Below are 72,089 nucleotides of genomic sequence, written 5' to 3' on the forward strand. Positions count from 1 at the left end.
TAGCTACTTCTCATCTTATTCCTTGTTTTTTTTTTTTTTTTTTGTATTCTCATTTTACAAGTATAAATCAGTGTGTTATACATTAACCCCTTCTCATCTGATATTGACAGCTACTTGTGGGAAGAATGGAAAGAAAGACATAAAGAGGCATCGGAAGAAGACTTTTCAGCATTATTTTCAAATTTGCGTTTTCTCCCCCTTGCGGTATTGTCTGCTATATTGACGACTTTCAAATAAGGAGCACAACGATAATTATTTTTTCTTTAAATTCATACTAGTTAATTGTATTGAACGGAAGAAGTTTTAGTTATATTACACATACATAGATTCTACATTGTTCAGGGAACTACTTGAAAAAGCGGTGTCTCCACATAAAAAATCTTCCAGATAGTGATATTGATGAACATGAAAATATTTGCGTTTGCTGTTGAATTGAGTTGTATGGTTCTGATGAACTATAGGTATTTGACTCAATCCATCATATGCTAGGAACTTTTGTGCAAACCATTTGTGTATACACACTTGAAAAGGAAAATCCTATCACTTGATAATTTTGATTTCCATCCTTCACATGCTGTTGAAAAAACAAAGGCTGGGATATGCCGTACTTTATTGTGGGTTACTGAGATAATTGATTACCTTTTTGTTTTCTCTTATGTTTGTGTTTACTAATGTTTTGTAACCTAGTGCTTACTCCATGACAGTTGCCACAGCAAGAAAACTCATATGATTGTGGCCTCTTTCTGCTGCACTACCTAGAGCTCTTCCTTGCTGAAGCTCCTCTTACTTTCAATCCATTCAAAGTAACCAAGTTTTCCAATTTTGTAAGTAGTTTTCTTAACTCAGTATTGGCTTAAGTCAATATTTTTATGGAGAATCATTAAAAAAGGTCATTGGAAAAAAAGTTGCCATTCTAAAAATCAATTAACCACTTGATTGATTATCCATATTCAATGAGTGGCTAATGATTGACCCTTGATGCCTGATTGACTTAATTAACCATTTGGTGGGTTTGTTGTTTTCAAAGTTAGAAGTATTTTTACCCATGCTTTTTTTTTTTTTTCAATTTTCTATTTTTGGTTTTTCTTTGCCTGAGCTGTTGATCATGCTTATATTAACATCTCCCAATTTGTGGAGTTCCTTGTGTAGTTGTCTTTATGTTATCTGTTTTAATATTACAAGGGTTTATCTTATCTGAGCTAACGATCATGCCTATCGAATATTGCATCTCCCAGTTTTTTCAGTTCATTGCCTAGTTATATTTATCTGTTTTAACATTCTAATAATGAACACCGACAATTTTAATATTGATTTTTACGGTTTCTTATATGGATTTGACCTAACATAACTAGTATTTTTCCAGCTCAATGTGGACTGGTTTCTGCCTGCTGAAGCTTATCTCAAGCGAACACTGATCCAGAGGCTGATATCTGAACTCGTGGAAAACCATGGTTCACGTGAAATCTCATCCTCTGATGGTAGTGATGATCACCAGTACATCGAAAATATTGAGAATGGAACTGGTATTGAGCATCTTGAGTTCAACAGGGCGTCAAAACCTTCCCATGCTGGGGAGGGAATAGAAATGACTCTATTGTCTGGATCATCGTTTTTGGATCCTCAATCTTTTAACAACCCGGGCATGGTTCTCAAGGATCTTTTTGAGCCAGGTACTACAGCAGGAACAACATCGGCACAGTGCCAATCTTTTGACCAGCGATCATCTGATTATCGCTTCGATAATTCAATATTTTCGATGGAGGTATGTACTTATACTTTTCTGCATGTGCATTTGTTTTTCGGATATCATTTGAATATTCTTTTCCAGCATGTTATTTTGAGTACGATCAAATTCCTCATCTCAATCTTGAGCCCTTGTACCAAATGAGAGGCTTCTGTAGTGATTTTTAACTGGGTGCATTGCATTTTATTTGATGGCATTACCTTGAGGCCACCTCAAAGTTATGAAACTCATACCATCACTTTTTTTACAAATTATGAAACTCATACCTCGCTTTTTTGTTCAATTTAATAGGAAGACACAGATCTTGGTGAACAATTTATGTATTTGGCCACAGATACCAACTTCCAACAAGTGGCTGGAGTTACACCTCAATGTTCTTTGCCTTACCTTCCAAGGGATTGTGGAAATGGGACTAATCACATACCAGAAATCTCTCTGCAAGAGGCAGTGTCATCACCAAGTAGTGCCTCAGGTGATACAGAAGATATTGGGGTCACTGAATACTGCCATGAAGATTGGAATGAGCCCATAGCATCTTGTGAGGCAGAACGAGGTGAAAAAATCTGTTCACCCATAGCAAATACAGAGCATTTTATAGATATTTCTGGTTCTGCTGGCAACAATTTTCCAACACCCTCGGTTGTGGGAATTTCTCAAGACTCCATTATGAGGTTTGATGGTTACAATGGTGATATTCACTCTCCCTGTCAGGAAACTACCACATTAACATGGCATCAAGTTTCTGATGCAGTAGTAGATGATGAGACCGCTTGCGATGGTCAGATAGATATTTCTGGTTCTGCTGGCAACAATTTGCCAACATCCTCAGTCGTGGGAATTTCTCAAGAACCTAATTGTGATGGTTACCAGAATGGAGATATTCACTCTCCCTGTCTGGAAACTCCCACAGTAACATTGCATCAAGTTTCTGATGCAGTAGACGAGGAGGCAGCATGCGACGATGGTAAGATGATTGATGGTACGGAACCTGATATTTCTGAGGAACAAGCTGCGAAACGGAGGCGAGTTATGCCTCTAGAAGGTAGAAGCGAAGAAATTGTGACAGAATCCAATTTGTAGATATATGGATAATTTATGGCGTCTTTTAAAAGTTCATGTTTTATACTCTTCTAATATGTGCATATCATTGATGCTTGTTAGGTTGGGAAAATATCTGGAACTTTAGATAGTACTATTTGGTATTTCAATAGTATTTAATTTTTCTATATGAAAACTGTTCAAGTTCATTCTCCTTTCTCCTTCTCTTGCATCCTATTCTCCATGTTGTAAGTTTTTATAATCGTTGCTTCTGATTTTGCTTGTGAATTTTTTTTTTTTTTTTTTTTTGAAGGATGCTTGTGAAAATTTTAGAACTCAGGTTTACTATATCTTTAGTGGTGGATCCATTCCAAAGTGTTTCTAATACTACCAAGGGTCCAAATTCTCCTTTCCTTCTCCCTTTATCTTCTAAGCAGCTCTCCTTCTCTTTTATTCTAAAAGATAAGGAGTGCCTCCGGGGCACTCTTTAAGCATTCTAAATTAAGAAATTATTCCTTCAAAGTCAAAAAGTTCAATTTCTAATGCATTAAATACACGTTTTTATTAAAGTTACTATTTAAAACCCTTAATAAGTGCTTCAGGGGCACTCGTTAACATTTTCCTATTGTAAATTATCAAACACAGACGAAGTTGAAAATGTACACAGCCTAAGTTGAAAATGTGCAAGAGGTACAATAATAAAAGACATCAAACGGAAGATCCACAGACAGACAATTATCAAATAGATCAAGGAGAAAATGAATGGGTAAAAAAGCTCGTAAAGAAAAAGTTGCAATATCAAGTGAGGCATGTGTGACAGCATTCTGTAAACAAAATTCTATCCTCTTTAGTCTTTACCATGTTTCTTTTTTGTGATATTTTAATTTAGTTTTCACTTACAATTTCAATTTAGTCTCTGTACCCACATTAAGTTTTAATTTGCTTTTCTCTTTTTTTGACTAATGCTTTTCTCTATTGTAATAATATTATTTGTTGACATTATGATATAATTATTTGCTTTTCCCTTTTTAATTTACCAAATTATGAAAGCGACAGCTTTTAAATGAAAATGCCCTAAAATAACAGATCAAATGTGATTTTAGTTCCACTAAAGTTGGGTGAATATTTGATTTTTAATCCTCATCGAGTCTTTTACTAAAAAAAATTGCATGTTACATTATTATTTTATTTTTTTTGACAAATGTTACATTATTATTTTTAACAACTAAATATCTGCTAAAAATGAAAATTTTGTAATTGTTGAGTCCTTTTTATTGCCTTCTAATCCAAGGCAAGACCGGTGTTGTTGCCATACACAAATTCATTTGAGCTCTACAATAAAATTCTGAGAAATGCTAAAAATTCTCTTTTCAACATCTACTAAAACTTTTTTCTTTGAAAATAGATCTCAAATAAAGTGATGAATTTCATCTGCTAAAAAGAGTATTTTCAACATTTTTCATAAAACCCCCCAACCCTACAATCCTAACTCTTTAACTCTAGCCTTTAACATATCGTACGTTTGTACCCATACTGTGTTGTTGATGATGCATTGAGGGAGAGAATGAGATATGAAATTGATTACTGCGAAAGACAGGACAAAAGGATCTCCCGATAACATCACGTGCTTTTCACTTTAATGACTTTCATTTCCAAGCCACGCGCCAAACACCCCCCTACTCTATGCTTTGGTATCCGCAGTTATGTCTCTCTTCCTTACCCCACCCATCTATCCCTTCCATGTTTCTGCTTCTATTCCACCCAAATAAATCCAACAACGTCTCCATTTTCAAAACCATACAATACAAAACTATAAATTACTTTCTGAAAATAATAATATATAATAAAGAAAGGTACAGTACTTTTATACTACTATTCTGTTGTGTTAGATTCTCAATAAGAAATGATATGCTAAGTTTGTACTAACCGCTAAGCTACGGTAAGATACAAATGCATCAACAAACAATGTGGCAGGTCCACTTCAGTGAGCGGCCGGGTATAGTACATTGTTAAGTCAGCACACACAAAAGTTTCTCCTTTTTAAATTAGATGCCGACTATTCGGTGGTATCACGGTAGTTTTGTCAGAATCACACTAGACTCTTGCCGAGCCATTGTGATTCTGACAAATGTATCGTGATATCAATTATGCACTATAAATAACAAAATGGTGGTCCTGTATATGAAACTGCAAAATCAAATCCAAGGCATTGTTATTAATTATTGCTTGTTGGTGTTGTGTTGTTGGTTTGGAACCTGGTGAATCCCGTGATTTCAGACACACTTCTCTCATTAATTACACCTCTGCCATTCCAACTACTATCATTATTCCTATGCTTCACTCTCCGTGACTCACTCATTATCATCATCTCTGAAGTTAGATACAACAAATCACACGCTTCTACATCACTCCACCGTTGATTCTTGTGGAGCCCGCTTCTTATATTCGTAATCGAAGGTGAAACAATAATCCTATGCTCCAACCTTCTCCTCCGTTCCACGCTACTCCTCCTCCTCCTCTCCGTCTCCGTTTCTTCTTTCGTTAACAACATCCCGTCTTTTCTGGGCCCAGGCCCAACAAAACAACCAAGCCCAAGCCCAAGCCCAACGGAATTCTCATTCTTCTTTCTAGAACTATCCAATGACCATCTAAACGACGCTGTTTTCCTTCTTTCGGATTCCTTTTCCCCTACCGATGAATGTCTCTTTCGATAATACTCTGCAATCTCGTTTCTCATCATTTTTCCTCTTTCAATTTCAATCTCCACAACACATTCATCATCTTCTTCTTTCTGATTCTGAACCTGTTGCGATGACGATGAATCTTCCATCACGAGAAGAATGTCTTCAGGATCAACTCTGTAACGGCAAAGAGGACAAGTTGAATGTGCATCCAACCACGTATCAACACATTCCACATGAAATGCGTGCTTGCATTTCGGCAATAACCGTAAAACTTCTGAAGATTCGAATTTCGAAAGACAAACGGCGCAATCTAGACCTTCCTTTTGGCCTGTAAGCGATCCAAATCTGAAAATCGGCAACGATTCAACTACCGATCGGTCTATACCGGAATTTTTCCTTCCACCGGCGAAAGACGAGACTCCTCCGCCGCCGCTGCCGACAAAGCTACTACTGTCGATGTTAATTATCTCGCCGGTGTGGTTGCTGTTGTTGATGTGTTTAATATAGAGTAGAAGGAGAAAGGTGAGAGAGAAGAGGATAGTGAAAACGCCAATAACAATAGCTACGCTTGGTTTGAATGGTGTAACGGTGTGTTGAGGTTGAGATTGAGCAATGGTGGTTGCGTCTTCGGGAAGGGGAGTTGGGGGTGGACTGGTTTCTGTAAATGCAACTACAACGATTAAGGAGTGTTGCAACAGTAATACGGATAGAGTGAGAGTGTTGAAGAATGAAGAAGGTGAAGAAGCCATGTGGTGGCGGTTGTTGTGTGTCAGCATTTAGAGAGACAGAGAGAGAGAGAGAGAGGGAGAGGGTGGTTGGTAGATGATAAATGATGATGAAGAAGCAGGTGAATGGGAATGGAGTATATTAATTTTCAATCATGTGATGTGTGTGGGGGTGCACTCAACAGAACTAAACAGAAGGGAGGATAGTGAGTGAGCGCTCAGAATCGGTGGCTTATTTTGGGACAGATTCTACTACTCTATGGTAAGGAAAAACGTCACACAATCAAAAATAAGCATAGCCTATATACACCAACTTTTTTAATTCCGTGAATCTTCTCCAGTTCCCTTATTTTTCTAATATACAAAAATGGAAAAAAATTATTAAACCAAAATGTTGCTCTTATACAAAGGGTAAAAGGGGATGATAAAAAAGAAGAACAAGAAATTGATTTAATAGCAGTTTTGACCCTTAAGTATTAGGAAGTTGTGATTTTGGTTCCCTAACAAATTAAAATACAATCTAGCCCATTAAGTACTGCCATTTCGCAGTTTTGGCCTCCAAGACCAATTTTGACCAAATCAACGCTGACGTGGACGCCACGAGTGTAATTTTTTATTTTTTTAATTAAAAAATTTAAAAAATAATAAAAAATAAAAACATTACACATGTGACGCCCACGTCAGCATTGACTTGGTCAAAATTGGTTTTGGGGGTCAAACTGCAAAAGGGGCCGTAGTTACGGGGTTGGATTGAATTTTATTTTGTTAAGCGCCAAAATCACAACTTCCTAATACTTAAGGTGCAAAACTGCTATTAAGCCAAAGAAATTTAATGAATTATCAAATATATTGTTTGATACCGATGAGATTTTGTATTTAGTGGAATATGTTAATGTTTCGGGTATCATTTAATTTAATTTGATTTGAATTTGAGGATTAGATAGTGAAGGAAATAAGAAAAGAAAATATTATGTTACATTCGTTAATTTAGTATTCCGTGACAAAATATAAGCAATAGTAAGTCAAAGAAAAATTTATGTATTTGAACTAAATTTATGAAGTACATCAATTTTGATTGATTCATATTTAACGAAGAGGGTATGTGTAAGTCACTTGGTTAAGGAGCACTCTTAATTGATAACTGTTGTGCATTAACGTGTTTCGATTCTCGCTTAACATGCAATATAAAATATAAAATTCGATTCTCGCTTAACATGCAATATAAAATATAAAAATTTGATTGAATTTCAATTTTGGTCTTTTTATTTTGATTTTCTCACAAAACTAACTTCTCTGTTTTACAATTGCTCAGTTTTGGTCTCTCTCCCATGTATTTATACTAGTGTAACGTCCCGTGCCAAGCACGGGATGCATTTTATTTAATTTCTTTTAATGAATTTTACATATAAATAAGTTTTTTAGATATTATTTGATTTTTTTAGTTTGATTTCATTCCAGAATTTTGACATTATATAGTACTTTATCCTCATATTTAAAATTGAAAGAATAAATCATCGTTTATTGAAAATTAAAAAGTTAAAATTTATAAAGATATAATTATTTTTGTGAGAAAGATAAAATAGTGGGCAAAACTACAATTATGTTTAAAATATAAAAACACTATGAATAATTAACATATTATGGGAGTTCTCTTTTTTCACTCGTCTCTGTCAAACACAAAACCCTAGCCGCAGTCCACTACTTTCCATGTTGTGTCCTCTCCTTCAAGGTCATCATTTAGTTGTCGAGTGAGTGGTGTGGTCGCTTCACTGTTGCACCACTTCACAGATGAGGATAGAGTCGATTTGGTGCCCACGTTGCCGCCGGTCGATTTGCGCTCGTTCATAGTCACTGGTGCTGCACCCCGTGACTTGTTTCACAACACGGTCTCGTCGTTCACACTTGGTGGTTCGAGGTCTTAGTGCGGGTCTTTTGACAAAAAGAAGGTATATTTTGGGTCAAGATTGCTTTGGTGGTCTTGAGTTACATATCTGGCCTAGAAGGTAGAAATAAAAAACGGTCTTTAATGTTTATATATATTTTAGAATTTATGTAAAGTTTAAGACAGAAGTAAATTGTAAATTAATATGAAAATTGAAATATTTTTTTATTGAAGGATCAATACATGGAACAATATTGATTTATTCAATTGAAAATAGTAATTCCATTGTCAATGACATGGACCTTATTTTGGTACGTTAAGAATAGACATGGAACATTGACATAATGGACAAACAACTTGAACGCGATAAAACAAAGTCACTTGAAGACACTATTTCTCTATCTTCACAATCTTTTTAACCGGTTGAACAATTGCGTCAGTTGTTCCACAATCTTCATTTGTTGGTAAGATTCTCTTCTTATGAGGTGCAAATGATTCACAATCTAATTCAATAACACCTTTCGGGTCCATAGATGATGGAGTTGTGGGACTTATTTCAGAAAACTTGTCCATTAAGTCCTTTAATAAAAAATATGTCAATTTATAGTAAAATAAGTATATATTATAATCACAACTGTCATTTACTTTTCTTCCAAAAAATCAAATAAAATAAACTTCAAATAGTTATTAAATACCATGACAACATTGTCTTTCTCGAGACAAACTGTCTTCGAAGCATACCGGCTATGAATTGCAAGTTCAACCAAATCATCTTATTTGTTTAAACATGCACACAAACAATAAAAATTACAATTTTGTATTACATTAAGGAAACTAATGTCCACAAAAATTGTTTCAAACAATTAGAGTGTTACGATACCTCGAGTGTCTCAACTTTTTTAAACTTTAAAAGGATGTTTGGATCGTTGCTAAGCTTCATAACACGATAACGATAGCTAATCTCATACCTAGAGTTGAATCTAACACTCACGTCAACCTTAAATAATAACTTGGTACCAACCAATTGTACAATCTCATTGGGTAAATCATGAGATGGATCACCCTGCCAAAATATCGTAAGAATAAAAGTATCATATATTTGTTATTATTATTATTTGTGTACAATTATACATTTCCAAAGTAAATATTAGAGCTTTGTATTATAAAATAGGTTGAAAAAATACATATGACAATGTTGTTGGACTCGATAATGTCAGAACATGATTTATTAAGCAATCCAGAAACATATCGATCAAATAAAACAAAAAGTGCACTTCTGCTGTTATCATCCACTCGACTCTTGATTTTGAACGTGCATCAAACAGTTGGATGTGTTAATAACAAACTTAAGGATGTCGCTTTACGCTGATTAAAAATCTCAACAAATTTAAGTTAGCATATACCTAGGTGTGACATGCACAACATGACGATCACACTTTTCACAAAAGTACATGTTAGAATCAGCATACACTTTTTTGTTGCATGAGCAAGCGGTGTACCACCATCCATCCCCATCAATAATCTCACTTATTGTTCCCAAGACAATAAAAGATGAGCCCTGCATCACCATACAAAATAACATTATACTAAAAGGCGTACAAACTTTATCAAAATAGATCGCTAATAAAACAAAAAACCTTATTAACATTCTTCAACTTCTTGATAGTGGTCCTAGGAGTAAGTTTGAGAAACTCCTCATTTACAGGCATGCGAGAAGGATCTGGTAACTGGATCAATCCTGATGCAGGAGAATTTGTATTTGATATAAGAAAGTTGTAATAAAAAATATTTGTCAATAATATTATAATTTAATAAAAATGTTATATTAAAATATATATACACACACACACACACACACACACACACACACACACATTTTCCTTAGTTCCTTTGTTTCATCAATTTTAGGATCGAAGGTGATTCTAGTGGAAGAAAATGCATTTTGCAATGCTGGTTTTCCTATCATTAAGATACAAAAGTATATCATTCAAGTGTATGTGTTATACACACACACACACACACACACACACACACACACACACACACACACACACACACACACGTATAAACAAACAATCACAATTGCGAGTAATAAATTATCACCGGACGATAGAAAAGAGTTCAGTTCCTCAACATACTCTCCAAAAAGAGTACATTTAAAACGATGGAAAATGATAGTTTTTTATTTTTGTAGTCTTGAACAAACCAAGCACGAACAACTCTCACAACCAATGTTCACGATTGTTTTCTTGGCGAAACATCAGAGATGAAGTCGTGTTTCGTAGACATTTTTCTTTTCATAGAAAAAATTACAGAAATAACTTAGAATATAGATATCAAAGAACCAGAGAACAGAAAAAGAAGAACTATATTTTGTGATTGTTGTCTACTCGTATCCAAAAGCGCTACTATTTATATAGAAAAATAGTACCATAACGGTTAATATCAATTAATTAATAATTTGACCGTTTTAAAATTAATATTATCAACGTCTTTAATATTATAAAATGTGCATTAAACGATTAGATTATATTTCATGTAACCTACAAAAAATTCACTTCATAACATTTGAAATTTAATAATATCTTATTAATATTAAGTAATATAATTATGTAACAAATAAAAATTAATTATATAACCTTAAAAACTAATTACTACAATTAAATTTTTAATTAGTAGGTTAATGTCATAGTGTAACGGACCAAAATTCAAAATATAATTTATTCAAGTTATTTATTATAATTTTTCTCTCAAAAAAAAAAGTTATTTATTATAATTTTGTAACCTACCAAAATTTTAATGTACCGTATAAATGTTAATCTAATACTAATTATATTAATAATTATTTGATTGTAACATACCAATTTTTTAATGTAACATATAAATTTTAATCGAAAAAATAATTATATTAATAATTATTTGATTGTAAGATACCAATTTTTTAATGTAAGATATAAATTTTAATTGAAACAATAATTATATTAATAATTATTTGATTGTAACCAACTATGTATTTAATGTACAATTTAATGTTAAATAAAAAACGGTTTTTAATAATAATTATAATTATTAAGCTTGTATTAAAAATTAGGAGAGATTTTTGGAACAAATGCCAAGTAGGAATATGATGATGTGGACATCTTTAGAGGAGAGGATTTTGGAATAGGCTATTTCTAAAAACTCTAAATTGTTAGTATAAAGATTCAAATTGGATGTTCTATCATATTTTAATGACGTGATAAAAAGCTCCCATGTATTCTGATTCAAATTCGATGTTCCGTCATATTTTAACGACGTGACAAAAGGCGCAAATGTCTTGATCCATTTGTATTAATGGGATCAATGTCATTAATATTTGATTTTGTAAACTTAAAAAGTAAAAAAAAAAACATAACAATTTAAAAGTACAAAATAGAAATGATTTTGATTTGTACACAATTTGAAGAGACGATTGGATCAGGTGCTGTAGAATACGGTACACCTGCGATTGTTGATTATCTTCCACCAATGTGAGGTAGTGTATTTGCAAAGACACATCGACGCTCAAATCAGTGAGGTCTTTCTTGGAATGAGAAACTATATTTGTTTTTGCGATGGGGTCCTCTAGTTATAAACTTACAGGTGGTGTACGAGTGTATGCCTTTTGACGGTTAGGCCTTTATGGCACAAAGGTTGAGGCAACTACCGGATTGCTCAGAGGGCTTAGATTGGCTATGAGTGCCTAATTCAATGTTTCACGATCGTTTGCTGGCACACATGATCAATATGCCTTTGAGCATCTTATTGGGTCTTGACCCCATTAGTTAATTTTAGGTTATAGGATTGGGCCTCGACCCAATATGAAACATATTCAAAAGAAACACAAGCTCCAAATTTTATCATTCATCGTGTTTCTTCTTCATCGCTCTTCTTCATCAAATAGATTTTGTAATTTCTTCTTTTTGATATTATGAAATTATTAGTTATACAACATTTCACATATTTGGGTGAAACACAATCATTAAGACCCAATTGTATGAATCCCACATTTAAACACAATCGTCTGAATAATATCCTGAATCAATTCACGTATCCAGATCCACAAATTTACCTTGAGGAAGCTCATCGTGCTCATCGTTGTAAAAACGCCAGCATCTCTACCTACAATATCACATGCGTTATAACGTCGTCATTTTGTTCTCTCCGCTCCACTATAAAAAAAAATAAGTCATTGCTCTTTTACTTTTATTTTTTGTTTTGTTATTTCAATTTTTTTGTTTTGTTTATAAATTTTTATAAGAACAAATATTAATGACGTGGATTCCATAATATACATTGTTTAAGACACATCAACATAAACTATTTCACATCATTGAAGAAATCACACATCATCCTAGTTCAAATATTTAAGAGGATGACCAAAATTGAATGATTTTAACATGAAGGAACTAATTCCGTAAACAATTCAAAACGGAATTCTAAAATGAATTTTGAATTCCCCAATTACAAAGCCAACAATTTCATGGAAGTCATTAAAATTGGTCCTTGGAATTTGATTCAAACTATACGTGTTATGCCTTTCAGGCTTATCATACTCAAGTTTGAATCTTGGCACCAAGAGAGATATGCAACTTATGTTTTTTTTTTTTTTTTGTGGTGGCCGGGGTTTGAAATCCGGACCTTGCATATTACCATACGTTGTCCCTACCAACTGAGCTAAGCTCACGAGGATGCAACTATGTTTGACAAACCAAATAACAAATTTTGATACTTATTAAACGTAACAATAAAAATTGATCTTTCATTATACCAATAAAATAAAATAAGATGGATTTTCCATATGCTGTATTTAAAACATACTAACTAGTTTGTTATAAATTGCAATAAGTTATAAAAGGTAAAAGTATATTTTAGAAAAACCAAAAATAATGAAAATGGAAGGAAAAATGATAAGTTATAAGCTAGTAAAATAAGTTATAAACTCGTGATAAAATTGGAGTAATTATCAAACATGTTTGTTAGTTATAGAAGTTTGTAAACTATAAATTATAAGTTAACTTATCGGTCGTACCGATTATACCAAATGTATCAACATTGTTTGATTTTATGAATTAACACTAAACTTGTCTTTTATTTTTGATCAGTTCTCAGTTTTCACATCAATTTTTTTAAAATAAAACAAGAATAAAAATAAAGAAGAAAAAAACCAAATCACTTTTTGATTAATACTCGTTTATTGAATATATGTCAAACACAATAATATATGAAAAGGGACCATCATATATATTTTCTCTATATTTTTGATAAATTGTTTGGATTGACTTATTTTTGAGCTTATACAAAACAGTTTATTCAAATAAACAAGTTGTGGTGTATTTTTGAAGGAAAATAAGTTGTGGTGTATTATTTATAAACTTGTCAAGGTAGTTTATAAAAAAATAACTTATGAAAATACAATTTTCATTTGTGAAAACTTACGAACTAACATAAAAGTTTATTTATTTACATAAGCTAAAAAATAAGTCAATCCAAACGAGCATTTCTAAAACCCGTGTGTCAATGAGATGCTTAAATAATTTTACGTTTTTTTTTTTTTTTACCAAGTAACATAGTTGCTAGAAATTTATCAAATGGGGTTTCCGAAGTTCCAATTGAACTTTTACATATTTCAATACATTGTTCCTCCCAGTTGAGATAAGTTTACTGAAACAATTAGTTTTATTTGCTAAAAGCCTTAAAACGTTAATGTGTAGGCATTTAAAAGACACATCAATAATTTTGTATTTTCCCTTCATTTTTTTTAATTTTCATTTCCCTAAAAAGAGTACTTTTGTATTTTTTTGAAAAATTATAGAAATGATTTGAATGATATTTACTTTCAGTTGGTAGGGATATTGCATATTATATGCAGGGGCTGGGGTTCGAACCCCGGACACTCCACTTCTCCACAATTTAATTGTGTGAGTTCTAGCCACTAGACTACTTGACCAAAAAATATTTACTTTCATTTGAATAATTGACGTATCTAGTAAATTATAGACCAGATACATGAATATAATTTTTTCAGAGTAATTTATACTCCATCCCTTAAGATATACTTAAATTACATTACCTTTTCCTCTTATGTCAAAATATGCATTCCTCTCCCATCTTAAACAATTTTTTTTTCTTGAATGGTGTATCTAAATTTTTAGATATCATAAATATATTTATTTATGTTAAAACATAGTACATAAATGATTCTTAGAGGAAAGGGGACTCTAATCCAAACATCTCTTAGGGGTGGGGATATAAACTATTTTTGGTTTTTACTTTTAAGGGAGGAAAATGCATATTATAATGTAAGAGAGGAGGAAGTGTAATTCAAGTTTAAGAAAAAATGGAGTGTAATTTACTCTTTTTTTAATTGAAATTAATCGATTTGTGTAGTTTAAATGCATATATATTTTAAGGATAATGATGGGTAGTACGAGGTTTAGAGCGACAAAAATCAACGAAAGTAGTTTTTCCTTCCCATGCAGCCATGTTATGTATTCCGTAAATTGGTTATTTTCAGCCCTACTCATGTTATAGTTGCCAACCTTTTTAATAGCCACTACCCATAATTTCCGTCACAGCATACTAAATCAGTTTTAAAATTTCTTAAGAATTGGACAGGTGTGCTTAAGAACTGGACATATGTGCATTGGTCTACTTCCGTGCATGGATTTATCGTACTATATAGCATTGCCGATATTTTAATTCTCAATTTATAAATAATTCTTGATCAGAACATGCCCCTACTAACCAAAGAGTTAAAAAAACACAAGATCTTAACTTAAGTGTTAGAACTTCTTACAAAACTTGAGTGTCTGAATGTTTGCACATTCGTCGACAGACTCAGCTTCCGCTAACTTGGGTCACTTCTTCCTTCCACTCTAGGTCACATATGTGAAGTCTCATCAAACTTATATATCAATTAGACATTTCTGGTTTCTGTAAATTTAATTGCAGAGTGCAGACATAATGAAGTCACCGGACCACTAGGTTCTTATTACTATTAAGCTAGTTACCTCTAAACCATGTGCTTGTTGCAAGCCAATTGAATGTTATCTGCACCAACTATTTTGTACTTTTGTACCTTAATTGCATTCGAGCAAGTTATTATTTGCCCATCTACTACACATCTAGTGTTCCTTAAGACAACCACGTTTGTTCCGATTATTGCAGAAACACTGTTTTGTTAAGATCTAGTATTAAAGGCCCATTTATTTTTATATTTTTAAAAAACTATTTTATGTTAAAAATGAAATAGTTATTTTAATTAGTTAAAAATTAACGGCACGGGTACCTTTAATAAAATATAAAAAAAAAAAAAAATTTGGAGTGAATTAGAGCAACTCTAGCTAGCGGCATGCAATTGCCCGCTAGCCGAAGGTTCAAAAGTGGCTCTCACTTTACAAATATTAAAGTTGGGGTTCGCTAACTTATAATCACCGTGATTAAAGTTGGGGTTCGTCAACTTATAGTCACCGTGACATTTAGATCATCTCCTTTTCTCTTTCCTTCATTCTTATTTTCTTTTTCATTTTATGTTTTTTTTTCTCTCAGAGACACAAAATAGAGATCGAGGGGAGAATGAGAAAAAGAGAGGATCTAAGTTCCTTGTTTTTAGAATGTAATGGTCATTTTGCTTATAAAAATAATTGAATTATAAACGTTATGTAACATACATAATTTTTACCTTTTTTTTTGTTACTTTGAAATTTCTTTAAATTGTGTTCATTTAAAAAAATTACACTCAAATTTTTCTCACAATTTTATCCATCTGCTCTTATTTTTGTCGACAATTTTTCTCTCATGATTTTAACTTCATAATTTCATCTCTTTTTCATATTAATATTCATTTAAAATAGTTTAATTTTTTAAGAGTTTTTTTATTTAATTTTATTTTTAGTCGTAAAAAAATTAAATATGAATATATGAAGTAAAATTTTGACACACAATATGAGTTCTTTAAATTTCATAATTGAAGTATAAAATGAAGTTAATTAATTCCCGTTAGTTTTTGTTTGTTGAGAGCTTTCTAATTGTCGAGTGAACCCAACAAAAAATGGAAAGGACTAGGTCGCTGTTAATTTCTTTTGGATAACCCACAACTGGTGTACTCTATTTACCACGGTCAAACATATATATATATATATATATATATATATATATATATATATATATATATATATATATATATATATATATATATACTATAATTCTAGAAAAAGAGCTGGTGGAATATAGGTGACAAATTTTAATAGGTTGTAGGTCGTTTACCCACGATTGTACAAAAGCAACCTGATATTATGTTGAACACTTCTTTTAGTTTTGTTGAATATGTAGGCTTCATCTAATTATTTAATGACATATTTTTTATTTTATTTTTTTATATTTGGTTATTTTAAAGTACATTGAAATTTTTAACTGATTTTGCTTTCGGGGTAACCATAGTATTAGTCCCACACCCATACAAAAGAATTTTCTAAAATTTATTTAAATGAGTACAACGAATTTTTTAAGAGAAAAAAAGAAGACAAAAATTTAAATAGCACGAATGCACCTTAAACGGTTGCACCACCAATCAGAAGACAAAAATCTCAATCTGTACACTTTCTATAAATAATTGCAATTTGTAAGAACTTGTAAAAGATATTCTTTTTTACAATTTGGTTCCCCCTAGAATTTTTTTTTCCTTTCATGTCGTAAGAAGTGATATACTCCTTCATAATGGTGCACTCCCACATGTACTCCTCCATAGGACATATATAAATGTGATAAAAAAAAAATTTGACGTGGAACAAATTTTTCATTATAAGGTCTCTAACAATAAATCAAACGTCAAGACATAAACTAATTGGAAGCATTTTCAATCCACGTACCTCGTGATAAGATTATACATATTTAATAATACGTTACTTGATTAGCGTAACTGTTAGACTGTATTTTCAACACACATAATTCGACTGGAAAAAACATGTCAAGCTGGGGTTAGTATTTGTTTACATTCCAGATGGTTGTTAGTTCGACAGATTTAGGAACACTTAACATATTGGAGATTGCAAAACCATCAACTTTGACCGTCGAAATTCAAATTGTTTATGAAGAGACAAGATCAAGAGGTCGAAGACATGTGGAAGCTTGTCAAGAATCTAAGAAGCATAGCAAGACACACGTCGAAGGCTTTATTTGTAAGTTATTTCTTACTAAGTATAAATAGTGATTATATATAGGAAATAAGGGTCACAAATCATTCCCAGAAACGAGTTGTTTGCATTTACTTTAATTTTAAACATATTTCGATTCAATCAAATTACTCATTTAATGTCATCTTTTTACATCCAAACCGATGAACATTCGAACGTATAAGAGAAATATTGCACAAATATGTCCTAAGATTTACTAGTTTGATCCTGTAAGTAATAAATTTAAAATTAATGGTCGTTTACCAAAAACACCGATAAACAATAACAAATTGTAAATTTTGAAAATGACAAGCTAAAATCAAATTTTCATTGAGAACAAGTTGGACTCAGACCAGCCAATAATTTTTATTAGTAATTGAGACCTTGAACAAATTTTTTTATATAGACATTTTTGTTTATAAAATCTAATGAAAAATGATTTTATGTTTATGAACCCAAAGCGAAATTTTAGTAGCCTTCTTAATTGGGTCGGCTCTGGTATTATACATCTAGAGTGGCTTATAAGATATCCACCTACTGAACATGGAAAAACATTCTTCAGGTTTGTACTCTGGAGCAGTATGTCCTCCCCCCTGTAATTTATTTTATAAAAACAGGTGAAAATTAATTAGTTATATATGCATAAAGAGGCTGATTAAATTATAGAATGATAAATTTGTTACCTTCACAGTTGCAAATGTCATCAAATTTGAGTAAGTCCTCATGTATCTATCAATTGAAGAGAAATTAATGTGACAATTCATTTTTTAATTAAATAAATCCAAAAAATATCATTTTGCAATTTGGGTGAAATGAGTCTTGCTATTGCAGGCCTCAGCTAACCAAAACAATAACAACATGATTTTCAATAAAAAAAACAACCTGATTTTCAATGTAAGGTCTCATATAAATTAAAACATCGTATTGCATGGATTTATAGTTAGGAGTGCATGCATACCCTGCAACTTGGGCATTAGAATACCATTGCCTCCAATCATCGATGATAGAATAGTTTAACGACCTTATCCAAGCTTGAGTCGCCATGAATGGAACTAACATATCATGATCCCCGCTGTAAACAAAATTTGTCTTAAAATCAGTAAACTTAATTACATGGCCAATTTATACTTGTTCAAATTCAATACTAAAACATTAGGGAATTATATACATAACAATATTGACCTGTATATTAATGAACGATAGCCTTTTCTGCTAAGATTTACATGATACTCAAAACTGCTAAGGGGTTCGTACTTGAAAGGTATGCCATAGTCACAACGCTTCCATTTTCCTATACTTCCCTGAATTGCAAATATATATTTATTTATATATAATATAACCTAACAAGCACAAAGATTATGGTCCCGTGCTTCTAACAGTAGTGGAAAAAACATGATATTATAATAAATAAATACCTTTTGAATGTGCAGTGCTTTGCGAACATTGTCGTCGTTGGCCCAATAGGCAGAAAGGAAATATGCATAACTCTACCCATGGAAAAAGAAGAAAATCGGATATTTTTAGGTGAATTATTATCACAATAACATTGGAGAGATTTATCAATTATTATCACAATTAAAGCTTATAGGCCCGTTCAGATAAGTCATTGTAATTTTATTTTCTGATTTTAAATATTTTATTAATATTTTAATATTCATGAGTCAAAACTAATTAATAATTTAATATTCACAAAAATACGATTTGATTGTGCTTTATTTTCACGATGCAAATACTTTCTAAAAGTCATAAAAAAAAAAATCAAATTTCACATAAAAATCAGTGACTAAAAAATTATTTAAGCCAAAATTTTGGAAACATATAATTGAAGATTTGGAAATGTTAGATCACTTATTAAGAAGTCTAAAAAATAAATTATGTCTTGAAAATGATACTACACTCTTATTTCCATTTTTAATTCCTTTATTTTTTTGACTAAACCATTTTTAATTCCTTCAAAGTAACTTTTTTCTGGTACATTCTTGAAGATCTTACCCGAGAAAATACATTCCCGTTCCCTTAATAAAAAAAGAACCATTCTTGTTGTTTTTAACGAAAAAGAGGGGTAAGCCCCAACAACGAAAAAAGAAGACAAAAATTGAATGTCTCTAAGAAAGGTTAACGCTCCAACGAGCCAATATACGGAATTGAGGAAGAGAATTCATTTTCATGATATGCGCAAAACCAATTTTAATCACTTAATCAATGCATAATTATTTTATGGTTAAATAGTTTTTCCATCCTTTTTTTTTATATAAAAATTTGTCCCTAAAAATATTATTTTTCTTTGATCATTATTTTTTTGAAAAAGAAAATTACTATATCTTAAAACTGATTATATGATATGTGAATAAAGAGAGAGTCCGTATTGAATCTTAATGTAAAATTAAATTAAGGTGTTGGCGATTATACGCTAAAATTAAATTAGTTTCAAGAAGTTACCCGACAGGTCAAATGTGGCAATGTAAGAGAAGAACTAAAAATGGTGTTGGCCTTATGAATAAGGAGTCTCCTCCCAAGGACTTCCGTTGGATTTGGCAAACGAAACTCGCAATTCGGTTCCAAAACATGAGCCATATTAACTCCTGAAATAGCCTGAGTGATCACAACAATAATAAGCAGTAGTCAAGTCTGGATGACTTGTTATTTATATAAGGTTTTAAGTTACATTAAAAGATGCACAATCTTATTTTCTTTTTCTAGTAGCCTAGTGACTAGAACTCACACACAATTAAATATGGAAAACTGGGGTGTCCGGGGTTCAAACCACGACCCCTGCATAAATTATGCATCAACCAAATTACGGTGGAGACGGATAGATTGGAAGTTGTCCAACACATCAAAGGTGGGAGCAGAAATAATACCAAGTTTAGGTATTATTTCTGTCTGGATGTTAATTAATAATGATAGCTTTGAGGTAGAATATATTAGGAGACAAGAAACCGGAGTTGCTTATGATGAGCTAGCAAGGGTAACACGGAATCAAACAATTGGTTAAGTATGTCTACCGAGGACGAATTGTTCAGGAGAGGCAGAGTGTAATTTATGTGTGGAACAATTTTTAATTTGATTTTACTTATCTCTCAACCTAACACTGGTTTATTAGAACTTTTTCCTGTAAGAAATGGAGAGTTAACACCAAAAAAAAGTACGGGTAACACACATTTATGCTAGTCACCAATTTTTTTTATTATGTTATCGCGACGATTATTTTACGTAAAATGTAGGGTAAATTACACTAACCTCCCCTGAGGTCTCTTTAAATGACAGAGACACCCCCTCTAGTTTCTTATTTAGCACTAACCTCCCTTGGTGTTAAACACCGTTTAACTTCTGTCAAACTATATTTAGGAAAAAAAAACAAAAACAAAAAAACTCATGTTAACGTTGTCTTTTCATCTCCTCCAAACCCAAAATTTTCATTCCTCCATGGAAGCAACGCAGAAAACATAAAGCTCGTGTCTTTCTCTTTAGTTCTTGTCCATTGGATAGATTCCATTCTCGTACATCATGCTTTTGTGGATATCTATTGTCCTGTTCGTTTTGCTGGTATTGGAATCAGGAACAAAAAAAGGGCAATTTCCATGGTACAATTTATTTGAATATTAAGTTTCGTCCCAAACCCATTTGCCTTTGGAATAATAACAAGCTTCAATTGATTGAATTTTTTGTGAATTGTTGGGAGGAAATGTGACAAAAATCAAAGCCAAAAAACCTTTTGACTAAAGGTTACAAAAAATGGCTGATAGAACGGACAAGAAAAGCTTAGAACTTTTTACAGATATTCTATGGTTTGGTAGATGAAGATTATCATAACTAGAAAAAGAAAAGTAGCAGCTTTACTTTTAACGGATAATAAACGGTGTTAAGTTGTAAAGGGAGGTATCCATCTAATTATGTCACTTTGGGGGAGGTTAATGTCTATTATAAAACTAGAGGGGGTGTCTGTGTCATTTAATGAAACCTTGGGGGAGGTTAGTGTAATTTACCCTAAAATGTAATGAGTTTATTCCTTTCAAAAAATAGGTTTATTGCGATCGTCTCAATCAATTTCAGCAAACAGCATTACTAAATTTTTCATACAATAGTTTTTAGTATAAAGGAATAATTAGATATTTTGTTCGCCTCGGTTTTGAAAACTTTTTTCCTCCGTAAATTCAATCCACAATTTTTATTTGTGGTGTGTGGGACATAAATATGAGAATCTCTTAAATTGATATTTGAATTTTGGTGAGAACTTGAGTTTAACCCCTTCTAATAGGGCATCCAATTAGACTTAAATATGTAATTTAAATATTTATGTTAGATGTAGAAGCCTTTAGGCCTTTTGTTCCCCCCCTTCTCACCAATTTTACTTTTTCTCTTTCAATTTCTTCTTCTTCTTTAATCTATGTGTCCTTCACTCTATGTGTTGTAGGCATGGCAACAAAACTCATACCTGCGGGTACCTCTCCGAATCAAACTTACTTTGACGGGTTTTTCCTGCTTTGACTGGGTTTTGGTATGCGTATGAGTTTTCCCTGATTTCAAACACGGGTACAAGACGGGTAACGGGGATATAGGTACCCAAACTCGTCCCGAATGTAGAAAATCAATTTACTACCCCTTTTATATAAGTAGAAACCTAAACCCTAAATCATTTCACTCACACGGTCAGAGTCTCAGTCTTTTCAGATGATACTTAGTTATCATAGTTCTCTCTTTTCTCCTCCCATATCTCACACTCTTAGCCTCTCTCTTCTCAATCAACATAGCATTGATCGTTGTCATCTCTTTGCTGGATAATGCATAACAACATTGTGATTGGGGATGAAAAATACTTTTACTTTTACTAGAAAAAAAATGTATCTACTGCGGGGATGGGGATGGGTCGGGGATACCCAAATCCGCCGGGGATGGGGATCGATTAGTCATCCCTGTTGGATATGGATAGAGTAACAGATAAGCATATGAAAGTAGTGAATGGGGACAAAGAAGGTGAAACCCGTCCCCACCCCACCTCATTGTCAAGCCTAATGTGTTGGATTGAAATTGATTTCAATTGCATGCGAGTGAAATTGAAGCAAAAATAATCCAAACATTTAATTGGGTTATTATAAACATGAGTCACTTAATCCATATTTTTTTTTTTGAGCAAACCATCTTTTATTCTTAGCCATTCCTTTTAACTTAATGACTATTATTAATTCTTATCATTCTCAGTTGATATTACTTATATATGTGTCCCTAAAAAAAATTACTTATATATGTGTGGTTTCACCGAGACAGTTGAAATTACTCGATCAGCAAAGAAAAATATCTTTTATTTTATGAAAAAAGAAAAAAGCTAAAAGCCCAACTAAACAACAATTAAAATAGGAATTATGCTCTTTACCCAACAAAAAATGCTCATTCCCAACTGAAATGACTATAATGCCCCTGCGTGAGTTAACTCACCCTAGTTTAAATCTCTGCGTGAGTTAAGTCACGCATATTTAACACTAGTGTGAGTAAACTCATGCAGGGATATTTTTAGAATTTCAGTTGGGAATGAGGAAAATGTGTTGGCTAAAGAGCAGAATTCTTAAAATAGAAGTACAACATCTAACGATCACATATCTATTCAACTAATTGCATGCTCTATCACCTTTCGGTTACACTCAACTCAAAAACTCTTATAATTAACCTGCTTGTATATTTGTAAAGACGTTTTAACTATGAATTTGTTGCAACTTAGAAGCTATCTTTACTTATAATCAAACCAAACCTTAGTAGTATTATTTACTCATCTATTAAAAAAAAAATGTTGTGCAAAAATTGAATGGCAGAAGTACAATAGAGACACAACACAATGTTTACAAGGCTTACCTCCTCGTAGGATTGGAAGACTTTCAGACAAAATGTGTTTTGGGGATCCATATTTTTATACTCGCCTCTACAATTTTTTTGCAGTGACTGTTATTATCAACACAATATTCTTGTTAGTATTAAATATTAATCACCATTAAAAAAATAGTGAATTTGTGATTATTGATTATCAAAAATAAAATTACCTCGTAACGTTCATCAGAAATTAGTGCCATGCCATGATTAAATGGTATTCTGTAATTATCGTCACTTGGTGCTGTTATGGGATTTCCAAGTATGTATCCCTAAATAAAAAGGGTTTTAATCAATTTACATAATCAACAAAAATGGTACCTTTGTATTATGTTGGTCAATTAATATCAAGATGACAAATTTATTGAAGCAATGTATACGAATTTGCAGAAAATTAATCATTGGTTTAAATGTGCAAACCTGGAGGTTTACCCACGGTTGAAGACCACCTTCATTTCCTGCAAAATTAGCAAATCATTAGCACACTCATATAGGTCCATATATTAACATTGACACATAGAGCTCACGTGGTAATTAATGTCATCAAAGACAAATTGTTTAGGGGAATATGAGTTTGATAATGGAGTGTGTTCACGTATGTAAACACAAGTTAATTACAACAAGTGAGTTACTCAGTGAAATGTCCTAGATGGAGTTTCAAGAGCACTCTAAGAAGTAAATGAAGAATACACTGTTTTCACTATTTAGAATCTATCTCATCATACATCTAAGTGTCCCCCTTTTATAATCATCAAAGTGTTGGTTTAATGGGCCTTTCTCAGATCATCCAAAGCACATTAGGTTGTGATCCAGAGTCTCCCATTGGTTATCTGTTTTGAGTACGACCGTGCGTGGACTAAGGAGCAACTCATCCGTATCGGGCGCGTGGAGTTGAGACACGCTGATCAACCATACAGGACATGTGGTATTAAGCGAAGATGAGTTGAGCTGAGCTTATTGGCCTTGCTTGAACAGTCGAACCAGTGAAGATAAGAACGAGTTGAGCTGGCTTGACTTAAATAGTGATGTAAGATTTTTCCTACATGTCATATAACTATGTACACGTGAGTATATATAGGATCGTTTCCACAGGGAGTTACGTTTAATCATAAGCATTTACACAATCGTTCACATTAAGGGTTTGGATATAATTTGTTTGTTTGTAACACTATATCCATATTTGACATTTAAGTAAAAACGAGAGGGGATCGAACTATTTCGCTTGCGGTATAAGATAACGAGCAAGCATAACAGCAGCAATCTCTCGATCGATTAACAGACTCTAGCTTTATAACCAATATTATTACAATCATTTCTACAATATCCTTCGTGTCCAAAGCGACATCGTTATTTCCAAGTTAGCGTTTAAACATTCGTGTCCAAATTCCTTAAACGATAACAAAGTCGATCGGATAACTTAATCGACCGTGTCCAGCCTGATTAAGTATCCGAAAGCATTAAAATCTTGATTAAAAGTAATTATCAAAGGTTTACAAACTTGTCAAGAGTGATATAACATAAGATAGATTGTTATTCTAGTTCTAGATTCAAGGGTTTGTGTCCAAATCATCTTGAATCTCTTTGAAAGCATTAAAAGCAAGAATAACAACAATATTGAATCATTAAGCTAGAACCTTATATATTAAAAGATCAAAAGATTACATAATAGCTTGATTGTTACCTCAATACTACATAGAAGGTGATAGTTACATATAGACATGTAAACTAATGCAAGGAAGGAAGGAAAGATGAAGATTCCATGCCAAGATCCTTGATGTCTCAATGAATCTAGGGTTGAATCTACTCCTTAATCACTTGCTTTGTGTTTCTCTCTATGAAATAGCTCTAACCTCTCTCTAGAAATGTATAAAATGTTTCAATGGAATAGTGAATAGTCCTAGAGAGAGGGAAAACTTGTATTTAAATGGGCTGAAAACGTGTAATCTCGCTTAAGCGAGATTCATCTCGCTTAAGCGAGAAGCCTAAATATCTAACAATGGCCAATGAAGTCTTGCCACGTAGCCCTGCTCCTTGATGAAGTTGCATCTCGCGTAAGCGAGTGAGACCTCGCGCAAGCGAAGTTGCTTGAAACATAAACCGCCTTAGAATCCTGCTTGAGCGACATGGAAGCGAGATAGAAAGCGAGATGCTCATCTGTTCCCTGGAGAAATCTCGCGTAAGCGAGATGATCTCGCGTAAGCGAGATTCTAAAATTCACAAGCGACCCTGGAAGCGAGATGCAAGCGAAGGTTGAGCTTCTCCCTGGAGGAATCTCGCTTAAGCGAGATGACCTCGCGTAAGCGAGATTTGCTTGGTTCACACAACTTGAGTTTTGGTCCTTGCTTGTCATTTCCTGCATAAATTGGGTAGAATTAGGCATATAAAGCATAAATGGTATAATTATAACAATTGGTTGCTTTTCCGTAGATAACTTGCATAACAAGTCACTAAAAATGCCTCTTTTAACACATGAAATATATTACTTTTGAGCACTTATCAAACTCTCCCCAACTTAGCTTTTTGTTTGTCCTCAAACAAAAGAATCAAAAGGAAACTCACAAGGCTTTGGACAAGCTTTCTAGCACAATACCAAACAATTCAAATTAAATAAAAATTTTCAAGTGGTGATTCAAATGTGAAAGCACCGGCAAGCATGAAGTTCTCCATTATTCCTAGCACAGCTATAAATGTGAAACAAGTCCTAAGCACAAAATACACATCATAAACTTCAAAGTATAAACATATCTATCTATGAACCACACCTAACACACTTCTTTGAAAGTAAATGCAATATAATGATAACAATGAATGAGGTAATGAACACACATCCAACAATCATGCTAACATCCTATTTAAGTTAGGTGTCCATCCAAATATCGTCTCAAAAAGCATAAAAGCATGGATCAAAAGGTCTTGCAAGGGTTATAACTTGGCCGGGCTACAAAAGAAATGTCATATGTGGGGCAATTGATCAGAAAGCCTATCAAAGAGGAACATTTTTTTGTATCACAACTTGAAATCCAAATACTTCCTTACCAAGAATTAAAACCTCTGGTGATTAACAATCAAACTTATAACCTTGACAACTTATTCTATTTTTGATTTTTCTCTTTCTTTTTCTTTTCTTTTCTTTTCTTTTTCAAATGTACAATTTTTTTCTTTGATTCAATGTTGTCAGGTTATTTTACAACTTCACCATAACTTAACATATAATGCCTCCTTTTCCTCCCCAACTTGAATACAACAAAAACTCTAATTGAATGTTCCCCTATCCTAAGGCAAGGGACAAAGTACAAAAAGGTTAAGGGTTCAACAAAGTAAGATTATCAAAGTCCTATAAGATTCAACCATGAACTGGATTTTTGAAAAATTTCAGGCAAATTCAACAAGCATTGTGCTTATGAATATTGACAGTTCATGTTTGAGGACTTGATTCATTTGGCTCAGATTGGGGTATCAGATACTCGCTCTTCTCACAGGTAGGCTTTATGTGGTCAAGTAGGTTACTCTCAATTCAAAAAGTGCCTTGATCCTTTCCATGCTTTCAAACAATTCAAAATAATTATCAGATTTAACATAACTAAAACAAGTTAGACGATGATTATCGGTCTCCAGCATATATACAAAAGATTGAAGCTACCTCACATTTAGGTTAAGTACTAAGTGGTTCAAAGATATTCATGTTTATGAAAAGACTTAAATGATATATATTTTGTGCACAGTACAAATTTCAAATTCATAGTAACACCTAGAATAACAGGAAACCAATACCTTGGCAATGCGCTTTCTCACAATTCATATCATTATCACTCACCTGCTTTTGCTCAATAATTGGCTCCATAGAGCACTTTAAACTTTGATGTTTATGAGCAATTTTTTTCTTTTGACTAAACACAAGCAAGATTAATCAAAAATTTCATCCAAAGCAATAAGTTAAAAACCAAACAACAAGCTAAGCTATTTAACCCAAAACGAAATTAAAATTAAACCAAAGTAATGAACACCCAAAACCGTGCTCAAAAAGTATAAGTTCAAAAGCGATAAAATTGTTTCAGCATAAAAATAAAACATAAACTAAAAAGTCAAAGCAGAAGTCAAAATAAACTAAGCATCAAAAGAATGCGGTCAGTGTGCCGCATCATCATCCATATCATCCTGCTGAGATAAATGGACACTGGCTGTCCTCTCTGGATCATCATCGACACCAAGCACACTAGCTGTCCCATGCACACTAGCTGTCCTCACCGCATCACCACCAATGTGGACACTGGCTGTCCTAGTAAAGTCATCAGCTGCTCCACCAAATGCTGCACCACTGCCCCCTCCTGGGTAGATTGGCCTGTCCCTAGGCCACATGCAAGAATCATAGTACTGTGCAGGAGTGAACACAAAACACCGGGGATCCATGTGAGCATCGTAAAGATGCGAGTAGATGCCCTGGTTGCTGCGAAAGATAGCAGCCTGCTGATCCATTATGTGATTCTCTCTCAGCTCCTGTGCTTGAGCTAACTGAAAGGCTTGCTGCTGCTGTGCCTGAGCTCTCTCAACTGCTCGCTGCTCATACTGAGCCATATATGCCTGAAAAGATGAAAAATCAAAAGTGCCGGGCTGCTGAGGTGGTGGCATACTCTGGTGAGGATCTTCATGCGCTGGATAGTCCTCAGGTTGGGGTACATCCTCAGGTTGGGGTACTTGAGAAGAAAAAGCAGCACCCTTAGATAGTGCTCTAGAAATGTAACCCCGAATGTACTTGTCATCAATGGGAGATACCAGCTCTTCTGAAAAAGGCTCGGTGACGGGTACCTGATGGTGCCTAAGTAAGCCCATAATAAAGCCCGGAAAAGCGAGTCTGGTCTCTGGTCCTGCTACACCACCGAGAGCTACATGCTTCAGCTCTCTTGAAATAATTGCAGCCACATCCACTGCCCTTCCTTTGCAAATATGCCAAATCAGAGGAGGCATCACTTTCTTTGGAGTTGTGGTGACATGGCTTTTTGGCCAGACATTATGAACCAAGAACTTAAAAATAATACCAGCTTTTGGCCTCATATCAGAGAAAGCTGCCAAATTTCGGTTACCCGCTTTGGACTCAGTGTAAGTCCTTCCTGGTAGCAAAATTTCCCTCTCTATCTTACCAAGATTCCAATCAGCAGCCTCTTCTCTTTCCCCATAAGGACACAAGGCAGGTGTGTCAGGGTCATCGGACTCGGGTAAAGTGTAAGGTTTGCCTAGGTAATCATTAATAGCATCCCTATCGAAGCGGATGGTTTTTCCTCTCACCATGGTGGTATAGGAAAATGCAGCTTGCATTTCCTTAGCATCACAATCTGGTAAGGCATTTGCATAAAACTCACACAGAAGGTCCAGGTTGATTTTGGGGTATGGGTTAAGGAGTTTCTCCCATTTTCTCTCAGTGAAAACAGCTGCAATGTCAGCATAGTCACCCTCAGGGTTAATCCGGAAAATTTTATCATGCCAGGTTTTCTCTTTTTTTAGCTCGAGAAACCTGGCATAGGTTTTGTTGGAAGTGTAAATGGTACGGTCCGGGTTTCTAGGTAAGGGTGCAGGACGATTTACCACACCTGATGAGGAAGCAGTGGTTTTTCGTTTCTTGGTTGGTTGATTTTTAGGTGCCATCTGCAAAACAACCAGCAAAACCATATACAGTATAGAACAATAATCAGCACATGTATGGAATCAAAAAGGTTAAGGCAGATAGACTTTAAAAAAAAACAGAGGTACAGAACAATCTCGCTTGTGGCTCGCTTAAGCGAGTTGCAAGCGAGATATTTCCAGAATTTCATATGAAGATTCGCTTGCGCGAGATTTTTGCTCAAGAACCTCGCTTGCGCGAGATATGTCTGTACCTGCGAAAGTTGACCCATTTCCAGCATAACACAACCAAAACCAAAATAATTTCAACAGAATTCAACCTCAATCCTCTTCTAACCAAACCAATTCATGAAAAGGAACCAAAATCAAGACTTGTATTCACATTCAATCAAAACCCTTATTTTTCAAAGATTCCAAAATGGGTCAAAATTTACACAATTGAATGTTGAAGAAAAACAGTGATGATTTTGATTCATTTTCATTGCTATGAACCTAAGGAAACAGTCTCTAGTCACAAACACCTACATCTATCCCTAGCCATTCTAAATTTGCATAAAGCATGAATTTTGAAATTGAAAAGCATGGCACAGAAATAGAAATCAAACCTGTTGAAAAGATGATTAATGAAGCAAGCAAATGATGATGAATGAAGAAGTATGCAAGTGCTTGACTATGGTTGAATTGGTTTTGATTTTAGGGTTAAAGTTTGTGAGGAAAAGAAAAGTTTAGAGAAAATGGAGAAAAGGAAAGTTAGAAAACGTAAATGAGTGGAAATGAGTGGATGGGGGAGTGGTTAAGGGGAGTTAATCCCCTTGGAAACCGTTACCCTTTTTTGAATTAAAAACTCATCTCGCTTGCGCGAGATTAACTCGCTTAAGCGAGATTTCTCCAGAACCAACAATTCGAAAATGCAACAATCTCGCTTAAGCGAGATTAACTTCGCCATTTTGATGTAAGATTTTTCCTACATGTCATATAACTATGTACACGTGAGTATATATAGGATCGTTTCCACAGGGAGTTACGTTTAATCATAAGCATTTACACAATCGTTCACATTAAGGGTTTGGATATAATTTGTTTGTTTGTAACACTATATCCATATTTGACATTTAAGTAAAAACGAGAGGGGATCGAACTATTTCGCTTGCGGTATAAGATAACGAGCAAGCATAACAGCAGCAATCTCTCGATCGATTAACAGACTCTAGCTTTATAACCAATATTATTACAATCATTTCTACAATATCCTTCGTGTCCAAAGCGACATCGTTATTTCCAAGTTAGCGTTTAAACATTCGTGTCCAAATTCCTTAAACGATAACAAAGTCGATCGGATAACTTAATCGACCGTGTCCAGCCTGATTAAGTATCCGAAAGCATTAAAATCTTGATTAAAAGTAATTATCAAAGGTTTACAAACTTGTCAAGAGTGATATAACATAAGATAGATTGTTATTCTAGTTCTAGATTCAAGGGTTTGTGTCCAAATCATCTTGAATCTCTTTGAAAGCATTAAAAGCAAGAATAACAACAATATTGAATCATTAAGCTAGAACCTTATATATTAAAAGATCAAAAGATTACATAATAGCTTGATTGTTACCTCAATACTACATAGAAGGTGATAGTTACATATAGACATGTAAACTAATGCAAGGAAGGAAGGAAAGATGAAGATTCCATGCCAAGATCCTTGATGTCTCAATGAATCTAGGGTTGAATCTACTCCTTAATCACTTGCTTTGTGTTTCTCTCTATGAAATAGCTCTAACCTCTCTCTAGAAATGTATAAAATGTTTCAATGGAATAGTGAATAGTCCTAGAGAGAGGGAAAACTTGTATTTAAATGGGCTGAAAACGTGTAATCTCGCTTAAGCGAGATTCATCTCGCTTAAGCGAGAAGCCTAAATATCTAACAATGGCCAATGAAGTCTTGCCACGTAGCCCTGCTCCTTGATGAAGTTGCATCTCGCGTAAGCGAGTGAGACCTCGCGCAAGCGAAGTTGCTTGAAACATAAACCGCCTTAGAATCCTGCTTGAGCGACATGGAAGCGAGATAGAAAGCGAGATGCTCATCTGTTCCCTGGAGAAATCTCGCGTAAGCGAGATGATCTCGCGTAAGCGAGATTCTAAAATTCACAAGCGACCCTGGAAGCGAGATGCAAGCGAAGGTTGAGCTTCTCCCTGGAGGAATCTCGCTTAAGCGAGATGACCTCGCGTAAGCGAGATTTGCTTGGTTCACACAACTTGAGTTTTGGTCCTTGCTTGTCATTTCCTGCATAAATTGGGTAGAATTAGGCATATAAAGCATAAATGGTATAATTATAACAATTGGTTGCTTTTCCGTAGATAACTTGCATAACAAGTCACTAAAAATGCCTCTTTTAACACATGAAATATATTACTTTTGAGCACTTATCAAATAGTCAAACCAGTGAAGATGAGGATGAGCTGAGTAGAGCTGAATTGAATAGTCAAACCAGTGTTGATGAGGATGAGTTGAGCTGGCTTGACTTGAACAGTCAAACCAGTGTTAATGAGGACGAACTGAGTTGGCCTGACTTGAACAGTCAAAACAGTGTCGAGTGAGATCTTGTTAGTTAGTCAAGTAAAGTATTACAAGTCACACGGAATGGTCCATCCATGCCAATCCACAGTCCGCCAAGCATCAAGCCTGTTAAGGCGTAGACGTTTGTTCTTTATTCGGTCGACCTAAACCAGTTCACAGTCCCCCAAGTGTCAAGCATGTTAAAGCGTAGACGTTTATTCTATATTCGGTCGACCTAAACCAATCCAGGGTAGAACAATTTTTAATCAATATGAACATTGATACATAGCCCACCCAAATTGGCTCGAGTCCCGGAGCACAGACCAAAGTCCCAAGACAACAACCGAAGTGGTCCAAATATTCAAAATGGTAAATAGATTAAAGGCTTAAATATGTCTTTCGTCCCTCCAAATATAGGCCATTTGAATTTTCGTCCCTGAAGTTACTAATCCTTCCAATCTGCCACTGCAAATATTAATCATTTGAAAAATGGTCCTAATTACATCCGATTAGTAACTTCAGGGACGAAAATTCAAATGATCTATATTTGCAAGGACGAAAGACCTATTTAAGCCAACCACCTCACCCAATCATCACTTGCCACATGGGCACCACGTCACTAATGACAGCCCACCTCAGCAAAAAAACCTAATTAGGACCAAAAGTCAAATGATTAATATTTGCAGTAGCAAATTGGAAGGATTAGTAACTTTAGGGTCGAAAATTCAAATGACTTATATTTGCAGGGACGAAAGACCTATTTAAGCCTAGATTAAAAACAATGTTACAATTTTGTAATCAAACGTAAAAATAGAAAGAGAAAAAAATTGACGGTCATCGAAGAGGACATTGAGCATTGCTTTTGAAGCTTATTATAATATTGTTACAAATTTGGCATGTAATTTGACTCATTTGTGAGTGTGGTACCTGATGAAATTTCTTGAACAATAATTGGAACTGTAATACCCGAGTATGAGTCACCAGCAATGTACACTTCATTTGAGATGAATTTTGGATGATCAATCAACCACTATATACATTTAAAGACGATTACTACAACTTTTATTCCAATCTTAAACTACAAAATGACATTATGATAGATGAAAAGTTAACTAATGTAATGAAATTACCTTCCTAAGAAATTGATGAGCATTGTGAGCTAGCTTCAAGGTGCTTTGCTGAACAGCACTTTCTGTTTTGGGATAAGAGAATCCAGTACCCACAGGCAAATCCAAAAATATAATATTACTTACCTGTCCACCATAATTTAACGATTAAACTTAAATTTGAATCAAACATATAAATAATACCATTGATGCAAAGAAATATTTGCCGAAACATATTAAATGTGTCATTAATTGTATCTAATTCAGCTCAACCTTAGTCCACGAATGTGGCCTCAATAGCAAATTTGGTAAACTTCCGTTGTATTCCTCTTTATTAAATGATAGTGGACCTGCAACACCCACCAAAGTAATAAGCATTTTTTTCAAAGCCAAACTAGTTCATTAAAGAAATGTTAAGCAGGAGATATGCACAAAAGACTTAATATTATAAAAACATGATAAAATAATATATTGATGCAAAATATAACATATAATATGTTTAAAATTAATATTACAGAATAAAAATAAAAAATTATCGATTATGTTTGAAACATATGAAATAGTTAAAATAATAAAATAAATTAAACTTATAAGTAGTGTTAAAAATAGTATAAACCAAGAAATAATAGATTAACGTAATATAACATAATAATAATAATAATATAAATACATATATTAATAAGGTTTGGTTGGATTTTGAAAATTTAATCCAAAATTCGATCCGATCTAAGTGATTTTCACAAAACCATATCTAAACAAAACCAAAATTCAAAAAAAAAAAAAAACTATCTTGTAAAACAAAAATTCAAATTCAAATGCAAAGTTAGAAAGCTTTGTTGGAGTTTTATTAAAACACAAATAAATGACTCTTGAATAGGCCTGACAATGAATCGAACCAATTCGACAATAGTTCGGAACTCGATTCGACAATTAACTCGTTGAACTTGGTTCATGAACCAAATGAGCTGAACTTGAGCTGAAAATTGAGTTCGTTAAATAAATGAGCTGAACTTGATCTGTATATAGTTCGACTCGGTTGGTTCATGAGCTGGCTCGATAATATATATATATATATATATATATATATATATATATATATATTTATTAGTTTAGTAAAACTTAATAAAGTGTAAACTTAAATATTAAAAGACGAAATATCTAATTTATTACAACCTTCCTCTGATATTTAAGTACTTTTTTTAGAGGAAATATTACTAATTTAATTAACAATTAACAATAATATTTATAAGAAGAGAGAGAAAATAATTAACAATATCAACAATAATAATTAGTATAAGAAATGAGAGAGAAAAAGAAGCTAATAATATACCTAGGCTTTTAACCACACATACACCCTCCGGTCACTAATATAAGCAAAAATCCATTTTCCGGTCACTAATATAAGCAAAAATCCATTTTCTAGGTTCATTCAATAAATGATGTATGTAATCTATAATAAAGACTCATTAATTGATAGAACCTAAAAATTAAATTTTTGCTTATATTAGTGACCGGAGGGTGTATGTACTAAAATTTGTCCCACATCGGTGAGTTCAATCACATCAGTGAGGACGAGTTGTTATAAAGAGAAGAGTAATGATATTTTGACATCCATTTGATGACAACTTTGTTGACAACCTTGTTTTTCTCACTTCTTATTGGTCAAAAACAATGGAGAGAGAAAAAGGAAGAGAGAGGATAACAACATCATGTGAGTATGAGAGAAAAAGTTGTCCAAAAGTTGTTAAAAAGTGGTTGTCAAAATATCATTTCTCTAAAGAGAAGCAAAGGGCGACACTGTTTGTAACTATAAGGTGCGATTGCCTTTCTCCGTAGTGGTCTTCGATATCCATAGTTTAATGAGTTCAATTTTTGTTTTGTTTTTAAATAAATTAAAAGGTCAAGTTATCCTTTTTTGACAAAACAAAAAAAAAGACCTTTTGAATTATGTTACTCGAGCACACGAGTTGAACTTAACGAACTGAACCGAGTTGTTCGTGAACTTTAAACGAGCTGAACTCGAGTTAAAAAAATAGTTCGTATCGAACTCAAGTCGAGTTTCGAACAGAGTTAATTCTTATCGAGCCGAGCGCAGACGAGTTCGACTCGATTCGACTCATTTCCAGCCCTACTCTTGAATAAAATTAGTTTGGAAGGATTGAGTTATAGTGTTACCTATTTCAAAGGCAAGGCCAGAGAAAGCAGAGCAACCAGGACCACCGGTTAGCCAAAGCAAGAGAGGATCTTCGTTAGGATTGTTTTCTGACTCTATAAAATAGTAGAACAGTTCCGCCGCATTCTCATTTGTTTCACTTTGATCACTTACTCCGACGTACCCAGTTTCGAGTAGAAAAGGAAGAGGGCCTTCAAAACCAGGAAGGAACTGCACAATGGAGTGTGATGTTGCAAAGACAAGATAGGAAGAGGGACACTGTAATAGTAACGCAATCACAAATATACAAGTAACAGTGTTGCTCCTGTGATGCCAACCGAGCCTTGCCATTTTTGAGTTTCTTCAATTGATGAGCGATTTCAATACCAGATCGAGTTGGAGGAGTAAAGGCAGGACGATGTTGACCAAAATGTGAGGGTATGATTACTATGAAGTGGAGATCACATGAATCGCATGGTATATTTTTTTTTTTTTGTATGATGAATCGCATGGTATTTATTATTATTATGGATCATGTTAACTTGTGCCCTTAGGGCACATGTTAAGGAACTCAAAAAGAACAACTTTGTATTGGAAAACATAATATTTTAACTTTTTAGAAGTTGACTGCACGACTTTTAATACGTATATTTCTATAATAAGTTCCTTAACATGTGCCTTTGAAGGCACAAATTAACATTTGCTTATTATTATTAGTATTTTTTTAACAAACACCAAAAAAAACCATGTTGGATTTCTGAGGCATCACTGAAGACCATGTGGAATTTTTGAGGCATCACTGAATTTGTCGACATAGCTAGCCTCCAGGTATCCTATAGACATCCTCTTCCATGACCGCGTTTCTATATTTTTATAAATAAAATAAGGGAAATGTTAACTTGTGTCCTCAAGGGTACATGTTAAGAAACTCCTTATAGAAATATACATATCAAAAGTCGTGTATTTGATTTCTTAAAAATTGTAAAATATTATGATTTCCAATACAAACTTGCTTTTTTTTAGTTCCTTAACATATGCCCTTAGGACACAAGTTAACATGACCCATAAAATAAGTGTTTTGATTAGGGCACTTGATAAAGATTTAAAAATGGCAACAATTGATAACTTTCATGTTTAAAAAGTTGTTTTTTGATATTTCAATATGTTGAATACACAAATTCTAAGATAAAATTGTTCCTTTAAACTTCTTAGAGTATATGAGCATTGTCCTTAGTTTTATATGAGCATTGTCCTGCTCAAATTAATTTGTTAATGTTAGCTGATTTTATTGGTATTTTCACACCGCGTGTAGTTAAGCGGTAGTTGTTTTTTTCTTTGGCCATTAGCCCTCTTGTAATCAAAAAAAAAAATTCTTACAGTATCATACACCAAAAAAAAAAAAAAACTTCTTATCAAGTGCCCATTTTTCATAAAATAAACCTTTTTTTTATGGTGGCCGGAGTTTGGACCCGGATCTTGCATATATAATGCATTGTCCCACCATAAAATAAACTCTTACTCCCTCCGTCCTATAATACTTGACACAGTTGACCTTATTACGCATGCCAATGCATAACTTTGAGCTTAAATATCTTGAATAATATATTAGAAAAAATAATGAAAATTTGATATTTTGAAAATACTCATCGAGACGAATCTAACGACATCTTATATGATACTCCCTTCGTCCCGCTATAGATGACCCATTTAAAAATGTGTAATTTTGACCTAACTTACTTTGACCATGTTTTTCTACTAATATACAAAGATAAATTATATCATATAAGATGTCCTTAGATTTGTCTCGATTAGTATTTTCAAAATATCAAATTTTCATAATTTTTTCTAATATATTATTCAAGATATTTAAGCTCAAAATTATGCATTGACATGCGTAATAAGGTCAATTGTGTCAAGTATTATGGGACGGAGGGAGTATTATTTATCTTTGTATATTACTAGAAAAATACGGTCAAAGTAAGTTAGATCAAAATTGCATATTTTCAAATGGGTCATCTATTGCAGGACGGAGGGAGTACTTAATAATTTAATTACAGGTAGTCTCATTTATTATTTTATACATAAGTTTTATTTATTTATTTGTTTTTCTCATCTTTTTATCTTATTTGTTTGTGTGACCTTGTAAATTCTCGTACCTTGTTAATAAATTAAATCACATATTTATCAAATAGTGAGCCGTATCTAATACCACATCACTGTTATCCAAGTGAAAAAAATGCCATGTGATCCCATAAACCATTTTGTGATAATGATTATGTGTATAATTACTCTTTTGTCTTAACGTCTATATTGAACACAAGACACAGTCTATGTCATCCTTGTCCAGTTCAATATTGAGCCCAAAAACATTTTTCCTGTTATATATGAGCTGCAAATTTCATGTATGTCACTTTGTCCCTCGACATGATTCGTGGAGTACACATCAATTACCAACTTTATAATAATCCTATTACGAACAATGTTCGAATGACAACAAAGTACATGACTCCTACATCTATGGTACATGGTGGTTTCAGGTCGAAACGTGTAATACACCACCATCACTATGAGAATATCTTCTTACACTTTTAATAACTCTTACCATGTAGTATTTTCATAACATATCAATTTGATATAAATATTACTCCTAATATTTATAGCTATGTGAAAACTTAATAACTCATTATCCATGACCTATTAGATATGAAGATCAACCAACTCACATAATAGTTAATATGCCTTACTACTATCTCATTTCACAATAAAACTTCTGACTACAATTACTTTAAGAATAATGTTCTTATGTTTAATGCAATTTCACGATTAAGTCACACTAAATTGTTCCACTAAAAGACTAATTATTCTAGGGCCTTAGAGCATCCACAATGGAGACTCTCATCTTTGAGGTCTTAAATGGGTCCTACATTGACACATCAGTTTTTAATAATTTTTTAATAATAGTACCTAATAGGTACTCAACCACTCCAATGGAGACCCTCTAACAAAAGGTCTAATTGGGTCCCACCAATATTATATATTTAATACACTATCTATTTTATACTATTAAATTGATTAAAATATAAAGTTACAAAATTTATATCAACAGTAGTTTATTAAAAAATTGAAAAATAATTAAAGTTTGAAAAATAATTAATAATAATAATATTGCCAAATATTTTCTTTCAAAAAAAAAATATTTCCAAATATTAAGAATTACAAATTATTTAAAATAATGACAAAATTACATAATTAAAACAATAACTAATTTTCTAAAATCTAAAATTACATAATTAAAATAATAACTAATTTGCTCTCAAACTAGTTTTGAAAATTTGGATTAGGAGGAGATTGAAAATTAGACATGAAATTGTAGAAATTATTTTGGTTTGGATTCATTGTAGAAATTGTACAATACGGAGAGGAATATATTTTGTAGAAATTAAACAAGACAAGGATATATGTGTAATGTACGAAGAGGAATGTGTGTGTGTGTGTGTGTGTGTGTGTGTGTGTGTGTGTGTGTCTATATATATATATATATATATATATATATATATATATATATATATATATATGTCTACAGTGCATAGCAATGAAAAGAGCAATGGTGCAACGGTCATATTTTAATAAAAAAAACATGAGAATTATTATTTTAATAAAAAAGTGATGTGGGTCCATTTAAGAACGAGGTCTTAATTTAGACCTTGCATATTTTAAAACCCTTATTTTTTTTCCATAATGGGAGTACCTATTAGGTACCAGATCTTAAATGTTTAAGACTCTCCCATTGTGGATGCTCTTATAATTTTGAAACAAAACCAAACCACTAAAAATGTTTTATTATTACAAATATATTTATACATACACGCACAAATTTATATATGTTTATATCAAAGTCATGATACTCCCTAAAAAAAAAAAGTCATGATACAAATCCAATCAATATTATATTGGTTATTAGGGTTTACTCTAACAATCTCCCACTAACACCAAAGCCAATTAAATATTAACTCAATATATACGGTCAAGTGTTAACATCAAACACACACGATACTATACTAGCAGAAAAGAAACTCTTTTCTATGTTGGTAATATATGCTTCCTCCAATTTCCTATTTCGATCTTCTAACAAAAAGAAATTGAAGTGTCAATGTATACATTTGAATCGTATGTGAGATCTAGTTAATTTTCATTACTTACAGGATTAAACCATTTTCACCTTAGACAGGATCATCGAGATCTGCAACGCAAAATACATAACTTTTCGCTCAACTACAAGTCAAAATGATCCAAATCGATCATATATTTGACCTCTACAATAGAATTAACAAAGAGTGTTCAAGTCTTTCAAGGAAGGTAGTTGTGGATTCTTTGGCGCCAAATATATATTCAAATTCAAATAAGAAACTTGCAAAGGAAGTTCATTGAAAGTTAGATGACACAGCATTTATACAACTTAAAAGTTAGTTTATTATTGTCTATATATTTTAAAATCAAGCTCCATGCAAATGACTTCATTTCCGTTCGACAAAACTACAGCTATTAGCAACCACAGATTTACGTATAGTACATTGAGGGCAAGTGCCCTCACTCTATAAAGTTTTCAATAATCTGACTTTTGTTCTATTAAAAATTAAGTATTGACACACATAAAAAACATTGAAAAATTTATTTATGAAAAATCACATATACAATGGTATGGGATATAATTTGTTCAATGATTATATATATATATATATATATATATATATATATATATATATATATATATATATACACATTCCTTTTTCTCACCCTGGTTCCCTTTATATATATACTCTTGGAGTGAGTACAAGACATACAAAGTTACAAACACGCCGCAATTTCACACGACTTGTAGGTAAACTCTCCAAGTATGCCATAAAGAGAATTAAGACAGCTATCTTACCACCAAAAGTTCTACACTTCTACTAGTGTCATAGGCTAGGAATAGGATGTTATATCGTGAGAAGAAAGTGGACATTAACTCATCGAGTGCCAAATGAACTTGCTCCTATATTATTACTAATTATGATAAAATCAATTTTCATCATGTTGAACTCAGCTTGGTGCATTAATTAATTCCTAGAGTGGGTAATTAGATATCCACCTACTGAACATGGCTAAGCATTCTTCACGTTTGTACTCGGGAGCCGTATGTCCTCCTCCCTGTAATTTTATATACATTACGTGAAAATTAATTATATATATAGATATACATAAACAGGCTATTTTTGTGATTGAATTGTATGATGCTAAAGTTGTTACCTTCACAGTTGCAAATGTCATCCGATTTGAGTAAGTCCTTGTGTATCTATCAAGAATATTAAATAAAAAAATTGAGATAATTAATGTAACATTTTATAGAAATATAGTATTGTACTGCATAAATTAATTTATATACCCTGCTACTTGAGAATTAGAATACCACTGCCTCCAATCGTCAACAATGGAATAGTTTAAAGATCTTATCCACGCTTGAGTTGCCAAAAATGGAACTTTCATGTCATGATCCCCACTGTTAACAAAAATTGTCTTTAATCATGAAAATCGCACAACTAATTATTTGGCCAGATTATATTAAAAACAAAAAATCAGATACACATATGACATATATAATAATATGCACATATATATAATTAAAAGTGTTGATTGACCTGTATATTAATGAACGATAACCTTTTCTGCTAAGATTTACATGATACTCAAAGCTGTTAACTATTTCGTGCTTGAAAGGTATGTCAAAGTTACAACGCTTCCATTTTCCTATACTTCCCTGAATTGCAAATACAGTAGTAATTAATATAACTAACCACTCCAGCACAAGGATTAGGGTGCACTTCTCGTGTACTAAATATACCTTTTTTTAAGGAAATATACCTTTTATTATTTGTATAAATAATAAATACAGTAGAAACTCTTTAATTTAATACTCAGTAAATTAATAAACTCTCTAAAATAATAAATTTGTCCGGTCCCGATTTGGGCCAATGTAAAAAATTGAAAAACTTGATAAAATAATAAGATAATAATTTTTCGGGAGATCCCTTTATAATTTTCGGTCCCAAGAAAATCATAAATTAATAATTCATAGAAACTGAAAAAAAAAATATTAAGAATACATTGAACACATTTGTTCCTCTTGTTTACATTTGTTGTACTTCAAAAGTTATTATTGATTTCGAATGCATATGAACACAGTAGTTACTAATTTACGTTGAGTTACAAGGTTCGCTGCAATGTAATTCTAAGAAGCATAAACTAATTTGCCTTTTTGTTTGGTATGTACAATATAATTACTTAAAAACTCTTTAAATTAATAATTATTAATTTATCGATAAATTAATAACTCTCTAAATTAATAAATTTCTCCGGTCCTGACATTATTAATTTATAGAGTTTCCACTGTAATTACCTTTCGAATGTGCAGTGCATGGTGAACATTAGCGTCGTTGGCCCAATAGGCACCGAGGAAATATGCATGAGTCTGCCATGAAAAAAAAAAACAATAAAATCGATTAATTTTTTTTTTTGAGGGGAACGATTAAATATTATTGGAACACGTTGAAGATTTTGCATGAGAGAATAAATTATAGTCGTTGGTCCAATTTTGATCATTTAATTTTACTATAATGATTAACTACTCCCATCCTTCATTCTACTACTTGATAGTTTTTCTTACAGTTCGACCACTTGATAGTGGAATGATACACTCCAATGTCCTTTATAGTAGTACTTACTTCATTTACCATTTGTTACGCACAAAGTTCTCTATATTTAATTTTTGTTGGTAATATCGACATTTTCCTTTAAAATATTACACAAGCGCGGCATATTATTAAGTTACACACAAGCGCGGCATATTATTAAGTTACACACAAAGTTCTCTATATTTTTTTTTTGTTGGTAATATCGGATAGTTTTAAAATATTACACAAGCGGCATATTGTTAAGTCTACTAAACTAGATAGGAAAATGCTTGTCCGTACGTTTGACAATTTTGCCCTTGGAGGGGTATTTTGGTAAATTGGTAAATGGCCATCTCCCTCATATATATATATATGTTGTGGTACAATTTCTTTTTCTCTTCCTTCTTCTTCAGTCCGGTTCTCTTCTCCTCACACGGTAAACAAAAAAACGGGTTCTCTTCTTCCTCACACCGCCACCTTGCCGTCTCCTCCGTCGACCTCGCCGTTGAACACACCAATCTCCACCGTTTTCTTCTTTCTCAGTGTGCGACGTCTTCTTCGTTTTGCTTCTTCTTCCGTTTGTCTCTATCATCAATCAAAGGTTGGAGTTTTAACTTTGATCTGCTTGCATGTCCCATTTTTTGGTGCGATTTTGTTCTTCTAATTGATTGAGGCATTTTTTCTTTTTAATCGATTTAGATTTTTTGGTATGTCTTTGGTTGATTGCAGTTCTGAGATGATGACCTTGAATTTGAAAATACCATTTGGCATGGATCAGATATGGGTAAGTTTCAATTTGGGATGTTACTGGTTTTTTTTTGTTCCTATCTTTCCAAGTTTTTATTTTTCACTTCATTTTAGGAAATTATGATTGTATTTGCATAGATTTTTATGAGTTTGTAGTTATATTTGATCAGTCTGTGTGATTGCTTCTCTTCCTTTTGATTTTCTCTATTGCTGATTTGTTTGTGCTTTGTTTGATTTCTCAGCATCAGATGACACACAAAAGTCCTACAGATCATTAGGATCATCTCAGGGGTGGACGGTATAAATACTTGACTATTTTTTTTCTTTGATTTTGGAACTAATTAGTATATTATATGATTTACTATTTTAGGCATTGTTTTAGTTTTGTATTTGATTTTTGTAGGTGGATTTAACACAGCTCATGTTGCTGCTAGGTAAATCTTTGAACATATTTTCAATTTTTTTGTGTAATTAATTTTTTTATGGTTGAGTTGATTCCAAATTTTGAATATCAGAGCCTATGATCGAGCTGCGATTAAATTCAGGGGAGTTGGTGCTTACATAAATTTCAATTTGAATGATTATGATGATGATCTTAAACAGGTTAGAGAATTTTCAAGTATACTTGATGAATGTGAAACTAGATGGATTATATCATGTAATTTTTCGATATTTTGTTACTTAGACGAAGAATTTATCGAAAGATGAGTCTTTGCAAACACTTCGTCTACAAATCAATGTTTTCTCAAGAGGGAGTTCGAAGTACAGAGGAGTAACACTGCACAAATGTGGCAGTTGGGAAGCTCGAATGGGTCAATTCCTTGGTAAAAAGTCCTATTTTTAATTTAACTGAAGTTATTTAGGAGTAACTTACCAACAAAATTGTTCACGGTTTAGTTTATATTGGCTTTGTATAATTTTGATTGATATTGAAACATCATGTATCTGGCTAATGTAGTGTAACTTTTTAAATTGTGGCCGCGCCATGGTCCGTGATATAACAGAGAATTGCTGCATTACATGATGCAATCTACAGGATGATGGTTTGTTTTTGCCTCCTTTCTATTCATTTTCTTTCCTAGAGGATGATGGTTACCCTGTTCCAGCTCTGATACATTAACTTTTTCCTGATACAATAACTTTGTTCAATTTATTTAAATGGTTTGGTGGCTCTCTCTTTGCAGGCCAAAACATCAGGAAGTTGTTTAAGGATGGCTTCATTATCAGGAAGCCAACTAAGATTCACTCCCTATCCTGTGCTAGGAACATGAAGGAGGCCAAGAGGAAGGGACGTCATTCTAGATATGGTATTTAACTATTTTAAACCTTGATAGTTTTAATGAATTGAAGGATATAGATTATGGAAAATCTCTGTTAGTTTGTAAGGTGGTGCTTGTCTGCTTGTGAAGTTATCGTCATTTAGACATTATAGAATAGAATTCATTCTATTTTGTTTGCAAGATTAGTTAATTAGTTGTGCTGAGTATTCTAGGATATGAAAGTTATATACATTCTGAAACCTATTCACCAACAGTAGAATTTTATGGCATTTATTTGAACCAAAATTTTAGAGCAACTTATTATCAACCCTATTTGAAGTGTATGGAGTGCAAGTTCAAAAACAAATAAACCTATCTGATACTTTATTTGGATGAGAGCAAGTTAGAATCATATGATTTCTTAATTTTGTTTTTGAACTGCATGGAGTGTGCAACTTTTGAATATGAAATGTTGTTATTTCTTATTTACAGATGTGTCGTGGTCGAGGACAGCGTTATAGGTCTAGCAGCCGCTAAAGTAGCTGGGATGAAGTGTATAGTAACAAAGAGCGGGTATATTTCTATTTACTGAATGGAAAGCAACTTTATGTTTTTTTATAGGCAGACAATAGTAAGTTATGTTAGTTTCCCGGATCAAATCCGAGATCTCTGACTTTAAACTCCTTCAATGTCCCTTAGCTCACCAACCGAGCTGCCTTCGTAGTGTGGGACTTCTAAACATGTAGTGACTTTTCATTTGACTTCTTCTTAATCTCAAATGCATTATGCAGGTATACGGCAAATGGAGATTTCTTAAATGCAGACGTTGTATTTGACTTCATTGGTGATCCTCCTGAGGAGAGGTTTGATTTGGCATTTTGTGGTAGCCTTCTTTAGAAGCAATATGTCAGCTAGCAAACTGTGAAGTGATGAGGATTTTGCATGATTATTCAAGTCTCCTTCACTATTTCTATCAGTGCTAAATTCCTCATTTCTTTTCACTCTTACCCTATTAAGCCAATGATGAAAAGATCAATGTTTATATTGGTTGTGTATAGAAGCTTATTTCTTGATTGTTATAGAAATTTTGTTTGTGCGCTTTTAAAAAATGTTATCAGTCCTGTAATTTGCTCCACGAATGAGTTAGCTTCTCTGATATGAAATGTTGATGCTAATTAATGTTGTTGGATTATTTTGGGTTTGATTATTTTGTGATTTTCTGATTCTGATTCTGGGTTTGATTATTTTGTTTTTTTAGATGGACAATGAATTTGAGGATGGACAAGCAACTTCTGATATGATGGCAAGCAGTCAACAAAGGTTAATTTAACAGTTGCTTATTCTGGGTTTGATTATTCTTTGAATGTGATTTCAGTCCTTTATCTGGAAGGTGTTTACTATGAGAGAGAGAAATGGAAGGACAATAGAAAGTGGTTCAATTGATTCACATGGTGAGTTCTATTTCAAATTCATTGTAGTTTATCTAAATTAGAGGCATATAATTTTCTCACAATCTATACAGTTAGAATAATCTTTTTTATTGTAATAGGTGACAAGCATAGACAATGTTAATCTCCATTTATATGTTAAATAGTTGAATTTTATATAATTTCTAATCTGTCTCAAATTAATTTTCCATTTTATTATAATTCTTCCTGGATCTTCATTTATGGCAACAATCAGATCTTTAAAAGTTGTTTCTAAATGTTGACTTTTGTATTTTATCAGGTGTGACATCAAACACAGATGCCGCACAGCTTGCAGAAACATTTGTTGTTGCAAAATGCCCTACAAAGGTATATAATCGTTCGTTTTCGAACTTGTCATTTGTCCAATGATCGGAAATGGAATATCTTATTATCATAATCTTTGTAATTCTTTATTGCACTTGCAGTTCATATTGGCATGGCAGCAAAGTGCAAAATCAGGCTCTACTATTGGCATTGATTCTTCCCTTAAGAGGTAAGTTCTGAAACAACTCAGTCTTCTTAAATATCTCAATGGCTTGATTAATTTTGCAGAAGCCTACTTACTGATGGATCATTGTTTCATAATTTGGACCAGTAACTTTCATAAGCTATCATATATTAATTTCCAAATTGGTTAATTTGGTTATAAATCACTTTGCTAACTCATAGTTCATCTATTTTCCTCTTTTCGTTCCTGCTTTCAGCTATGAGAGGGAGCGAAGATTACGAGTTACTATTGTTTATGGAATGGCTAGGTTGTGCAGCTAACTACGAGGATTATTCAGGGGATAAGAATTATCAGAGGACCCCATTTTTGTCTGTAGAAGCAATCTCAATAGCGACTATTAATAAAGAGAAAAAAAAGTAAGTTAATTAGTTCACTCATATTCGAGTATAAACCAGTTGGTTGGATGTATCAAGAGAGAGCATTGTGCAATATGGGAAGAGAAAAAGGTTTTGATTTGGATTTTGCAACTCAACTTGATCTTTCCCTTTCATTTTCGTATAAATATAGAGCATTGGAAAAATTTGAGGAGAAGCAAATAAAGGAATGAATTATGTAGTTAGATAAGTTTCTAGGATTTAAGCTTTCACCTGATTGGTTAGAGTTGAAGGCTTGGTTGTATATTGCATTAGATGATTATGATAGTGCTATAAGAGATATTAGAGCTTTGTTAACCATGGAGGCTAACTACATAACTTTACATGGGAGGATTAAAGGTAAGTGCTTGGTTCAAATTCTTAATAGTAGAATTCAGAAGAAGAATCAAGTTGACTGTTGGATGCAGTTATAACAACAATGGTATTCAGTTGATGATGTTGGTTCTTTGGCTATTATACATCAGATGCATGAGCCTGGAAAGAGCCTGCTAGAGTTTCGTCTGTCGCTACTACTCTTGAGGTAAGCATCTTCGGAACTAACTCAAAAGTATCACTTTTTCCTAATTTTTCAAATTTGACCTATATATGTAGCATTGATACTTCAGATTGAATGCGTGTTTAGTGTCTGACGTCGACATGATTCTCACACGTGGTTTATTCATATACTTATTTTCTTAAACTATTACAACTGTCTATGTGTGAGTATAATGTCTAGCGTCTGTCTCAATTATTCTTATATTTTGACTAGATGCAAACTCACGCGCTGCACGTGTTAGTAAATACAATTGGTTAAAATTTGATTTATTTACTAAACATGCTCTTATGTTGAACAGATTAAACTGTCAGAAGGCTGCAAAGAGATACTTGCCTGATTCTACCGGCAAATACTGCAAGTCTATCACAAAATCAAAGAAGGGTTAGACACATCTACATTACTAAATCTATATTTCATCAAATACTTCTTTCATATTTAATATTATTGATCATGGTCTTTTTTATATTTTCAGGTAAATTAAATTCAGTTCTGACTAAGATGAACATGTTTGGAAAAAAAAGCTGATGGTTTTGCACATGGCGTTCGAGAGCATGGTATGTAATCTTGGAAGACTTATTTTCAATTTTTCACCTTTGCTTAGTTTCAAGGCATGAAACAAGCACTTTGTGATAGTGCACAAATTTCTGTAGTACTGTTCTAGACCTTATTCATGTAAATAATATCAAATATGAGTTTTTATATATTGCCTTCATATGGTATCAAGAACATCCCATTCTTAGTTTAACAAAATCTAACTGGAGTTTCTTATGAACTTTGATATATTTCAAGACATGGAAATGCATAACAGAAACTGTGGCGCGAATCCTTATAATGGATGCATAAATCTAATTGCAAAGTAATACAGCTCTTTGCCTAAGGCCTTATAAGTAGAATTATGCAGCAGCACTGCATACAGCAGACAAAATATTTCACACACATGATACTCTTATAATCAGAATTGAAAATCCTTATATAGCATGAGCATATAGATCAGTAGTTGTGATATGTAGCATCTGAAATGCATATTATTATTTTGGTCCATAGTTCGATCATGTATCATTTTATCCGCGTTAATTTTTTCATCTTGTTTTGTAGATGATGGTAGGCCTAATATCTGCAACAGTTGGTTGTGTTTGAAAAAACCACGCATGTGTATTGGTGGATGATCTTTGAGCAACGTCAAAACAATCAGAATATACACCTGTGTTTTTAATGTTGGTATCAGAGTTTCTGATATAGTTTTTGCATAAATGTTTGTTTACTGTTTCAGCAATAATGCCAACAGGATTGGCACAATCATTGTATTGTAAGTTGTAACTGAAATATATTGAACTAATGTTATGTTCAAAGGTATTTAGAAAAGGCTTTTGCCATTGATGTCCTCTATTGTTTAACTAACCTTATTTCACAATACTCACCAATGACTCCTTTCCATTGACTATACTTTGTTTTGAATGTCATATTTTTGTGGGATCAATGTGAGTACAGATTATTGCAATTCTCTTTTTATTTTTTTGTGATGTGAATTCCACATGTTTGATTCTTGTCTGGATAATTTATATTTTATTTGTCTTTAAGATTAATTGATAAATGGGTTTTTCTGTTAAAAAATTAATAATCGATAAATGGTTTTAAAAAATATTCAATGATCCTCTTCCCACATCCAATTTGTGACAGGGTGGAGTTTTAGTATTTGCCAACCAGGAAGTTTAAACTGTTGCTAAACTAAGAATGAGCACCAGCTCTTGACTGCATAAGTTTTCTTGGTGCAAGATAGATTGTGCACTACATTTTATATTGTTACTTCTCACCCTTGTGTTCCTTTGAGTCCATTTTCCTTCTACTTTTTTGCCTACATTCTAAAAATTTGGAAGCAATACAAACAATATCAATGATTTTAACCGTTAAAATCTTATCGTTTTGTTGATTCTAATATTTTTGAATTCATAGCAAACATTTATTTTAAAGTTTGAATTGAATTTAGAGATTTTGTTACAATAATTATTATCCATTCTTTTACAATTCAAAAGGTTATCAGCTATAGTTCATAGACAAGACTTTTACTGATGTAGTTTTTGGTTAGCAGTTTGTTCTTCTACAATTCTCACCAATGACTTTTGTTTTAAATGGCATGTCACTATAGGTTCAAGTGAGTACACATTATAGCAATTCTGTTTTTGTTATTAGCATTGATGTGAATTTCACATGTATAACCTTTGTATGAATAATTTTATTTTACTTTTCTTAAGAATAATTGATGCATGGATTTCAAATACATTCACAATTATCTCCTCACTGCCCCGATCGAATTTTATAGACAAAATTACACATTTAGTCCCTTAACTTTATTTTAGGTAACACTTTCGTCCTTTATTTTTTTTTTATCACGATTTAGTCCTTTATGTTATAAAATTACAATATCTTATCATTTTTTATGAGATTTTTTTCAAAGAAATTTTATTTTCTAGGCTTGGATGATGAGGATTTGCAATTGTCTATGAGTTTGATGAATTTTTTTTGGAGTTTTTGATTTTTTTTCCATAAAAAAGGATTATGAAATTTTGAACGGATTATGTATGGATGTTTAAAAGTTGAGGTTTTTGGTAATTAAAAAAAGTTTTTATTTGTACCAAAAAATAAATAAATTCAAAACTCCATGGGTACCCTGGATACCTGAATACCCACGAGTACCCGTATAATGGGTACCCATGAGGTTAGATTGACTCTGCATAGTGCAGGGGTGGTGGATCAAATCAAGTACACAGTTCACAATTATTCTACTAAATTAACTTTACGGTTATTGAGTTGTTGAAAACCACTACTTTTCCAATGCATGTTTAGCCTTCTCAATTGTTTTCTTCGCTGCAACTTGCTTTCTATCTCTCTCTACAATAAAGTCCTTGACGTTTTCATTTGTTACTCGTGATAAGCCGTTTTTAACATTTCATTTTCTAACCCGTGATGCAGGAGTACTCTAAATATTGTGTTATGGTTTATAATTATCTGTCATTTCGCAATCTATCCGTCCGATATAATATTTTGTCAAAAAAGTAGCTAACCCCCGTGCGAAGCACGGGTTTGTAACTAGTTTGTTATAAAAGTGTATATTTGTTCCAACCTCAAGCCCACAACACTGTATTTTCGAGGAGTGTATAAACTATCATTGACCTAAATTCTCAAGTAATGTGGGATTTTTTAAATGTACTGTAGTAGTAGCCACCGGTCGAGACTAAGCTGCTAAAAGGTCTATCAGCCCTCAAGCATGGCATGAGTTTGACCCCTACCTAGTGATCCAATGTTCCAACCTCAAGTCCGCATCTATTACGTTTCTGAGATATTACCCGCTTTGGATCTTGTGTGAGCCCTTACATTTTTTGTCCTTTGTAAAAAGGATCTCGTTGGATTGGAGAGAGTGGATATTGTATATAAACTATTGTATATAAGCAATGTGAGACTTTTTTGTTGTACCGAAACAATATCTTTAATACATAAAATTTGAGAAATTAATTATAGGCTTGAGTCAACTTCAATATTTAAGAATGACAATTTTGTGATTTTAACACTCACTTTTTCGAGTGAATAAGATCTCACATTTTTCTCCCATTTGCAATGAAGGGACGTATCCATGATTTTCCCCTACCTTTGAATCTTAAAATGTTGTGATTGTACTATTTTGACAATTAGTTAGTTAACTTGCACTGCAAGTTAACGTCAAGTTAACTAGGACCTTAACCACTTGTAACTGCTGGCTAACCATGGTTAATTGATAGAAGTAACCACAATTAGTTGTTAGTTAGGAGGATATAGGTGTTATGTTTACTCTTGCTACACTACTTGTAATTTCAGTTTTGTGTGAAATAATATAATGAGAATAGAGTTTTCTTCTCCTTCAAGTTTTCTTCCTCCATCAATGGAGTTTAAGCTCTACTTTTCACATATTTTTTGTTTCCAAATTCCAATCATTGTGATTGTTTAAAATTTAAAAGCGGAGGACGACACAAATTACGATCACGATATTTGAGGAAATTAATGGTGTGGAAAAAAAATGAGGGAAAATTATGGAGGACCCCTTAGCAAAAAGTGCAAAAAGAGGAAGAGATCAAAACTATTAATTCTCAATATTCCATAGACTAAAATGGGATTTAAGCCATAATACTGAAATGGATTTATAGGATGTGCATTAGTCACGTCAATAAAGACCCATTTGTTGTCTCATTACTGTAACTATATCGTAAAATTGACTATATGATATGAAAAAGAAAAAAAAAAAGAGTTCAGATTGAATGTCACAATAATAAAATAATTTCCTACGACCATTAAACTCTAATAATAAATTAGTTTCGAGAAGTTACCCGACAGTATAAAGGTGGCAATGTAAGAGAAGAAGTAAAGATGGGGTTGGCCTTGTGAATAAGAAGTCTCCTCCTACCATTGGCTTCCATTGGATTAGGCAAACCAAACTCGCATTTCGGTTCCAAAATATGAACTTCAGAAACTCCTGAAATAGTCTGCGGACACAACAATAGGCAATAGCCCACTTAGGAAAAATTCAATATAAACAAACTAAAGTTTATAAAAAAAATAAAAATTTGGTAATAACAAATGTTTATAGAGAAGTTAAACAAGACAATTTTGAAGAAAAAAATGCACAAGAAGAAAAAAATGCACAAGTTTATTTATTTCAACGTATATGAGAAACCATTGTGTCTAAAAAATCATTTTTTGAAAGATTCTTTATTTATTTTCTTACGAGAAAGATTCTTTTTTTTTAATAAGTGCTTTTCAATAGGTTTATATCCAACAGTTTTGATGAGTTACCTCAATCAATTTCATCAATAAATTTTCTTAGTGTTGTTTAAAAAATCTCAACCAATTTCAGCAAACAGCATTACTGATTATTTACAATAGTTTGTATAGACTTAAATATAGTTTTGCTCTCTTATTTTGCTCAAACAGCAACTTTGATTTCCTATTTTAAATTGCACAATTTTGGTTTCATTTCGCAAAGTTTGACCAATCTATGATTTCACTCGTAATCTCTTATATGATTTCAACCGATCTTATATATTTTGAGTTTGTATATTTGAAAACGACTCAATTTAAGACCTCATTTTTTAAGACTCTAAGCAATTAGACTCTTCATTTTCATGTTAGGTTATATGATTTATTGTCACACTATCAAATAGGATGATCAAAATCAAGGGTTGATCAATTTCTTTGAAATTATGGACCAAAATTGTGCAATTAGACATATGGGACCTTTTGTGCCAAAAAAAAATATGAGACCAAAATCGCGGTTTGACCAAAATAAGATATCAAAATTGCATTTAAACCAACTTTATAATAACATTTTAACTATGAATCCATTTGCTATAGGATTTAATTTGCATACACAGAGTGTAAAACTTCTTTACACATGCATTCAATCAAATCATTTTCTATATATCACCTTTTTAAGTTGATTCATAAATAAAATATATATACAAATATGTATTTGATATGATTTGATTGGATGCATGTGTACTAAAAATTACAACGTCTACCGTTTTTACATAAAAATAATCTCTCAGCTATTGCTGAAAAGCTATATTTTTATTCTTTCAAAAAAGAAAAGCTATATTTTTATGGACACAACTGAAAAAAAAAATCTTAAACTACGATCAAACTCATCTTTAGTATATTTACTCATTTTCTTTAGCATTTTTACCGTCCGAAAATCGAATGACAAAAGCAATCAAACAATAGAGACACAATGTTATTCATAAGGCTTACCTCTTGATAGGACTGGATGTCTTCTAGACAAAATACATTTTGGGGATCTATATTTTTATACTCACCTCTACAGTTCTTTTGCAATGACTGTTATTATCGATAAAATATTAATGTTAGTATTCACCATTCAGAATTCAACAAATAAAATAAAAATTAACAATTGTGATTTTTGAATTCATAAAATAATTATGATAATCTTTCAAAAAAAGAGAATAATTATGATAAAATTACCTCGTAGAGTTCATTAGAAATAAGTCCCATGCCATGATTAAATGCTATTCTGTAATTATCATCGTGAGCTGGCCAAGTTACGGGATTTCCTAATATGTATCCCTGAATAAAAAGGATTTTAATCAATTTACTTAATCAACAAAATATTTCTTTTATCTATTCCCTCTTAAATTTATCTACTCTCTCTAAGGTGTAAACAAAAATGTTAGTTAAAAGTGGTTAAAAATTTAGCCACATACATTAATTTTTCAACACCTGTGTTATTAAAGGGCAACAATAAGTAAGTAATAGTACATTGTTTCTAAGTTTTGTCTTTTTAGATCAACTAGCTTGGAAACCCGTGCCAAGCACGGGCTAGAATTACAACTATTTATTTTTATATATAAAATCTAATTAAATAGAAAAATCATTATTTTATACACAATATATAAATAGAACGCATTGTTATCGTATTTTCGATTGCTTATATATACAAATATCAACGTGTATATAGTTATTTGGATTTTCGTATCGTTAAACAGGAATGATTTAACGGATGTAATGTCGAAATATTAGTATTTAATGCCGGAATATTTTACATGGATGTCTAAAATTTATTACAGAGACATGAGTCTTTTTTTTTTTTTATGTTCTGCATATAACTGGGGGTGTTGGAGTCTCGAGGCCTACCACTGCATATACAATTAATTGTCCCTACCCAACGAATCGTCTCTACCAGATGCCCTTATATATAGTTTCTTTCAAATTCCATGATTTCTATAGCGGATACCCTTATATATACAAAGTTAATATCGTGCATACACTTGATTCATCTTAACATCCAACACGAATTTGTAATTATTCAATCGTGTAACAAATAAGTATAACAAACAATGACAAAGACACCAACTATCTATCTCATTTTTTAACTAAGCATATTATAAAAACACAACAGAAAAGGCTTGAAAAAGGACTACAAAATTGTCATGTGCATGCACATAGACATAGGATCTCCAAAGAAGAAAGGAAAAAAAAGGACGGATATATAGCAGATTAAATAAGAAATGAAGCAGAGCATATAATTGATAATATGGTCACTGAAAGAGTACGGCTTACATTAGAAAAAATGAGAATGATCAGAAGGATACTGACATTATAAATAAAATTAAACTGAGTATGAGAATATTGAAGTTGCTCTACCAGATAATAGAAAAACCGAAGTCTCAGTAGATAAACACCTTAATGTATCAGGCAAATTTTGGAGTCGAAGAGAATGCATTGCACCTATTGCAATTGGTCAATGATATTTCAATTCCATAGAAATTCCATTAACGTCAGCCTGTGTACATCTAAATGATATCACCTCACCTAAAGCAGAAAATCAACACCTGAAGTTACATGAGACCAAAAATATTGTCAAAAAGGATCAAAAATATTACTCCGTATAACATATTAGTCCCTATAACAAATTGATCACTCGACCTGTTCTTTGCACAACAATAAATGTCATTGGATTTTATACAATGAAATAAGAAGTGTGATCTTAATTGTTAGTTCCAGAATTGTAGTTTATCTACGACCAATCCATTACTCTTTCTTTACGCAACTATTAGAATGGTTGCAAGTAGAAACAACCAATTCATATCCAAATAAAAAATATATATTACAACGAAGTTTAAAAGAGAGCAAAAAACGCATACCCACCTGCGTCATCAAGAACGGCCGGTTAAACATTCCGAAAAACATCACGGTACACAACATTAGTGTTCTCAGTACACACGCGATTTTTTTCATCCAGTATAAGCATTTTCAATCCCTTTTTGGAAGTGAATCTCGACACAGGGACATACAAATGTCCATGAGTAAAAACCGGTTTGAAAAGATAGATTTCAACATGAGACAATGACTAACCCTGACTTTTATTTATTGTCATTGCAAAACACACAGCCAACGGGAACTGTCTCGTAGTAAATTTGAAAGGCAGTTCAAGATCACCCGGAACGTAAGTTCACATTGGAATAATTACTTTTTCACCAGCATTTTTTTGGTAATAACAGTTACACCGATAAAGTTCTTCCTAAGATTGTCTACAATCAACCTAGTCACATTGCACAATTCAGTTGCTTGGTCAATGTTCTTCATCAACATAACTCGACATCCAACTTTAAATCTCAACTTGTGGTTTGGAATACCGGAAAACTTGATATTGTTTAAGAATTTGGTGGTAAACCATTCACTTTGTACCTCACTATTCTCGTCTGATTTGCAAACCGAATCAGAACTGGTATATTCCTTTTTGTCTCCTGGAACCAATGATAGAAGGAATTTGTTTACGTGATCAACTGCGTCCAGCGTGGGAGCAAGTATCCCTCGCGCTTGGAAAAAAATCCGAGATCTTCTTGTTTTGTGAAAAAATCTGGATATACAAAATCAACCAGAGAACGCAACAAATCAGAGGAATCTTTTATTAGCAACTCATCTGGAATGGGTACGTTAATTTATCCACTCTCATTGGTGGATCCTATTCCATCTCCAATTGAAAGCATCCAATCGACAAACTTTCTTATCTCATTTGCTCGACACGAACGGTTGAAGCACGTAAACGCATATTTGTTGTAAGTGTGAGAACCTTACAGTGACTCCACAACTTTGATGAGTTGATGGATGAAGCAAGTATATGTCTTTTCTGCATCCTTTTCTTATCACTGGCAAAATTTGTCTGAAATCACTGTCCAAAACCACAGAAAGACCCCCCAAATGGTTTGTCTGTATTAACGACACCATCATAAGACATTATATCGCGCATGGTTCAGTCAAACGCCTCAAAACAATAACGATGCATTATCAAGTGTCAAACGCCCCAGATTGACACCCGTGTCAAGCACGGGCTAGAATTTCGTCATATTTGAGGGAGAAAATGCTCTGATGTATCAAGTGTCGGTTAAAGTTCAATATTGAATAAAAAAGTGGAGGTTGAACAACAAATAAATTAATAAAACTCATATTTTAGTCTTCCATTTTTCGATGAAGATGTGGTATTGTTCTCACTTGTGTGGTTTCTCTTTCTGTAATGTGTCAAATCACATCAATGTTGACTCCCCTATAAAGCCCAGAGGTGGTATCATATCCCGGTTCAACATTGTGGATGGCGGATGGAGTGCTTCTTGGTGGTCTATCACAGACACGGAGAGTCTCTTAATGGAGATATGTTAATCTTTCAATTATGAGTTAAAATTTGACATTGGATGCAAGAGTAGATGTTGAGAAACATATGAGGGAGATTATCCATATACCTAATGCTTTAGGACTTTGGGGGAAGAAGTGATGTCGATCTCACTTTTGTTGTTGCTCTTTGACTAATATGATGATACAACCCAATGTAGGTTCCAATAGAAGTCGCAACATCATAATGATTTGTTTTGTTAGTTTTTGGGTGTCATTTGTTTAATTTTTATCTTAAATTTTAGTTTTAGGATGTCATTCGCTTTCAAGCAATTTTTTATTCAACCTCTATTATTTTAAATTCCTTCACTTTTTGTCTTTGGTATGATTTGACAATGGAAAAATATAGACGTGTTCTGCTACGTTGACAAAATACATGTTTATTAGACATTTTAAATTGATGCGACATTTTTAATGAATCTATTATTTTGGTAGCATAATTACCCAGTAATTTCCAATTCCTTAAATAAATTCATAAAATTACCAACAATTGATTCTATTAATTATACTGTCATAGATAAAACACACTCTCCTTAGTTTTACTTCTTATCATTCCTCTCTTGTTCAAATTCCTTTTTCTTCATTCTTTTTCTAATTTACTATCTATCTCCTCATTAAAGAAAGGAACAAAGACACCCCTCTATGAAATAGCCACCAACTCACATTTTTTTTTACCATGTTGTTCCTCTTATCTTATTTTGCTATCTCACCATATCATAGACACAAAGAATCTCACACTTAAGGGAGGGATGGTAATTTGTCATTTGTAAGTAAAACTTCTACATTGGATGCAAGAGTATATATTGAGCAACAAATAAGTTAAATGACAAATATACCTAATGTCTTAAGGTTTTGGATGAAGATGTGGTGTCAATCTCACTTATGGGGTTTCTCTTAGCCAAATGTGATGATCCAAGTCATTACAGGCTCCCTCGGAGCTCCATACATTATGATAAATTGTTATCTTAGTTTTTGGATGTTCTGTGCTTAATTTTTTATATTAAATAAAAGTTTTTGGATGACGCTCACTTTCGTGCAATTGCTTTTATTCAACCTATATTCTTTCAAATACATCCACTTTTGAACTTTAATGTTGTTTATGGTAGCCTTGGTCCCAATCCCAAATAAAAAAAAGAAGGTTGTGTCAGCATCTACAACAAACATTAAAAAAAATTAAAAAATTTAATCTCTATAACCAACTCCACTTAGTGGGGATAAGACTTGGTTGTTGTTGGTTGTTATTGCACCTTCACTTTTAGTCTTTCGTGGAATCTGACAATGAAAAATACAAATGTTTTATGTTGAGTTGACAAAGAGACATTTAAAATGATGTGGAACTTTTTTAATTGGATCTATTTTTTTTGGTAAAAACTACTCATAAATCTCCAATTTCTTCAACTAACCCATAAAATTAGCAATAGCTCACTCTATTCCTAATACCTCCACGGACAAAATACAAACTTTTTTTTCCCTTATCATTTCTCTCATGTTCAAATTGATTTTTCATATTCTTTCCTTTTCTAATTTCCTCCCTCTTTTCATTGAATATGGGAACATAAACCTACATAAACCACCATCAATCCACCTTTTTTACCATGTTGCGCCTATGTCACCAAATCACAAATGCATCAAGTCTCACACATAAGGGAAATATGTTAACGTGTCAATTTTGACTTAAAGTTCCATAGTTGATGCAAGAGTAGATGTTGACAAACATATAAGTGAGATGACCATTTGTCAAAAAAAAAAAAGTGAGATGACCAATAAAGTTTCATAGTTGATGCATCAAGTCTCGTTTTGTATTTTTTTCTCTTTTCTTAATGAAGTTTAGAGGTTAGCGGTCATCCTGCTACCTCTTTCTGCTAACAAAAAAAAAAGATGACCATTTGATTGGATGCATGTGTACTAAAAATTACAACGTCTACCGTTTTTACATAAAAATAATCTCTCAGCTATTGCTGAAAAGCTATATTTTTATTCTTTCAAAAAAGAAAAGCTATATTTTTATGGACACAACTGAAAAAAAAAATCTTAAACTACGATCAAACTCATCTTTAGTATATTTACTCATTTTCTTTAGCATTTTTACCGTCCGAAAATCGAATGACAAAAGCAATCAAACAATAGAGACACAATGTTATTCATAAGGCTTACCTCTTGATAGGACTGGATGTCTTCTAGACAAAATACATTTTGGGGATCTATATTTTTATACTCACCTCTACAGTTCTTTTGCAATGACTGTTATTATCGATAAAATATTAATGTTAGTATTCACCATTCAGAATTCAACAAATAAAATAAAAATTAACAATTGTGATTTTTGAATTCATAAAATAATTATGATAATCTTTCAAAAAAAGAGAATAATTATGATAAAATTACCTCGTAGAGTTCATTAGAAATAAGTCCCATGCCATGATTAAATGCTATTCTGTAATTATCATCGTGAGCTGGCCAAGTTACGGGATTTCCTAATATGTATCCCTGAATAAAAAGGATTTTAATCAATTTACTTAATCAACAAAATATTTCTTTTATCTATTCCCTCTTAAATTTATCTACTCTCTCTAAGGTGTAAACAAAAATGTTAGTTAAAAGTGGTTAAAAATTTAGCCACATACATTAATTTTTCAACACCTGTGTTATTAAAGGGCAACAATAAGTAAGTAATAGTACATTGTTTCTAAGTTTTGTCTTTTTAGATCAATAACATTAAATATGGATAAAACTTTTTATATTTAATTATTTTGAATTAATTTTGGCTACAAAGTAGTATGTTGCTCAAAATAATTCTAGGGTAGGAAATAAGGATGTCAATTGGACTCAAATCCACTGGATACCTACAAAAAAATACCTACGATGGACAGGCAAATACCACATTGTTGGGTATGAGATTGGGCTTGAATAATTACCCGCCATTTTGAACGGGTATGTGCGCGGGTGCGGACACTAGTCCAACGTGTCTTATGCACGCACATTATATATACTATAATAATAATAATTTTATGTAAAACTAACATTAATTAATTCATTCTTAGTTTTTGATATTGATTATAAATATGCAGTGTTTTAAAATCCGGACCGACCCGGCCGGTCCAACCGGTCGACTCAGGAACCAGAGGGGTGGGCGGGTTGTTCAGCTAAGCAGATCGGATATGCAAGCAACCCAGGGAACTCGGTGTGACTCGTGCGGGTCGGGTGGGCGAACCAGTGAACCGTTATGACCCACCAACGAACCGGACCGGATTCTAAATGATTATTTTATAAAAAATTATCAAACTTGGGTAAGTGGGAGTTGAACCGGGTACATGCAGCACAATATTGTTAACAGTTACCACTTGACTTTGTGAACTTGCTTGTTAAGTTTCCATCTGAACTATATATATTTAACTGAAACGTTTATTTCTCACGGGGGTGTGTGTGTGTGTGTGTGTGTGTGTGTGTGTGTGTGTGTACAAACACACATCCTTATTTATTAATTTTGTTACGTCTGCAGCAACTTAACCTAATTTTTTCCCGCTCATTTGCTTTATTAGGTTTGCAATTATTTAACCTAACAAATTCCATTTAAAAAAATGCATTGCACACCAATTTCATTCCTATCCGCTTGCCTTTTTTATTTTGAAGAAAATATTTTCTACCATATCAATGATCACGTATGATCCTTCTATTTTATACTTTTTTTTGGGTCAAGAATTTTACACTCTTTTTTTTTTGGATTTTTTTTAATTTCATGCCTTTTTTTTTACATCCTTATTTATTAATTTTGTTACGTCTGCAGCAACTTAACCTAATTTTTTCCCGCTCATTTGCTTTATTAGGTTTGCAATTATTTATCCTAACAAATTCCATCTAAGAAAATTCATTGCACACCAATTTCATTCCTATCCGTTTGCCTTTTTTTTTTGAAGAAAATATTTTCTAGCATATCAATGATCTTACGGGTTAAAGATTATTTATTTGTCTCTATTATAGTCGAGAAAACCTGTGCGACGCACGGGTCAAAAGTCTAGTGTTTATTAATATATGATATAAATATCTCTCATGTTTAATTTGTTAAAAAAAACTATCATGTTCCTAAAAAAAATAATATCTCACATATTTATTTGATAATTATAAAATATATTTTCCATTTAGTTTTTCTTGTTAATGTGAATATGATTTTGATATATATTCGGTAATTATTCAAATGTGTGAATTTTTATTAATTTTTTCATAGAAGAAGTTTTATTAACTTTTATATTATGAAATTTATGTCATGACTTTTTTTTATAAAGACTGGGTCAATAGTCATGCGGTCCGACCAGTAACCCATTGGTCCGACCACTGACCCAGTGACCCAGTACCTTGACCGGGTCGACTACCGGTCCGGGTTTTAAAACATTGATAGTATGCACTTGTTTTTTATATTTTAAATCCTTTTTATTTTGTTGGCTAAATACGATGACTTGTAATATTTGATAATCTGATTTAAAAGATTTTAAATCATATTTCAATTAAGTTGTGCTATTTTTTGTTATTTCTTGCTCTCTGTTTTTTTTTTTGTTAAAGTGTGGAAAATGGACTCGGATGCAGACACTTAGATGTTCGTAGTATACGGGGACGAACACTAAACTTATGCCCACAAAATTATGGACTCAGATACGGAACTTTTTATTAACGTGGACTTAAGGATAAACGCTATAGTACCCAACCTAAAGGATATCCATTTTCATTCCTAATTTTTCATATTTTTTATCCCGGTCAATTTCAAGATTATCCTCAATTTCAAGATGGCAAAGAATTTTGTCAACAAAAAAAAAGATGGCAAAGAATTAATCATTGTTTTAAATGTGCGAACCTGGAGGTTTATCCACGGTTGAAGACCACCTTCATTTCCTGCAAGAAAGGAAATTTATGGAAGAAGTAAATAATTTATTTATTTATTTAGTTTATAACAGTATAAGCGAATCATATTTTGAGAAAACGTTTCCTGCTTTTATTTTTTACTGTATAATTACTTTTCATTATCAAAATTATTTATTTTAATCTGTTTATACTTTATAGTCCATATATTAAAAAAAACGGTAAATATATGAAACGTGCAAGTTTTGTAATCAAGAGTAAAAAGTAGAAATAAAAGCTTTATTAAATACGTCCTAATACATTTTTGTTGACCAGTCATTGTGAGCATGGTACCATATGAAATTTCTTGAACGATAATTGGGACGGGAATGCCTGAGTATGAGTCACCAGCAATGTACACTTCATTTGAGATAAATTTTGGATGATCCATGAGCCACTATATACATTTAAAGACAAATATTGCAACTTCTTTAATTCCAAACTCAAATGGCAAAATCAAAATGATATTGTACATAGATGAAAAATTAATCAATCAGATGAAAATTACCTTCCTAAGAAATTGATGAGCATTGTGAACTAGCTTCCAAGTGCTTTGCTGAGCAGCACTTTCTGTTTTGGGTAGCATGGTTGCGATTGGTTTCATAGTGTTCACGTTGATGTTTTATGTTTGTTTATATTGGTTTATGACGGTAAAAAAACCAGATGCGTGGTTTGGTTTAGACAACTTTTTTGATGGTGGTCGGATTTGAATCTTTGACCTTGAATATATTATGCATTGTCTATACCAATTGAGCTAAATTTACGAGGACGGTTTGGTTTATACGATTCGTATAAATAAAATCTTTTTTAATATAATTTAATATAGTTTAATTTAGATTGCTTTTTTAATATTCAAAATAAAATTGTTAAAGACAATCAACATTGTTCATCTCAAGTTGTAAGATATAATAATCAAAGATTTATCAAATGTTGTTGGAGTTTGTCATATATTATTTAATGGGTTAATTATGTTTCCAGTCCCTATAAAATAGCGACCTTGTAAGTTTAGTCCCTACTTAATTTTAATAGCATTTTTAGTCCCTATAAAAAAAAATTTACTTATAATTTTAGTCCCTGCTAAAACAAAGTTTGATTAATTATCCTTAAACTCTTAAATTTTTGAACGATTTTTTTGAGACAAGATTAAAACACTATGAAAGGTTCGTTTACAAAAATTTAGAATTTTCTGACATGAAATGAATTAAATATGAATTTTTTAAAACGACAAAAGTTAAAGATAAAAAGTAATAAAATCTGGATGTAGAAATCAAATTTTGCAATAATTTTTTGCGGACGGACTTTTAGTAATGTTCTAAACATGACTGCAAAAAATTGTTCAAAAATTTAAGAGTTTAAGCATAAATTAAACAAATTTGAATTGAGTAGGGACTAATACTCAGTGCAGAAAAACAAAATTAGGGACTAAAAATGCTATTAAAATTAAGTAGGGACTAAACTTACAATGTCGCTATTTTATAGGGACTAGAAACATAATTAACCCTTATTTAATCCAACTCATTTTTTTTAGTTTCTACGGTACACCCTTATAGTAAGGTGTACTGGTACACCTATTTCATAAATCAATAAGTTAACGATTATTTTTATGTAATAAAGAGATATTTGTCGACTTTTATATTTTAGAAAATATTAGTTCATAAGAAAAAACATCATTTCATTCTTTATAATAATCAATATTCACTATTATGAGTAATAAAAATTAAAAAAGTTGAATTTTGATTTGCCGACACTTTTGACAAATAAAATATAATTATTATAATTGTAACTGATAGAAAATATATTATTTTTTTAAAAAAATCTCATTAAACTATTCATTTAAATATGGATGTACCGGTACACTCAATTTTTTTAAGTGATATTGCCTTTTTTGACTTAGTGCCAAAAAATCATCATGCCAATAGCATCAATAAGAAATATCTTTTTTCTTTTTTTTTTTTATAAAAAAATTAAGAAATAAGTTATCCAACAACAACAATAACAAAAAATTAAAAATAAATTATGGCTTTCACTCATCTTCTTCAACCCCGGAATGTTGATTTTTTTTTCTACGGTGATGAATTTTTTTTTTATTTTATTTGATGAATTTTTTATTTTATTTAAGAAATAATAGAAAAGGATAGTATGTAGAACTGTAGAAGGTATATAGTAATATTGAGATGATTAAATCAATCTAAAGGTGAATAATTATGGTCCAGTATGCACAAATATTAGTGTGAGTTAACCCTTTTTGCTCTTCACCCCAACTCTTTTTGCTCGCTCCCAACTGAAAAGACGAAATTGCCCCTACGTGAATTAAGTCACTCAGAATTAACACTAGTGTGAATTAACTCATGCAGGAGTATTTTTACAATTTCAGTTGGGAATGAGCAAAATGTGTTGGGTAAAAAGCAGAATGTGTTTATGAGAATTCATACATTCGTCTCATAAACATCTTGTTATAATTATTCTCACAATTCTCATATAATATACTTATTCTCATAGTATACATCCTCTATATATATACATATATGTATTCATTTTTCCACACCCTTGTTCCCTTTATTTTTCTTTTATCGTTTTTCATTTTTCTATCATTAAAATAAAACTCAGACATTTCTTCGATTCACAATTACGTGTTTGTTATTTTAAACCTATGAACTAACTAATAACATTCTTAAGGATCAAACTTGAATCCTATGTTGATCTATCAAGTTTATTTGTTCGGTTGAAATATTTTCGAATCAATAAAATCTAAAACAAACACACTACTATTAATATTTTTCTTTAAAGAGTGGTGTTTTTAACGTTTAATGATCTATTCCACCTGGGGTAACATGTGTTTTTCCTTAAGAAGCCATTCGGATTAGATTTTTCCAAAATCTGTTTTTTTTTTTTTTTTCAATATTAGGAGGTTACATATATGAACAAGTTATAAGTCTTCTTTCTTTCTTTCTTTCTTTTTTTTTTTTTTAAAAAAAAAATTGATTTTTCTAGCATTAATTTGGAAGGCATTAACTAACGAACAACCATTTGTTGTAAAACTGTTAAAAAAGGGAAATTTATATAATACTTCTTCACAAGAACACTAATCAACTCAAACACAAGACAAAGAAGGGATAAAACAAGATACAAAGTTACAAACATGCTGCAATTTCACACGACTTGCAATTACCACCAAAAGTTCTACTAGTTGTTTAATTGTCAAAGCCTGGGATGTTATATAGTGAGAAGAAAGCACACATTATATTAACTCACTGGGTGCCAAAGAACTTGCTCCTATATTATTTATTAATTATGATAAAATCAATTTTCATCATGTTGAACTCAGCTTGGTGCATTAATTAATTCCTAGAGTGGGTAATTAGATATCCACCTACTGAACATGGCTAAGCATTCTTCACGTTTGTACTCGGGAGCAGTATGTCCTCCTCCCTGTAATTATATATATATAACGTGAAAATTAATTATATATATAGATATACATAAACAGGCTATTTTTGTGATTGAATTGTATGATGCTAAAGTTGTTACCTTCACAGTTGCAAATGTCATCCGATTCGAGTAAGTCCTTGTGTATCTATCAATAATATTAAATAAAAAAATTGAGACAATTAGTGTAACATTTTATAGAAATATAGTATTGTACTGCATGAATTAATTTATATACCCTGCTACTTGAGAATTAGAATACCACTGCCTCCAATCGTCAACAATGGAATAGTTTAAAGATCTTATCCACGCTTGAGTTGCCAAAAATGGAACAGTCATGTCATGATCTCCACACTGTTAACAAAAATTGTCTTTAATAATGAAAATCACAATTCACACAACTAATTATTTGGTCAGATCATGTCAAATTTATGAAGCACAGACACCTCTGATATTAAATGTGTTTCGTTGTCCGGCATACATCGGTGTTCAATATATATAGGACACTTGTACGGTACATGTCACAAAAAACTTTATTTTTATTTTTCTTTGTTTCGACACACTTTTACACTTTTCAAACAGTTTTATAAAGCTTAATGATGTGTCGAGGTAGTGATGGTTCAAATACAGTATTGAAAACAAGGAATCAGATACACATAGCAATATGCATATATATAATTAAAAGTATTGAATGACCTGTATATTAATGAACGATAACCTTTTCTGCTAAGATTTACATGATACTCAAAGCTGCTATCTATTTCGTGCTTGAAAGGTATGTCAAAGTTACAACGCTTCCATTTTCCTGTAGTTCCCTGAATTGCAAATATATAGTGGTAATATAATATAACTAACTAGCACAAAGATTAGGGTGCACTTTCCCTGCTGCTAAATCTACCTTTATTGTTTGTATAAAATAAACAATAAATAATTACCTTTCGAATGTGCAGTGCATTTTGAACATTAGCGTCGTTGGCCCAATAGGAACAGAGGAAATATGCATGATTCTACCATATGGAAGAAAAAGAAAAAAAAACAGTTAAATCGGATATTTTTAGGTGATTGAAATTGAAAAAACCTATAATATACTTATTTGTGGACTATATAATGGTCAGTTCTAAAACCTATACTATATTTGAATGAAAAAAGAAAAATATAACATAAGCGATTTTGCCACTTTTTACTATTGAGTTGTTAAAGCTTATATGCCCAATCAAAGAAGTCATATGTAATTTTATTTTCTAATTTAATATTTAATTATTATTTAATCAATTTTTTATGGTTTTACTTTTATGACTACAATGTTTCAAAGTTACAAAGGGACAAACTTTCACCTGGAAAATAAAGAGGCCAAAAAAGTTATTTAAGTCAATTTTGGGACACATTAAAGATTTTGCATGAGAATCAATTATAGTCGTATGCATAAAACCAATTTTGATGATTTAATTTATCAATAATTTTATTTTAACGACTAGCGTTCAGACAGACGTGTATGCTCTTTTTATTGCGCGCACTTATAAATTACTTACAGTAGTTTTTATGTTATTTTGATTAAATTATAGCTATAGATATTCTGCACTTTTATATTGTAACAAAATATATTGTTTTTTTTTTCAATGACACCAAAAATATAACAAATATAAAATCTTATCTTTTTTAATGACACTAACAATATATCATTCTTACAGACAAATTTGTTTAAGAGTATAATTAAAAGTGAAAAAGTCATGTCAAAATCATGTATTTTCTTTATATAGTATAGAAGTATAAATATTAGAATAAATAATATTGTTCGTGAGATAGTTCTATTTTAATGGGATTTAATTTTAGTAATTATAAACTAAAATAATATTTTTAAAGGATAAAATAGTTAAAAAAAGAATAAAATAGATATGAAAAAAGCCAACCCAAATTAATGTATTATCTTTATATGGTATAGATTTAGATATATAAAAATATAATATAGACTTCTTTGATAAAATATAATATAGATTAACTTCTCTTGTACATCATTTTACCACTTGATAGTTTTTTTGTTTTTTTTCCAGTTCTACCACTTCATAGTTGATATTGATACACTCTAATATCCTTTATACAGTAATATTTATTTAGCATTTGTTACACAAATGGTTCTCTATATTTTAAATTTTCTTGGTACTAATCGATAATTTTAAAATGTTAACACAAGAGGCATATTAAGTTTGTTATGAAAGTGTATATTTGTTCCAAACTCAAGACCACATCACTGCATTTTAAAGGTATTATCCATTTTAAGTCTAGTGCGAACTCTCATGGTATTTTTATTTGTAAAAGACATCTGGTTAGGTTGAAGAGTATGAATGTTGTATATAATTAAACTATTCTTTACCTCTTAAGTAATGTGAGACCTTTTCGGTGTACCGGAGTAATATCCATTTGTCAAGGTTAAGGTGCTTCAATAGTGCAATTTCTTGAGGCTCTTGTAAATTTGACGAGAAAGAATTTAATTGGTGAAGATATTCGGAGTTATGATGGCAGCAATTGCACTTGCTCTTAGAGCAGTTAATATGTACTCCCTCCGTCCCAAATTGTAAGAAAAAACTCAAATCATATTTATTAAGTAAAATAAAACATAAAAATTTGGAGTATAGTTTTTTGTGTTTTCTATGGAATACGTTTCATGGGAAGTTCTAAAAACAATTTTAACTGGCTATTGATTATAGAAAAAAATAAAAGAAAAGAAAATTGAATGTCATTTGCATTTAATTTCATGAGAATAAGCAAAAGTTTTTTCTTAAAAAAATGGTTTTTAAAAAAAAAAGATTAAATAGGATAAAAATTTGTCAGTTTTACTTACATTTTAGGAGAAGAAAGTGAATTGTTTTTACTTACATTTTGAAACGGGTGGAGTACTATCATGTTAGTGAAGAAGATATGATCATATGAGGATTTATGTTGGTAGTAGTTGAACTTTGACCCTCTCGCTCAACTTTGACTATCCCATATGCTAGATTGGAAAACCAATACAACTCAACACTCTTTCGATGATAGCCATTGAAGATTATAGAATTGGAAATTTAAAATTTCCTTCATTGAATTGAATCACCATTGGAAAGGTAGAGGTCAAGATAGCAGGGGTATGATCCAGTGTGAAAATTATATATGCTCTCGTTTTTATTTTCAATTGATCTAAATCATTAATTAAACCTAATAGCCCAATTTTTATGGATTTAATTGATCTCTCACCTTAGAATTTACCAATTAAACTCTAATAATAAATTAGTTTAGAGAAGTTACCCGGCAGTTTAAAGGTGGCAATGTAAGAGAAGAAGTAAAAATAGTGTTGGCCTTGTGAATAAGAAGTCTCCTCCTATCATTGGGTTCCATTGGATTAGGCGAACCAAACTCGCAACTCGGTTCCAAAATATGAGCTTGATTAAGTCCTGAAATAGTCTGAGGACACAACAATAGGCACTAGCCCACTTAGGAAAGAATATACATAAACAAACTAATGTTTATAAAAAAAAATATATTGACATAACGAATGTTTATAAAGAAGTCAAATAAGATAATTTTGAAGGAAAAAAAATGCATAAGTTTATTTATTTCAACGTATATGAGAAACCATTGTTTCTGAAAATTTAGTTTTTGAAAGATTCTTTATTTACTTTTCTTACAAGAAAGATTCTTTATTTTTTTTAATGAGTGCTTTTCAATAGGTTTATATCCAACAGTCTTGATGAGTTACCTCGATCAATTTCATCAATAAATTTTCTTAGTTTTGTTTAAAAAAAATTCTCAACAGCATTACTGATTTTTTCAGACAATACTTTGTAGTTTGTATAGACTTAGCTTCTGTTTGTTACAGCGGTGGAAGAGGCCTGTACCCACGTTTTGGCAAAAGCTACAATTTTAAGCTTCCTAAAAATCACGATGGGTTAGCATTGGGAAGTGGTATTTATGCTCCCACCACTATACCAAACAGGCTATTAATTGTAGTTTTGGTATCTTATTTTGGTCAAACCGCAACTTTGATCACCTATTTTAAATTGCACAATTTTGGTTTCATTTCGCAAAGTTTGACCAATCTATGATTTCACTCATAACCTCTTATATGATTTCAACCAATCTTATTTTGAGTTTGTATAATTGATCACGACTCAATTTAACACCTCATTTTTTTTTAAGACTTTAAGCAATTAGACTCTTTATTTTCATGTTAGGTTATCTAATTTATTGTCACGCTGTCAAATAGGATAATCAAAATGACGGATTGATCAAATTTTTCGAAATTATGAACCAAAATTGCGCAATTAGACAGACATATGAGACCTTTTGTGCCAAAAAAAATATATGAGACTGTTGTTTGACCAAAATAAGATATCAAAATTACATTTAAGCCAACTTTATAATAACATTTTAACTATGAATCTATTTGTTATAGGATTTAAATTTGCATACACTGAGTGTAGAACTTCTTTACACATGCATTCAATCAAATCACTTTCTAGATGTCACTTTTTTAACTTGATTCATAAAATATCTATACAAATATGTATTTGACATTATTTCCTTGGATGTATGTGTAAAAAAAATTACAACGCATACATTTCCATAAAAATAATCTCTTTGTTATTACTGAAAAGCCATGTTTTTAGTGGTACAACTGAAAAAATAATTTAAACTATAATTAAACTCATCCCGAGTATATTTGCTCATTTCTTTAACAAATTTACCGTCCAAAAATCGGATGACAGAAACAAACAAACAATCGAGGAATAAACTATCAATCTGGTCCTTGATTTTGTAAGTCAATTTGCTCTTGGCTTATCAAAAAAAATATCTCAAATTAATCTCTGATTCTATTAATATTTCGAAATAGTTTTGTCTTTATCAAAAGTTTATCAATTAGATCATCGTCTCTATGTTTTTGTCACATGACGAGACACTTAATTGAAAAACTTTTGACAAAGACAAAGATTGTTTTAAAATAGGTCAAATACCACTTTTGGTCCTTTTAGTTTGACATAATTCTCAAGTTAGTCCTTTAAATTTTAAAAGTTTCAAAAGTTTCAAATAGGTCATTTTAGTTGATAAATTATTTCACCGTTACCCCCGATGTCAGTATCTGTTTAATTTATGTTGATGTAGCCGTTAAGTTGTTGACTTGTATCAAAATATTGTCTTTTAAAAGCTCCAGAGTGTCAAAACGCTACGTTTAATGGTCACAAATGATCATTTATAATGCTATAAAGACAACTATTTACAACAACAACAAATGTCTTTCTAGCACTACCAAACGATATTTATATTGCTAAAATGATATTTGTGATCATTAAACGTAACGTTTTGACACCCTGGAGCTTTTAAAAGGCAACGTTTTGATCCAAGTCAACAACTTAACGGCTACATCAACATCAATTAATTATTAACTGACAGTAGAGGTAACAGTGAATTAGTTTATCAACTAAAATGACTTATTTGAAACTTTTGAAACTTAAAGGACCAACTTGAGAATTCTGTCAAACTAAAAGGACCAAACGTGGTATTTGTCAGGAAGCCCCAAGCCCTCTCTTCCTGGGATAAGGGAATTCAGCCGGCTGTTATTGCTTGAGTTGAATCAGTTTTGGAAGGTGGTAACTTATATAATAATAATAATATATATATATAATAGAATCTAAATGGCTGCTTTTAGCTTTGAAGCCAAGGAAGGAAGTAAAATTGGATGAACATCTTTCAATGGTTCGGGTTTGACCTTTGAAATATTGTCAAAAGTATCCCAATTAGATTGATGTCTCTATGTTTTCGTCACATGACTGGGGACTTAATTGAAAAAATTTTAACAAAGATAAGAACTATTTTAAAATATTAATAGAGTTAAAGACTAATTTAAAAGTGACTTCCAAAGACTTATATCAATTTGGTGGTTTACACAACAATAGCGAAGAGAGACACAATGTTAATCTAAAAAGGCTCACCTCTCGATAGGACTGGATATCTTCTAGACAAAATACATTTTGGGGATCTACATTTGTATACTCGCCTCGACAATTCTTTTGCAGTGACTGTTATCATCGATAAGATATTAATGTTTGTATTCACCATTTCGAATTCAATTCAACAAATAAAAAATAATAACAACTGTGATCTTTAAATTCACAAAACAAAATACAGTAATTATGATAAAATTACCTCGTAGAGTTCATCAGAAATAAGTCCCATGCCATGATTAAATGGTATCTTGTAATTATCGTTGTGAGCTAGCGATGTTAAGGGATTTCCTAGTATGTATCCCTGAATAAAAAGGTTTTTTTTTTTTTTTAAGAAGCCGAATAAAAAGGGTTTTAATCAATCTACTTAATCAACAAAATATTTCTTTTATCTCCTCCTCTGAAATATAAGTAAAAAGTTTGTTGAAAGATCGATGTATATAATAAAAATTTGAGTCCACATATATCAACTTTTCATCATGTTTGTTATTAAAGGGCAACAATAAGAATGGTACACAAGGCACAATTTCTTAAGTTTTGTCTTTTTAGAACAATAACATTAAATATGGATAAATTAGTTGACATTTCATTATATTATTTGAAACCAATACATAGATACATTTTAAATTTAGTTTGCTTGTGATTGAGGACAGGGGGAAGTTTTTAACGATATACATGTTGTTCATCCATCCCTCTCATGCTTCATCCAGCGATTTAGAGGTTATAAAAAATAAATAATTAAAAAGAAGCAATTTTGAAAAGAGAGAAAAACGTTGGATAAACGATTGAGTTGAAGTCAAGAGAAACAGGAAGAGAGAATCAAATCCGTTTTATTGACATATGCACAACATCAAATTATTTAGGTTTAATTACACTTTTGGTCCTCGCATTTTGATCAGCTCACAAAAATGGTCCTGCCTCTTTCAAATCGAACAAAATCGTCCCTAAACTATCATGTTTTTGCAGTTTTAGTCCTACCTCCTATTTTCAACTCCAGAAACGCAGAGAAATGACAGTTTTAGACCTACCCCCTATGTTCAACCATGAAATAAACCAGGAATAAAACATGTGGGTACAAGGAATCCACTTTATTCAACACACTAACCAAAAAAACCCCAATTTGAAACATATCTTAGAAATTATGCTTTTTTTGTTAGTGTGTTGAATAAAGTGGATTCCTTGTACCCACATGCTTTATTCCTTGTTTATTTCATGGTTGAGCATAGGGGGTATGTCTAAAACTGTCATTTCTCTGCGTTTCTGGAGTTGAAAATAGGAGGTAGGACTAAAACTGCAAAAACATGATAGTTTAGGGACGATTTTGTTCGATTTGAAAAGGCAGAACCATTTTCGTTAACTGATCAAAATGCGAGGACCAAAATGTAATTAAGTCAATCATTTAATATTATGTAACTTTTTATATTTAATTATTTTTAATTAAATTTAAATTTTGAATTAACTTTGGCTTTGCTCGAAATAATTCTAGGATAGGAAAGAATTTTCCTTATTTTTTATCCTGGTCAATTTCAGGATTATCCTCAGTTCCAAGATGGCAAAGAATGATGCGAACCTGAAGGTTTATCCATGGTTGAAGGCCACCTTCGTTTCCTGCAAGAAAGGAAATTTATAGAAGAAGCAAATCATTCATATATTTATTTATTTATTTATTTTACAATAGTATAAGCGAAACATATTTTGAGAAAACGTTTCCTGCTTTTATTTTCTACTGTATAATTATTTTTTATTATCAAAATTATTTATTTTAATCTGTTTATAGTCCATATATTTAAAAAAAGGGTAAATAGATGAAAAATAATCTGCAAGTTTTGTAATCAAAAGTAAAATTAGAAATAAAAACTTTCTTAAATACTCCCTAATACATTTTTGTTGACCGGTCATTGTGAGCATGGTACCATATGAAATTTCTTGAACGATAATTGGGACAGGAAGGCCTGAGTACGAGTCACCAGCAATGTACACTTTATTTGAGATAAATTTTGGATGATCAATGAGCCACTATATACATTTAAAGACAAATATTACAACTTCTTTAATTCAAAACTCAAATGACTAAATTAAAATGATATTGTAAATAGATGAAAAATTAAACAATCAGATGAAATTACCTTCCTAAGAAATTGATGAGAATTGTGAACTAGCTTCCAAGTGCTTTGCTGAGCAGCACTTTCCGTTTTGGGATAAGAGAATCCAGTACCCACAGGCAAATCCAAAAATATGATATTACTTACCTGTCCATCATAAATTTAATAATTAAGCTTAGATTTGCATAAACAATAATACTATAGCAAAGAAATATCTTAGCCGGGAAGAAATGAAATCAGTATCATTAATTAGTAAATCCAATTCAACCTACGTAATTTATCATAGGTATGGAGAGGTGTTGGGCAAATATCTAAATTCTGAGGAGATTGTAATTGAAAAATATGATTCGTTGTGGCGGA

The 72,089-nt window shown here is 32.1% G+C and overlaps 6 protein-coding genes and 1 long non-coding RNA gene across 20 annotated transcripts in view; 2 read left to right on the plus strand and 5 right to left on the minus strand.

Annotated features, from left to right (window-relative positions):
- The window catches only part of LOC146941982 (putative ubiquitin-like-specific protease 2B), a 12,205-nt gene extending 9,214 nt beyond the window's left edge, over positions 1-2,991 (plus strand). For all 12 annotated transcript variants that reach the window (XM_085755929.1, XM_085755932.1, XM_085755930.1 and 9 more), the window contains 4 exons: positions 111-204; positions 705-824; positions 1,364-1,762; positions 2,036-2,991. In XM_085755929.1, coding sequence (XP_085612055.1) covers positions 111-204; positions 705-824; positions 1,364-1,762; positions 2,036-2,824 — 1,402 coding nt within the window. In that variant the 3' untranslated portion in view covers positions 2,825-2,991. The remainder of the gene's footprint in view (positions 1-110; positions 205-704; positions 825-1,363; positions 1,763-2,035) is intronic.
- Positions 2,992-4,595: 1,604 nt separating this feature from the next.
- On the minus strand, positions 4,596-6,783 carry LOC146941983 (RING-H2 finger protein ATL43-like). Its single transcript, XM_085755935.1, has one exon. The coding sequence runs from the start codon at positions 6,240-6,242 to the stop codon at positions 4,998-5,000; it is 1,245 nt and encodes a 414-aa protein (XP_085612061.1). The 5' UTR covers positions 6,243-6,783; the 3' UTR covers positions 4,596-4,997.
- Positions 6,784-17,570: 10,787 nt separating this feature from the next.
- On the minus strand, positions 17,571-35,006 carry LOC146941984 (serine carboxypeptidase-like 11). The gene is made up of 13 exons (XM_085755936.1): positions 34,566-35,006; positions 32,664-32,740; positions 32,415-32,537; positions 32,212-32,314; positions 23,541-23,578; positions 23,294-23,392; positions 23,109-23,195; positions 19,704-19,856; positions 18,680-18,751; positions 18,447-18,565; positions 18,223-18,336; positions 17,948-17,993; positions 17,571-17,857 (listed from the first exon to the last, which is right to left on the minus strand). Exons 1-13 carry the CDS (start codon positions 34,891-34,893, stop codon positions 17,774-17,776), a joined length of 1,443 nt encoding a protein of 480 aa, XP_085612062.1. The 5' UTR covers positions 34,894-35,006; the 3' UTR covers positions 17,571-17,773.
- Positions 35,007-39,182: 4,176 nt separating this feature from the next.
- Positions 39,183-52,295, minus strand: LOC146941985 (putative serine carboxypeptidase-like 52). The gene is made up of 8 exons (XM_085755939.1): positions 52,145-52,295; positions 51,914-52,000; positions 50,494-50,649; positions 40,976-41,047; positions 40,218-40,336; positions 39,965-40,078; positions 39,829-39,874; positions 39,183-39,729 (listed from the first exon to the last, which is right to left on the minus strand). The coding sequence occupies exons 1-8, from the start codon at positions 52,172-52,174 to the stop codon at positions 39,646-39,648; spliced, it is 708 nt and encodes a 235-aa protein (XP_085612065.1). The 5' UTR covers positions 52,175-52,295; the 3' UTR covers positions 39,183-39,645.
- On the plus strand, positions 41,645-47,522 carry LOC146941986 (uncharacterized). Of its 2 annotated transcripts, XR_015032533.1 has the most exons (17): positions 41,645-41,850; positions 41,979-42,033; positions 42,239-42,294; positions 42,400-42,430; positions 42,512-42,599; positions 42,682-42,820; positions 42,955-43,039; positions 43,181-43,303; positions 43,748-43,828; positions 44,047-44,118; positions 44,514-44,706; positions 44,984-45,051; positions 45,150-45,217; positions 45,429-46,126; positions 46,440-46,522; positions 46,614-46,695; positions 47,237-47,522. It is a non-coding gene; the product is annotated as an uncharacterized LOC146941986 (long non-coding RNA). The 2 variants fall into 2 exon arrangements; XR_015032532.1 differs by lacking the exons at positions 41,645-41,850; positions 41,979-42,033; positions 42,239-42,294; ... (5 more) ...; positions 43,748-43,828; positions 44,047-44,118 and having other exon boundaries at positions 44,513-44,706.
- A 4,992-nt stretch (positions 52,296-57,287) lies between the features above and the next one.
- Positions 57,288-60,818, minus strand: LOC146941987 (serine carboxypeptidase-like 10). The gene is made up of 5 exons (XM_085750001.1): positions 60,741-60,818; positions 60,527-60,629; positions 60,189-60,226; positions 57,731-57,832; positions 57,288-57,586 (listed from the first exon to the last, which is right to left on the minus strand). Exons 1-5 carry the CDS (start codon positions 60,816-60,818, stop codon positions 57,431-57,433), a joined length of 477 nt encoding a protein of 158 aa, XP_085606127.1. The 3' UTR covers positions 57,288-57,430.
- Positions 60,819-63,521: 2,703 nt separating this feature from the next.
- The window catches only part of LOC146941988 (serine carboxypeptidase-like 2), an 11,029-nt gene continuing 2,461 nt past the window's right edge, over positions 63,522-72,089 (minus strand). Inside the window, exons 3-13 of one of the 2 annotated variants that reach the window (XM_085755937.1) lie at positions 71,754-71,876; positions 71,541-71,643; positions 71,198-71,235; positions 69,830-69,931; positions 69,616-69,702; positions 66,935-67,090; positions 64,594-64,665; positions 64,356-64,473; positions 63,897-64,011; positions 63,761-63,806; positions 63,522-63,661 (exon numbers count right to left, since the gene is read on the minus strand). In XM_085755937.1, the coding sequence (XP_085612063.1) occupies positions 63,578-63,661; positions 63,761-63,806; positions 63,897-64,011; positions 64,356-64,473; positions 64,594-64,665; positions 66,935-67,090; positions 69,616-69,702; positions 69,830-69,931; positions 71,198-71,235; positions 71,541-71,643; positions 71,754-71,876 (1,044 nt within the window). In that variant the 3' untranslated portion in view covers positions 63,522-63,577. Of the gene's footprint in view, positions 63,662-63,760; positions 63,807-63,896; positions 64,013-64,355; positions 64,474-64,593; positions 64,666-66,934; positions 67,091-69,615; positions 69,703-69,829; positions 69,932-71,197; positions 71,236-71,540; positions 71,644-71,753; positions 71,877-72,089 lie in introns of those variants that run through there. The other variant, XR_015032531.1, reaches the window with a different exon arrangement.

The sequence above is a fragment of the Medicago sativa genome, chromosome 3, assembly GCF_051527215.1.
Source record: "Medicago sativa cultivar Bolivia chromosome 3, Bolivia_mono, whole genome shotgun sequence".
In the NCBI taxonomy this organism is placed as follows: domain Eukaryota; kingdom Viridiplantae; phylum Streptophyta; class Magnoliopsida; order Fabales; family Fabaceae; genus Medicago; species Medicago sativa.

Excerpts from the sequence above, each read along its gene's own strand:
- LOC146941987 (XM_085750001.1), bottom strand. The coding sequence starts at position 60,818 with ATGCTACCCAAAACAGAAAGTGCTGCTCAGCAAAGCACTTGGAAGCTA. Across the intron at positions 60,630-60,740 it reads CTCATCAATTTCTTAGGAAG|TGGCTCATGGATCATCCAAA; the intron begins GTAATTTTCATC and ends AAATGTATATAG. Across the intron at positions 60,227-60,526 it reads CGTTCAAGAAATTTCATATG|GAAATGAAGGTGGTCTTCAA; the intron begins GTACCATGCTCA and ends CCTTTCTTGCAG.
- LOC146941984 (XM_085755936.1), bottom strand. The coding sequence starts at position 34,893 with ATGGCAAGGCTCGGTTGGCATCACAGGAGCAACACTGTTACTTGTATA. Across the intron at positions 23,196-23,293 it reads TTTCTGATGAACGTTACGAG|TCACTGCAAAAAAATTGTAG; the intron begins GTAATTTTATTT and ends TGATAATAACAG. Across the intron at positions 19,857-23,108 it reads TCTTCCAATCCTACGAGGAG|GCTATTTCAGGAGTTAATAT; the intron begins GTAAGCCTTGTA and ends GTGATCACTCAG.
- LOC146941983 (XM_085755935.1), bottom strand. The coding sequence starts at position 6,242 with ATGCTGACACACAACAACCGCCACCACATGGCTTCTTCACCTTCTTCA.
- LOC146941985 (XM_085755939.1), bottom strand. The coding sequence starts at position 52,174 with ATGGGACTTATTTCTAATGAACTCTACGAG. Across the intron at positions 41,048-50,493 it reads TGCCACCTTTATACTGTCGG|ACTCATGCATATTTCCTCGG; the intron begins GTAACTTCTCGA and ends TTTTCATGGCAG. Across the intron at positions 39,875-39,964 it reads TCTAATTCTCAAGTAGCAGG|ATACACAAGGACTTACTCAA; the intron begins GTATATAAATTA and ends TATTCTTGATAG.